This window comes from Ochotona curzoniae, unplaced genomic scaffold (genome assembly GCF_017591425.1).
Source record: "Ochotona curzoniae isolate NIBS_2020 unplaced genomic scaffold, NIBS_Ocur_1.0 contig_1482, whole genome shotgun sequence".
NCBI classification, from domain to species: Eukaryota; Metazoa; Chordata; class Mammalia; order Lagomorpha; family Ochotonidae; genus Ochotona; species Ochotona curzoniae.
Genome location: NW_024465100.1, coordinates 7,364,979 through 7,437,067, shown reverse-complemented (window position 1 = coordinate 7,437,067; position 72,089 = coordinate 7,364,979).

Genomic DNA, 72,089 nt, shown 5'->3' with positions numbered 1-72,089 from the left:
TCCCCTTGTCTCAGTGTCACTTACACATAACAATTAATTCTCCATCTAAAAGAATCAGCGCTGGGGCACCAGGTTCCCGATCCCCTTTTTAATCCTCACCTCATTCTACCCTGTCTTTCATAGAATAACATACTGCTGTTTCTATAGACAGCCCAACCCAGTCAGGCCATGCTGAAAGGGATTATGCTTTCTAGTTAGAATGTGGCCTTTGTGTGCTTGTCCTGAGCTGCACCTGCCGTGTAGGTGCCGTCCCACCACTCTCCACCGAAACGGACAGCACATGAAACCCTTTGTTCAGCTCTGCAGGTGCATTAATTATAGACTACCTGGGTGCATCTAGAACACTTGGCAGTTGCCAGACTGCAGTGAATGTTCTGTTAATATCACCAAAGACGTGTATTTTGAAGAATTTTAAGAGACAGTCAGATATGGTTTAGTGTGATCCAGGAGTCATCTGATCAGCACAATTGTACCCACACTCTATCGCATTATGAAATAAAGCTTTTTCTTTGATAATAATCCTTCAAAATTGGAAATAGCCAAGAGCATTGATATGAAAGAATTATATCTGCTGCCATGCAAATAACTTCTAATCAACAAAATTCATTCACAGTACCAAAATATAGTCTGGCATGAATGTACCCTCATTATCCTTGGAAGCCAGGAATTCCAAAGACATTCTCTTACTTTTATTTCGAATATGGTAAACTTTGCTGAACTTTTCTGAAGTTTAGGGAGTTTACTATTTTTTTTTTTACTTTTTTTTTTTAAGATTTATTTTTATTATTTTTTCATTGGAAAGGCGGATATACAGAGAGGAGAGACAGAGAGGAAGATCTTCCATCTGATGATTCACTCCCCAAGTGAGCACAACGGGCCGATACTATGCTGATCCGAAGCCAGGAGCCTCTTCTGGGTCTCCCACGCGGGTGCAGGTTCCCAAAGCTTTGGGCCGTCCTCGACTGCTTTCCCAGGCCACAAGCAGGGAGCTGGAAGGGAAGCGGGGCTGCCGGGATTAGAACCGGCGCCCATATGGGATCCCGGGCATGCAAGGTGAGGACCTTTAACCACTTGCGCCACGGCTCCGGGCCCGGGAGTTTAGATAAAGCACTAATACAGGAAATTTGGTGTGGTACATGCCCCCAGGCCCACAGAGAAATATCCCTAAAAGAATTCCCTTAGTGTTAGTTTTCATAAAAGAAGTTACTTACTGTCACTGTATTTGAAAGGCTGAGAGCGTTAGCAACAGAGGTACACAGGTGGTGGTGAGGTTATCAATCCCCATCACACTAAGAGTATTGTCTTTGCCTCTGACTGGTTAGCAATCATCTGTTTCTCCTTGGTTGGCTACATTCAGATGCCCATTTTTGTGTATTAAAGACTCAGTAGAGTACATTTCAAGGACAACTCCTCCCTTGGAACCCAACCCCATTCACCTACCACCCATCCAAGCTACAGCAGGGGGCTTCTCAATAAATTTTGCTTTGTTCACTGTCCCTGCCCACATGGAAATTCTTACATAACAGATAAGAACTGAGATCATCACCTACATTGTTTTGGAACAACCAGGTTGGTTGGTTTGTTTTTGAGTCATTCTTTATCTCATAGAGGAAGTGCAGGTAGTAGTGGAGACTGGGGATAGTCTCATTATCAAGAGAAGATGAGGAGGAGGAGGGGGAGACTTTGAGAGTTCTTCCACTTCCTCTCAGGGCATGAAAAGCAGTCAAGGGGGATATGAAAAGGAAAAAACAAAAACAAAAAACCCAAGAACTCTTTGGGAAACAGTCACAAACCTCAATGCTCAAGATTTCATAGTTGTGTGTAACTGGGTCCTCTATTGTTTCTTCTTGATTCTGCATGTTTATTTTTTCCAAGGATACAACCCAAGACTCATGAAAGAATTTTACTTAAAGTATCCCTTTGCCTACAATGTCCTTGCCTATTCTGTGTCAAAAGGTATTCACCTACTTGAGGGAGTAATATACCCAGCCTGTGAAGAACTGAACTCAAGTCATTCCCTTGTCCAACAGATAAAAACCTTGTTGGCCAGTATTATCTTTTCCTTTACTCTTCAGTACTTGTATGCTGTTACTAAGAATACAGAAGAACACTCCTACCTCCCAGAGATTCTGGGTGTAAAGTGAAACAAAGACACCCAAGCAAGGGGCTGTGGCACAATTTGGACCAAGGTGATTTCAGGCAGGCACAGTGCAATGGCTGAGGAGCAGAGCCTTCAGACAGAATGCGAGGGAAAGCACTCGCCGACTGTGTTTTTTGAAAGGACTCTGGACATAAACAGGTTTCCAGCGGCTTTCACCTCCACCCTGTTATGTCTGCACCTATTTCGACGGGTTTCCCTGACACTAGAGCGCTCTTTGCAGACTCTGGGGTTGGTGGTCATGGTGGCACGACAGCGGCACTGGCACTCAAGTCCAGGCTGCTCTAGGTAGGTCTGAAACCATGTCCCTCTCTCCGTTCCAGCAGAAGCTGGCCCAAGGGCTTGGGGCTCTGCCCACAGCACAAGCAGCCAGTGGTGGGTATCTGTATGTATGGGCTGCAACTGTGGTAAAGGAGCACAGACCAAGAAAATCTGTACAGAGTGAGCAGGTGCGTTTGGTCAGAGGGGAGGCTTGGGAACAACCACATGCCTCTTCTATGCTCCTTCTTGTACCCTGCATTCTCCTTACGTAACGGCCTGATGCCTGGCACCAGGAGAAGATGCTTTGGTCAGCGCCTTTCTTTCTGCTTGATTTGCCTCATCAGCTTATAAGTGCATCAGGCAACAAGCCATGTCCTCTACTCCTGAGACACCAAGTACAGGCCCGAAGAAGTGAGCCCACTTGTCAATAATTTCACGTTATCCTGGGTACTCTCCTGCAGTGCCCATGGTTTTAAAGCAATTTTTTTCACGGGTGAAGACTCGGTGGAGCAGATGACATCCTTAGCAAGTGCCACTAGTTACCACAGGGGTGGCGAACGTAGGGTGAGCAAACCTAACTCTTACGAAACAGAGATTTGGACATTTCTCGCACTAATGATTACCTGGTTATTAGAAGATGACACAAAGTCACAGAATGTTACAAAATCCCTACTGCTTATTCCAACAACCATCTCGAGCTAAGAACAATGGATCCTAAAAATCTAACTTCAAGAACTGCTCAAGCCATCAGCCTGAGACATTTCCTTCTTTTTATATCTCCTCCTGTAACAATATTTCACAGTTCAAGTTTTGTCATCACTTGTCCTTTTTACAATCTTCTTCACAATCTGAAAGACTGTAGCATGCATTCTGTGGGGGGAGAAACAAGAAAGGATAGCACCAGATTTACTCTGACCTTTTTAGGGTTCCAAATTTAGCTGGTTAGCCATTTCCATCTTCCGAGCTTTTCAGAAGCTCATGTGTTAGAACTAAAAATGGCAAACCTCTCCAAATTACCAGCATTTAAAAGGTTAAATGAGTTATTTTTAACTCAAGAGTAGAGAATTAAAACTCCACTGTGTTTGGGCAGCTGGCTGTGACAAAGTTCACAGCAGGAATCCAGAAATTTTGTTTTTAACCCTTCCCATTTACAAATCTCAGATCTCACCATGGGGTTTTTCTTGCCAGATTTTTTTTGCATACTGTAGGATTGTGGCTTTGAGAGTAAATGAGTCAAAGTGACCAAGCCCAAAAGGCTACCACATTCCTTCCTCAGAGCTGATCCCCTGGGCCTACTGTCAACCTTTCTTCCACAATCAACCTCGCCGGCAGCAGATGGAGTTCACCCTCAGCTACTTTGGGGACCACCTTGAGTTTTGTCTGCAGAGACATTTTCTCTCCAATGAATGTAGAATTCAGACTCCTAGATCACATCTCTGATCAGAAGAAACTTTTCGCAAAGATACGTTGTGCTGCATGATTCAGACCCACTAAGCTGGGCATGGAGAGATAAGAGATGTGCCAAGAGATACATGGCCGAAGATGACGGGAACTCTGGAAGTCGCTCTCTCCCCATTACGGAAGCACAATTTTGCCTCTTTCTCCTGCCCATGTGTCTCTGCAGATTAATTTCAACAATTGCTCTTCTAAATTGACCACTTGGGGGCACACACGCAGAAAGTGAGAATTCCAACCGAGGATGGCCAACACTTCTTGTCACCTATGAATTCAGCTTAGACGAGACCTCTCTTCAAAGAGCAGGAAGGTTACCAGTAGGCAAGGTTCTGCCAGGGAAATGAAACCCCCAGCAGTCTAACATCCTCCTTCCTTTATTCCCTTCCACTTCAGTGCTTTCATTTTCTCCCAAAACAGCCATGGCTTATCTCTCCATACCTAGTTCTAAACCTTCTTTGGGAATCCATAAATGCACCCACAGTCTGAAAGCCTGAGAAAAGGGAACAAGCCACTCATAAAACAAAGAGATTCCTGGGCTGTTAAAAATGAAAGACTTGAAAATGCTGTCTTTGGCTTCAGATAGAGATCTCCTGCTTTGGTTTTAGAAAGTGTGTATTACTTTTATACACACACACACACACACACACACCCCTCCCATACTACCATCCCAAGTCAAGCTCCCTGTCTACCTCATATGCCTCCCTTGCCCCACCCTGTTAACAGACTGACCACTAGCCTGCTACCTGATTGGCTCAGAGCTAAACACATGACTCATCCTTACTAGTCACATGATTGACAACAATGTAGCACCCAGAGAAACTGATCTTTTGGCATGAATTGTGAAGTTAATTGAAGTTTTCACCAACGAAACATATGAAGGGCTATACAAATAGATCTTAACTTAAAAAAAAAAGCATGAGATTTTTTTCCTTAGCATCCTGAGAAATATCGCCTTAACTACTAAAAATCATCCACCACTGTATTCCTATCTTGCCACTGTGTGACAATTATTGACATTTAAATGGTAACACTTAACTATTTTTATACCACTTTATTGGCCATGGGAACACAAAATACTTCCTCTATTCACACGCATCTTTCAAATCCAAAGTAAAGTACATGGTGATAACAAAACAAGGCTCAGTTTAAAGCAAATACCTGTGGAAAGTAACAAGTGCTGATTTCAGATAAAGAATAAAAGACATAACGTTTTTCTTGCACAGTTGCCTAATTTTGCAGGAAAACACACATCACAAAAGGATGCTATTTTGCCGACCCAGGCCAAGCTTCTCTTTAGCATTTGTCATCTGCCTGGTCAGCCCACTTCTATAAGAGCAACACTACTCTAGAAATAAGGCACACTAATCAAAAGCCCACATCATGGACGCTTTGATGAACACCTGTTGGAAGCTGAAGAGTGGGTCAGAACTTGAGAATTTGGAAAGACCCATGGATCATCAACTTTATGCAATACTTTCAAGGGGATTTAAGGACGGCCCTTTGGGATTGATTTTTTAACAAAGAAAAACAAATTTGGTGCCTCCATATGGAAAACCAAAGATTTAATTGGAAAAGCACTTAGCATTGTCTGCCACATTATACAAGCGCTTTTGTTGTGCAGTGTCTTTATTATTTTTAACTACTTGCTTTGTACAATCTTGCCCTGTGTTTACCCTACAGTTCCCTTTTGTTGCCTTGTCAACACACTGTTTCCAGACAAAAAGATGCTATTATTTTAGTTGATTCAGTGGTTTTTAGATTGTTCATTAAGAAAATCACATCACATCTCAACACAGATGTTGACAGCGTGTCTTGCCGGAAATAAACAAACAGATTTCACTTCTTGTATCAAGAGTACATCTAGGGCATTTTACCAATAATTTCAAATCTTCTCTTAAAAGTTTTTACACACAAGATAAATGAGTATGTTAGCTTTAAATTTTTTTCTAACATTAGGAAAGGACATGGATATCCATATTACTTACACACACACCCCACTATCACGCCAAGTCAAATTCCTTGCCTCCCTCATGAACCTCCCTTGTCCCAGCCTGTTAATGGACTGACCACTAGCCTGTTACCTGATTGGCTCAAAGCTGAACACATGACTCATCCAGGCCAATCTGAATGATTTCTGCTTCCCAGAAACTTTCAATGGGACAGTTTACAAAACTAAGGAGACATTCTCTCCACATTAATACCCCTTCCCCTTTCCACACACTTTCCTTTTTTTCTTTTGCTCCTACTCCATTTTTTCTCTGAGAAAAATTACTAGGTGCATGAGAGAACACCCAACTGGGAAGAAGGAAAAACTCCATAAAGTGAGAGGTGGGCAAAGCAGTACCCACAAGACTGTATTTCACTGCCTTGGTCCAGTTACGATTTAAACCTGCTATGCACTTAGAGCTCCCCTTGAACAGGCTTCCAAGTTTCAGTTATTTTTGAACAAATTCCTCTGGAAAACACTATAAACAGCACAAAATTCAGCCTAGCCTATGGTTCTATGCTGCATCCTCACAGGAAGTGAGGTAGAATAATCAAGTGAAGTCTGTCTCTTTGCTCCCACTTTCATCATGGCTTCCTTCTCCTTATCCTGGCCTCCTGTCAGCCCCTTCTCAGCTCTCCTCTGTCGTTTTCTCGGGCCCCTACGCAAGAACTGTTAAAAGATCAGCACTGTGGCACAGTGGGTTATGGTATGCCACTCGGTCCACCGGCATTCCATAGCAGAGTCATAGCTGCAGTCCTAGCCTCTCTACTTTCCAATAGAACTCCCTGAGAATGTACCTGCAAAAGCAAGGGTATACAGCCTAATTGCTGGGCCCCTGCCACCCATGTCAGACACCAGACATTCAATTCAGCACACAAGTCATATTAGGTGTTTCATCTTATTCTTACTTCCGCTGAGACCAATACCTGATCTCCTGGGAGGTTAGTCTCATAACAGTTCCTTCTATTCTGCATCTTCTGTCATCAATCTAACATCAAGTCTTAAAGTCTTTTCTTCTACAAACTGCAAATAAGCATTCATTCCTTTTCTGTGCTGTTTGTGTTCAGCCGGACAAGCCCTGCAAACTCCCTAAGAGGCTATGATATAAGATCATAAGAGGTCCTCAGCCATAGCAAGTCATATTCATCTTCAGTAACAAATACCCTAAAATCATACTACACAAAACCTTTTGGTTCTGTTTCTTTAAGAAGAAAATAAGAATTGACAAGAACATGGAGAAACTAGAGTCCTTGTACAGTATGTGTGCAAATTTAAAAAGTCACTGCATTGTGCAACAACAGTTTAGCAGCTCCTCAATGAAACAGAATTACTTGATGAGCAGTAATTCCACTCCTATTGGGAGCAGCAGATATCCAAAAGAATGTCAAACTGAGACACAGGTACTCGTGCACCAAAACTCACAGCATTATTCAAAATGAACAGAAAGTAGAATCAACTCATGTCTCCACCTAGAGAGAGCAGAAAGCCATCCAAACCAGGATGGTGTAAGCTGATACACCATGAGGGAATCCTGAAAGCACCAAGTTAAAGTAAATCAGTCAGGCACAAAAGCACACTGTACAAGTCCTACACTAGGTCAACTGCAAGGAAAGGCAACGTAAGCCAGAGAACACTGGCTGTGGGCCGAGAGACGCTGTGCGTTTTCCACAGCCATCAGACTTTGTCTTCTGTAACGGAAGACCTTTGGGAACTGACAGTGGTAACAGATATCCAGGACTGTGACTCAAACTAAAACATCCAAACTGCACACTCACAATTAGTTCAAATGGTACTTTCAGTGATTATGTAAATGTATAATCACGATTTAAAACTTCAATTACACATTAGTACTTCTACGAGCACAGATCTAACAATTGATGTTGTATTTTTGGTTGTGGAGGCTGCATGGAAATCAGCAGGTCACATGATCGTAGTAAATACATGAGGAGGCTACAAGTCCTGTAGAAAAGAACTTAGGAACATCCAACAACTTCTACGATATTATAATCCCTAGTTGATTGAGGCATGTGTTTGTAACAGCAGCAGAACAGAACCGAGCTGAATGAGCATGAAGAGGGAGTAGAATCCATTGAGTTCCCAAACTTTCTGGATTCACAGCATTCTTAACTTGTCAGCAGCTTTTCCCTTTTTCATGACACACCCAGACCAAATACTGGAAAAATTCCATTGAGTAGTTACGGTAAAACAACTTAGTAAACACATCCAAATACCTCTGGAGCCATTTAAAAGCACTACACCTAACTTGGAGTAAAGGAGGCTGCAAGGAAATTGTCAGAAGTTTACACAGAAAAACGGAATTGTAAGATAAATTCATTTCGCCACCAAGAAACTTGAAATTCATGCACAGTGCTTTCATAATATGCTCTGTTTTATGAACTTCTAGAGGACTTCCTCAAATGCAAGGGTTTCAATGTTTTTTAATATAAATGTATCTTAACTCTACTCTTTCCAAACTTTTTTAAAAAGTATCCTTGTATTTCTATTTCATTCTCAAATAACCACAATTACTTAGCAAGCAAATGTGTGGGCACCACTGCATCTCTCAAACCTTGAAATCAGACTTAATTACTCCTGGTTTTTATCCCACACTGATTTTCACATGCTATTTTCTTTCAACCCTCAAAAACCCATCTTCGCAAACAGATCACATCTTCAGGTGGAATGTAGCACCATGTAATGCTGAGGAAATTATTTATTTCAAGCAAATCGTACTTTTTTCAATTGTTTAAATCACTCCATAGTACCCCCGGTACTCTGAATATTGTCCAAGAGATTGGCAGATGATAATCCCTCAAAGGAGCTACAAAGAACTTTCTGCAGGTATAAGAATTACGTGTTTGTCTTCCTAAAAGATGATCTTCAATAGGTATTAAAGTAAGGTACAAAGAAATTGAGTATAAAGCATGCTTGCCAAGGGCGGTATAATTATGAAGTCAGGGCATCTTTCATGTATTCAAGAAATTCAAGAGGCAGCAGAGTTGAAGTCTGAAATAAGATCCAGACTTACCTAAATTTTGTTTTCCAGATTGTCTTTGGAAGCTTACACATAGTTTACATTGTTTAAAAAAAAATTTTTTTGAAAGCAGTCTCTAAAAATAGAGCATTAAATGAAGCAAAAGAATTTAACTGCATATTGATTCTGTGGTATAACCATACAAAGTCTTTCATCAGATTTTAAAATGTAAGGATGTGGGAGGGGACTGGTGCAATAGCCTAGCGGTGAAAGTCCTCGCCATGCATACACCAGGATCCCATATGGGTACAGGTTCATGTCCTGGCTGCTCTACTTCCCATCTAGCACCCTGCCTGTGACCTGGGAAAGCAGTCAAGGATGGCCCAAAGGCTTGGGAACCTGCATCCACATGGGAGATCTGGAAGACACTCATGGCTCCTGGCTTCAGAATGACTCAGCTCTGGCCAGTGCATGTGGATGTGGAACCAGTAGAAAAGTTCTCAAGGATATTCACAACTATAAAAAGCATACTAATTTGCTGTCAGAAATCATACTTTTGATAATAGTGTCAGTATTGTTTGTCTGTGACTATTTAGTGTATATATGGGTTAAAGATAATAGTTATTAGGCTGTGGGGTGTTAAGAAGCAAGATTCCTTTCAAGAAATAAAGTAGATGTAGGGACAGACATTTGGTGTTGTGGCTGAGAGGCTGGCTGTAGTACCTGTATGCCACGCAGGAGTCCTTGGAGTCAAGCGCCTCCTTCACTCCCACGCCCAGGTGTTGCGCATGCTGGGCAGCAACAGGGGCCGCATCCCTCCCTCCCATTGGGGACTGGGACTGAGCTACCTGCTTCAAGCATTTCAGAAACACATCAGTGCGTGAGAATTCTGTCCTTCAAATGACATCTTAAAAAAATGTATAGGGCCCGGCGCCGTGGTGCAAGTGGTTAAAGGTCCTCACCTTGCACGCCCGGGATCCCATATGGGCGCCGGTTCTAATCCCGGCAGCCCCGCTTCCCTTCCAGCTCCCTGCCTGTGGCCCAGGAAAGCAGTCGAGGACGGCCCAAAGCTTTGGGACCCTGCACCCGCGTGGGAGACCCGGAAGAGGCTCCTGGCTTCGGATTGGCATAGTATCTGCCCGTTGCACTCACTTGGGGAGTGAATCATCAGACGGAAGATCTTCCTCTCTGTCTCTCCTCTCTGTATATCCGCCTTTCCAATGAAAAAATAATAAAAATAAATCTTTAAAAAAAATGTATAAAAACAAATCAATTGAAATTTAACTTTATACGTTTTTATAATTAATTTATCATCCTTGCGACTTCATAAGAAACCAGAGTAGATTCAGTATACTTTATATGATAGCAGATAAATTAACTGCAGTCCTAGAGCTGAGTTGCAGGAATCCAAACAAGTTTATGTTTTCCCTGATCCGTGATAACTAATACCCGGAATACCAAAACAATCATCTATACGAACAAGAGGGAATCTTTGGAGCTGACTGTCATTTGGAGCCTATGTGTTGAGGAATACTAGGGTTTTTCCCCCTATTTGCTATGTGCTGCTAACTTTACCCAATGGAGTATTAATTCCGTAATTGCAAATATCCTGTGAACTCAAAGTATGCCATTGTAAACATTAGGGGAAAACATAAGGAAGGAGAGGGAGTGACAAATGTGGGCAGAAATGAAGGCAGGATGGCAAGTACTGCTGCTCCTGTATCTGTATCATGAAACAAGTGAAATTGGTTCATTTTATATGAATCAAAACATAATTTTAATTCTCAGAAAAACAAGCTTATGATACATTTTGTTTTAAAATACCAAAATACCAAATATTCTTAGCTCTGCTCCCATAACATTATCTAACAACTGTCTTGCCCTACAGAGGAAAGCCAGTGCAGAAATGACTAGTGGATTCCTTCTGCAATGGTGAATAAAGCGCTCAATGCTCCCTTCTGGAACGTAGTCCACTGATTTGTTCTCTGGTTTTATATAATAAATGAATTCCAGGAGTATGCCCACTCCATCAGCCTTCTCAGCTAAGACATTTTCAACATCTCAATTTCAATAATGCTAGGTTATTTTTGTCCCAAATTCAAGAAATCATACCAGCAGGACATTAGAATTGACTCCAGGCAGGTACTGGCCTTCTGGCATAGGGCATATAGCTAGTATCTGCAACCCGGACATCCCATATGGGCACAGGCTCCAGTGCTGGCTACACTCCTTCTGATTCAGCTCTCTGCTAATGCATCTGGGAAAGCAATGGAAGACAACACAAGTGCTTGGGCCCCTGCTCTCACTTGGGAAATCCAGAAGAAGCTCCAGACTTCTGACTCCTGCATAGCTTAGCTCTGGCTATTTCAGTCATTGGGGGAACCAGAGGAATCAAGACCTGATGCAAGGACAGATTCTAGTGTTATCTTATGAAGCTACTGCCTTGGATGAAGAGTTTGTGCTCTCCAGAAAGAGAGAAGGCTGTTTCTTCTACAAGTAAAGAGTGGGTGGATTTCTCAATTCTTTCAGCCCAGAGCATGAGGTAACTGTGGGAGCTCAGGGTTTCCAAGCACATTCACTCAACATCCCTGTTATTATTTTCTGTATCTCTACTTCTGGGCAGTTTTCATTGATAATATATCAAACCATGGCATTCTCTATTCTGTGCTATAGAAAAACATAGGAATCACTGCTTTCAATTCTGTCATGTGATCAAGTTAAACCACTTATTCAGCTAATCTCTAACAAGCTTTTTGAAACAGGAAAGAATAGTGACTAAAACATACAATAAACCAAAAAAGTCAACCTCTTCATCCCCCAGTAGGTATGTGTTCCTTTGCATCATGGCTCCAAAGGCTGCCATGTTCTCCCAGGCTCCTCATCACAGCCTCACCATTCAGAGTCACTCTCAACATGATCCTCGAAGTAGACAGACACAAATCAAGCCCAATTCTAACAGTGTTACTGCAATTCCAGCTAAAAGGATTCAAATGAAGCCCACATCCCTCAAGTACACACTTTGACCTCTGGGAAAAACGATACAAGGGACTGGCCATGTGGCATTAGCAGATGCAGCCACAATCTGTGACACCACTATCCCATATGGGTGCCAGCTTGGGTGTTGGCTGCTCAGATTCTAAGCCAAGTCCCTGCTATCACACGTGAGAAAGCAGTGGAAGATGGTCTGAGTGCTTGGACCCCAACCACCCATGTGGAGACCGAGATGAAGCTCCTGGCTTTTGTAGCCACTTAGTAAAACAGTGGATGAAATACTCGTCCCCCAACCCCTGACTCCATTTCTCTTTATCTTTAAAAAGAAAAATTAAAAGATTTGTTTGCAATACAGACAGGAAAAATATATATTAGCAAAGTCACAGTGAACAACCTCCTTCTCCTCTCCAGATGAATGTGTTTAGCTATTTTCCTTAGGTCCAACAGGAGGGTAAGTTGGTGAGGATCAAATGTTAGATAAAGAAGAAGCAAAATATCCTCAAAAGTAAGTTTTGATCACAATATAAAGTGAACGGTCATAGGACACTTGAAAGATAACTGATGAAAGAATAAATTTTAATTTAAAAGTCTTTTTTTTTAAACAAATTCACTTAACCAAAGCTTCATTTGTAAAGCTCCTTCTAATGTAGCTTATTTACTGAATGGTCAAGTTCTAAAGTATTTGTGTTAGTGGCACAGCCTCTATGCCACACACATACCTATACCATGTGAAACAATGCCCGATAGCTTTTTGTCTGTATTCATTTGCCAAGAGGTGGGGGAAGATCCACTCTGAATAAGAGACCCCCATGAGTCGAGAGGCTGCTTCAGCCTCTGGAGGGTGTGGCACCCTTCCCCAAGCAAGAACTGAGTTCCTCAGTAGGCAATATCAGCAAACACACACATCTTGGTGAAAAGGAAGACAGCACTTGATCACCTCAACTGTCCAAGGGGACATTATCTGACTGTCTCATCCATCATCACCCTACAATTCATTTCGCACTCCTGGGCTTCTAACGGTGATCACAAGCACTACTACAGTGGTTAGCATTTTCAGGTTGGCAATGTAAAGTGATGCGTACATGCTGTACTTGGTCTGAGCTGGCTGTAAAACACTGACTTGTAGAGGGTTCTCAGACAAGAAACACCACAAGGCCTTCGCTGCAAAAAATGACAGCCAGCGGAACTGTCTGCATTTTCTGAATATGCGGCTTTCTGGTGATACAATATTGAATTCCAAAGCTTCCTAAAGTCACAGGGAAGTACACTTGATCCATATGTAGGCTTAATAATCTACCAAGAGGGATAAAAGGACTGGAAGGTAACCTAGGGTATAAAGTAGGGGAAAAAGTCAGTATTCCTGTGGGAATTCCTGGCATAAAAAACCATATAGAAAGAGACAGTTTGCTTTTTTTTTTTAATCTCCATAAAACGGTAACGACTTCAGGAGTCTGTGTGTGGCCCCCATTTGATGTGGTTTGGGCTCAAGGAAAAGCTAAAGGCTAAACACACTTTAACTGGGTTAAAACCATGATAAACATATCCCTGAGATCACTGTTTCTATTAGCTGATAGCACGTGTACAATATTGAAAGCACTGTAAAAACAATACCTTTTTCAGTGTTTTATTTCTGAGTGTCATATCTACAATCAGTTTCTGAATACTAAAAGTAATTATGATTTCATACAGGAAGCAATGTTTAAACAAACAAACAAACTAGTAAAAGCATAATGGCCTACAGAGTAGAGTAGCAATAATTCAATAACTATTCTAAACAAGTTATGGAGTCTATTTACACTGCTTGGCACATGCATACAGCTTGTTTTCAGCACTTTTTTTTGCACACTATACTTACTTTTAAAAACTGTACTTTTATTTTTTTACAAAGTAGAATAGACAAATAGATTAACCTTCCCCGGTCTTTCCTTCTCTCAGTCCACTACCCAGATATCTGTAACAACTATGACTGCACCAGGCGGACCCAAACATGGAGCCACCATCTGCTGCCTGCCAGGATGTGCAACAGCAGGTAGATCACAAGTAGAAGAGCAGAATTTGAACTGACAGTCTCTCATGGAAGGCCACCATTCCCAAGCAATAACTTAAGCTGTTATATCAAATGCCTATCCAAGTTATTGATCTTTAAGGAACATATACCTCCACTGAACTCCAAAACTGATTTCTGGAGGCAAGAGCAATATTCAATAAGAAAAGTAATTTCCACAGTTTATTTTAATATGAATTCTGCTAGCCAGCGTGGGTTAAAAGGAATTTGACATTATAATTTTTGAACCAGTCCTTCAAAAATAAATTATCACCTGTGTGTAAATTACATGGTACGCATCACAGCTGATATTGCTGTATTAACAATAGTGCAAAAGGTATGATCCTTTTGGGTGGATTCCTGTATCTTCATGATGCAATTTTAAAGATCTAAATGACTCACATGGCTTTAAAACGCAGTCCAATGATCTGAATCTCGCTGTTCTCTTTGACGAACCGGAACTCTGCTTTACCCTGTCTATTCCCTACTTTGACAGTTACAATTACATAATTTCCAAGTTACCATGCAAGTTCTGTATGTGATCTTAAACATCTAACTCCATTTACATACATATATACATTCTGTTTGTGGAAAACAAAGGGAAAGTGTTCTCCCAAGTGTCTATGCAGATACCAGAATCAGAAAAGTAATAAAAATGGAAACAGCAAATACTGGAGATGATAAAGAACTGATGCTTCTGCAATATCACTCTTGTAGTTAAACTGGTACAACCACTTTGAAAAATCATTTGGCAGTTTTTCATACAGTTAAGTGTAAACCTACAGCAGATTTACTTCTAGATTTCTTTAAGAGTTGATTTATCTAAAAATAATGCTTGTGAAATTTATAGCAGCATTCTGTCCCCCAGACAGAGACAACCCCAGTGTCTATCAACAGCATACACAGACATACAGAAAGTGTCCATGGGTATCCACGGTAGCAGATCCATTGACGTCAGTCCCAATTGCAGATCCTCCAGTAGCTCGAGCTGAATTCACCCTCACTCTACCATGGTAAAGATCAGTCATGCCTACCCAGGAACCCAGCCAGACTGTGGATTTTAAGTTTAAAACAGCCCAGTACCCTTGTTTCTACTCCACTACACAGCAAACATAGTGGGAGTCATGCTTAGCAAGCAAGCAAGCCAGAGAGAGAGATACGGAGAGAGAGATATAATTAATTAAGTAATCAAACAATCTTCTATCCACCAGTCTATTCCCCAAGTGGCTGTAATGCCCGATGCCGTGCAAGACAGAAACCAGGAGCTACATCTGGATCTCCCACATGGGAGTCAGGGGCCTAAGAACTTGTAACATCTTCTGCTATTTTTTCCTGGCCATCAGTAGAGGATGAGATTGGTATGGAGCAACTGCAACATAAACTAGCACTAATAAAGAGATGCCAGCATTGTACATGGTGCCTTTGCCTATGCTTCCAAGCATTCTTTTTTTTTTTAAGATTTATTTTATTTTTATTGGAAAGGCGGATATACAGAGAGGAGAGACAGAGAGGAAAATCTTCCATCCAATGATTCACTCCCCAAGTAAGCACAACGGCCAATGCTATGCCCATCTGAAGCCAGGATCCAGGAATTTCTTCCACGTCTCCCATGCGGGTGCAGGGTCCCAAAGCCCTGGGCCGTCCTCGACTGCTTTCCCGGGCCACAGGCAAGGAGCTAGATGGGAAGCAGAGCTGCTGGGATTAGAACCGGTGCCATATGGGATCCTGGGTGTGCAAGGCAAGGACCTTAACCACTGCACCATTGCGCCGGGCCCCATGCATTCTTTATAAGTAGAAAACTAACAACACAATAATAATAACAATAAAACTTAGAACTAACAGATTGAAAAATGCAGGATACCAGATAAACAGCAAAGATCTGTGGCATTTGTACAGACAACCTGAATGCCAGCCAAAAAGAAAATGGAGAAAATAATCCCACTGGTAGTAATGGCATAAAAATTTAAATATCAGGAAACTTAGCCAAACAGTGAAAAATGTTGTATACTGCTGATTATATAAACAAAGAAAATTCAAAATTCAAAAAAATGGAAAGACTTTTCATATTTCTGAATTAGATGATTAAAATGTTCATCCCACCCAGGAACTACAGATGCAATGCAATCAAAATCACAATCATTATTTTTGACAAAAATTTTTGAAAATCTAAAAATCACACAGAACCACAAAGATCTTATGCAACTAAAACAATTTTGAGCAAGAGACCACTGCTGCAGGCATAGTACTTCTTGATTTCATAATAATGGTCATGTGCCAAATTATGATACGTTAGTCGATTTCTGATCACATGTACAGAAGTAGTCTCCTAAGATTACAACAAAATGTAAAACGTTTTACTGCATTGACACAGAGTCTACCAAAACACTTCAGCACAATGCAAAACATGTGTGAAGGTGATGCTTCTCTGACTAAATCTACTGTGCTGCCTGTCACATGAAAGCAGAGCACTGGGGCCAGTGTGCTGGTTCAATTGGCTAATCTTCCACCTCTAAGCACTGGCATTCCACATGGGCATTGGTTCGTGTCCTGGTTGCTCCACTTCCCAACCAGCTTCTTTCTTGTAGCCTGGGAAACCAACAGAGGATGGCCCAAGTCCTTAGCATCCTATACCCATGTGGGAGACCTAGAGTAAGAATTAGTTCAGCTTCAGCCATTGCAGCTGTTTGGGGAGTGAACCAATGGATGGAAGATCTTTCTCTCTGTCCTCTCCTCTCCTCTCTGCAAATCTGCATTTCCAATGAAAATAAATCTTTAAAAGAAAAAAGGAGATGGGAGCACAAACATTTATATTACATAAGATTTGACCATGTTAATAAATGATTACTTATATGTACTTCCTTTGTTAGACTATCTATTCTTGCTTTAGAATTTACTTTGAATAAATGTAAAAAAAAAAAAAAACATAAAGCCACCTCCCAGAGTTCTTTTAGAAGGATTATAGACTTAAACATTGAGTCCTAAAAATGTAGAGAAAAGCTTCCTGACATTGGTACTGGCCATGACTATCTTGGACATGAACCCAAAATTACAGGCAACAAAAGCCAAAGTAGGAAGTGAGGTTGCTTACACCTAAAAAGTTTCTGCACAAGAAATGAAGTATTTAACAAAGTCAAAGAGCAATTTGTGAAATGGGATAAAATGTTTGCAAATCACGTATCTGGGAAGAGGTAAATATCCGTAATATACAAGAAACCTTCAATGGGGAAAGAGTGACACTTGATTTTAAAATAGGATACAAACCTGAGCATTTGTTTCTTCAAAGGCAACATACACAAAGGTCTATGCCAATAGCTATGTCAATGGGGACCCAATTTTACCAATCATCAGAAAAAGATGTAAACTAGAATCACAAGACATGAGTTTCTATCTGCTAAAACATCATCATCAGAAAAACAGGTGATGTCAAACATCAGTGAGGCTGTAGAACAGGAAATCTTTCTACAGCGTTGTCAAACACTAAAAATCACAGATTTCTGGTGATCATTAAACTCCTGTCAGTAAGTAGACACCTTAAAAACTAGATGTAGGAAGCTCTCATGGGGAATCTGTCACTAAAGAAAGGACACACAGTAAAGAAGCTTCTTTTAATTAATGAGACAAGATAAGCAATACTACGTTCAAATTTGCCACTTTCTGGTTCCTCTGCACTTGCACCAACCACCGAAAACAAGTCTGGCTCTGAGCGAAGTGTTTACCAGCACTGACTGGGTGATGAGAAGCCTGAGATCAGAAGTGTAAAGAGAGAGTTAACAATTGGAGCTCTCTCCCATGTCATGCTGAGAAGTTTCCTACCTCCCATGACCCAACTTAGCATGTTGAAAATGATGATAATGCCAGGGAGGTTGCTATGGGAATTAAATGGCACAACTGTGAAGTTCTGAGCTCAGCTTTAATGATGTTGCCCGGTAAACAACCTTGCTACTAGATTAATTTACTTCCCCACTCATCCTTCTTCTGCAGACTTTAAGAACCTCTGTCCATTCAATGAATTCATCCACTTAACGACCTGCTAAATAATTAGTATTATTTAATACAATCCATCACTCAATCCATCAAGAGTCTATCCAGACATCCATTCACTCTTACTTAGAAGTATTTCCCAAACTGGAAACAAGTGTGACACTCATGGAATTCAACTTCTCCTCTGCACCAAAGTCAAGGAAGAGATTGCAGAATTTTAATTCACATTTCTGTTCTTTTCTGTCCCATGTTTCCTAAACCAGAAACAGTATTTTCTTAACTTTCAATATTATTTTGTTTCTGAGAAGAGTAATATTTAGCAATGTTTGTGTTCTCAACATGAGAAATGAGAAGTAGTGTGATTAATCAAAATGCTCACTCAATCTAATTTTTATATCATCAATCAAAGTCAAAGAAAATTCATCCATCCATTCACCACCGATCCCTCCATTCTCTCTCTCTCCCTTTCCTATCTTCCTTTTCAACAATGCTGCACTTTCGGGTCTATTATCTTAATATGGGATACTACTATTTGAAATTCTAAATGATTTTCAACTCTGCATTCTAGCAAATTGTTCCCTATTTACTCCCACCCATACTGTACTCACTCCCACCTGGATTGAAGAAGAGGCGATTAGATCAAAAGTCTTGGATCCAGAACACTGAAAGGCTAAGGCTATTCTGTTTAGAGATCTTTTCTATCTCCTTGTACAAGAGAAGGAGGAGGCAGACAGAAGGATGGAGGAACACGGGATGAGAGTGGAGGAGGGAGGAAGAGAATGCTTCTACTCATTGATTCCTTTCTCAAATATCCAAAATGACTGGGATGGGGCCAGGCTAAAACTAGGTGGCAGGAACTCAGTTACCTGACCCTTCCTTGCCTCCTCCCAGGGACTGAACTAGCAGGCAGATGGTATTAGTAACCAGGTATCAACCCCAGGCATGCCAATCTGGGATGAAGACATCTGAACTAATAAATTAAACGCCTTCTCCCTTAAACCTACTCTCAAACAATCCCCTTGTTACGGTAACTCAGAGTATAAGCCTTGAAATCAGATGATCTTGGGATTCAGGTTCTAGTCTGCACCTTCGGGGCCGCTTGCAGACTTCCTAACATATTTCTTGCTTCGAATAGAACAAACTACAGGGCCACGTGGGAAAGATGAGCAGCAACACAGTGATCACTTTTATTCTCCTCCAGCCTTGTAGCCTCTATCTGTTCCCCAATGGGACTGGTCCTTATGTGCACACTGCCTTTGATGGAAAATCAGAGCTCCAAGAGGTGAGGTAACTTGTGGAAGTCACTCACTAATCAAGTGTGGTAGAATCAGCATTTTAGCCCAGGAACATTAACTTGATTCTAAGGCCTATGTTCAATTTAATGTCCATACCACAGATTGTGAACCTAAAAGATTTCAGTAACTTGCGTAGTGCATAAGCACAAAAAAAGTTTACATTCTACCTGTACTCTTTCCTGGAGGCTGCATAGCCCCTTGGCAGTGTGAAGCAAGCACTGTGCCTTGGACATTCCCAGGTGGCCTCCCACACAATGCAGGGTTCACAGGAGAACATCAGAGCAGGTAAGCACTGGAGGAGAATTTCTTAAGCAATGAGAAATCTTTGGTTTTGCATGTGCAGACTCATAAAGCAAAACAATACAACAAGAGCCATCTTCAAAGTCCTTGCATCCTGATTCCATGATCTGAATTTTCTCTCCATCCTTCCTGTATTCAATAATGTTTGTTTGCTTTTGCCCCATTCCAGAGCTGAAGAGAAGAGAATCATGAGGGGAAGAACAGGTGGTGGCAGTCAGAAGAGAGTGGGTGGACCAATCCCTGCAACTCTTCAGGGAGAAGAAAGGAGCCCTGGCTCAGCCCCAAGAAGTGTCCCTGGGGGCTCGAGTCAGCAGGAATCCCTGCATCTCCACATGCAGATCCGAGAGAAGTGCCTGGCAGATTCAATCATACACTGACTCAAATGTCACAGCATGACTATAGAGAAAGAATAATAGTGGAAGCATCCCGGCCAATTTTCAACAGAAGGGCTCAGGATAAGGAAGCTTAAGGAAATTGCTGAAGGGAATGATAATGACAATAATAAAAACAAATAGCTACCATTTATTGAACACTGATGTGTCTGGCACCATGCTACATGCTTTACACATCAACCTGATGAAGTACAGTGATTATCCCCATCAGAGGGGAAAGAAACTGAGGCAGAGCACGTGGTCCAAGGAGTCAAACTTGGATGGTGAAGTCGGTGCACCTCAGCCCTTCACCATGGCAGCCATCTGATGCCCCAGGCTGCAGGTGCTGCTCCTGTTGCATTGCCTTCTCTCTCACTCCCCCAAACTCTGCCAAGGGCCTATCTGTCTCTTCATTTTATAGATGAGGTAAACAGCTTGGAGAGACTCATCGTTCAAGGTCACACGGTGAGTTAGTGACAGGGACAAGATTCAAACTCCAGTTGGTTTGATTCTGAAGCCAATCGCAAGCCTGGAAGTAACTGCAGCAAATCAAGTGAACCAGCCAGGCTCCTGCAGGAAAATTTTCATCAACTTGTCCATTTGACACATTATTCATTACTAACTCCTGGTGACTCTGAGAAGCTGCCTGCAGCACGGGCCCAGAGGCACTGAAACAAGAGAAGCTGTTTTATTCAGTCTTGGTTGTTCAGGGTGTCAACCTTCTGCCACCTTCACCATCCCAAGTGAAGCTACAGTCACTTGTGCCACTCAGTCACTCTAGGCACCCAGAATAAAGGCACCTGTCAGTCAATGTAACTCTAAATCACTTGTTCTAACCCCAATACACTTAAAATTGTTTCTTTCATTTATTCAAGATGCAGACAAGCAAGCAGAACTTCTAACTGCTAGCTCACTCTAAAAATGACCAAAACTAAACCAGACCAAAACCAGGACCCAGGAATTTAACCCAGGTCTCCTACATGGGTGGCAGGAACTTGAGTAATTGAGCTATCACTGCTGCCTTTAAGGGCCTGCATTGGCAGAAATCTAGAATTGGGAGGAGGATATGTGATGCAGGTATCTTGAGCTGTATCTTACCCACGAGGACAGCATGCACCCTCATTACCATCCTGAAAACAGGCATGACACTATTTAAAACACACACAGCACAAACCCAGGAGGTATTTCTCTCCTCTGGAAAGTTACAGAATTTTTTCCAATGAAGATCCAGTTCTACAATCCAAACCACTGCTGCTATTCGAATGTTCACATGTATGAATGAATGCCTCAATCCTACAGAACCAGAATCTGAAGTCCCTGAATGTTGGTTCACCTGTACATTAAAGTTCCAGAACACTAGCAGAAAGTCTAAACAGAAAGCAGAAAGATCTATAGTGAGATTACAACTCTGGCACTCAGGCACATGTGCTCTGTGAGTAAGCAACCTCTTGAAGCTATAATTTCTTCACTTTAGAATGGAAATGATGGGATGGTCACTGTGACACTGTAAGTAACATTCCTCTTGGGATAACAAATGCGACATCTGAGAGTGCTTGGGTATTTCCGTATTGAGTATTTGGGTCTTGCCTCTGCTTGCACTCCAGCTTCCTATTAATAGGAACCCTGGGAAGGTACAGGTTAACTATTTGGTAGATCAAGTACCTGGGTGCCTGCCTCCACGTGGAAGACCTGGAAGAAGTTCCAGCTTCTTTGCTTTGTAGAGTTTCCAGGTTCCAAGCCCTGGCTGTTGTGGCTCTTGGGGAAGAAGCAGCTCCTGCTCACTCTTTCTTCTCTTCTCCCTTTCTTTTATACAAACTCCTTCAAAAAATAAGAAGGAAGAAAATGAAAAGCCCATTTGAGCTGGGCTCTAATAGAAAAGAAAAGGAAATTGTAGCACCTGGCTTAGAGGTTTGTTGTGACAAGCAAATGAGAGCTTGTACAGAAAACAGCAAGTGGGTGTTACTTGAACATTATCTCTTTCTCTCTCATTCCTTATTAAAAGGAAAACATCTTTAAATGTCACAAGTATTATACAAGAATGATAAAGTTTAGAAATCCATCAAACCACCCTAACACATCACTGACAACTAATTTAAGACTTCAACTCATATCTAAGCCAAGTGTCAGTGTCTGAATCCATTAACACAACCTGGAGGAGTTAATGACCTTACACAGTCATCACTAAATATATCCCAGGTCACATATTAATAGCAAACATGGAAATAGTACAAAGGTTCATCAGTAATGTTACAAAAAGTTTCCAATTGCATGTCCTACTGACTCATTTCCAAATATAAAGAACAGTCATGTGAAAACCTAGGAGCTGAAATGTATTTTTTCATCTGCAAAATTACATGATCAAGTGCAAATAAGGCAGATACTATCTATATTTACCACAGACTGATTGTAAATAAATAGAATCATTAAGAAAAGGATATCATAAGTTGTTGAAACTGAAAATGTACTTTCTCTTTGTGAAAACACAGCTGGTTAAATAACTAGCGCTCTTCCTACCTTCAGCTGCCTCTAATTCACAGAAAAGGGTTGTAACATGTTTCAGAAATTAATATAAAGAACAAAATGAGGCTGGTTTGATGCTAGGAAGAAACTATATCCTAGAAGGAGTTTAGCAAAGTTTAAACAAGATCAGAAGGAGAGGGTTTTAGGACTGGCCTCTGTTTGATTTCAGCATGCCATGAGAGGGACATGTTCTGCCTAGTCACAAATGAAAAGGATCAAAGACGGCATCCAGCCAGTGGTCCACAGGGACTTGAACTTAAGACTAAACATTAAAGAGCCAGGCAGATTGAACATCAGTAGTTATGACACACCTTAAAATTTCTCCCCCACCCTATTTTCCAAAGGACCAGCTTATTATAACTGAGAAACTATTTTTTCAAGGAAATACAGATCTGGGGCTGGCACAAGGGTTCAACTAGTTAATCTTCTACCTCCAAGCACCACTATCCCATAGGGGCACCGGTTTGTGTCCTAGATACTCCACTTCTAATCCAGCTCCCTGATGGTGGCCAAGAAAACAGGAGAGGATGGCACAGGTCCTTGGGACCCTTTCCCCATGTGGGGACCCAGTAAAAGCTCCTAGCTTCAGACTGGCTCAGCTCTGGTCATTGCAGCCATTTAGTGCTCAAAAGTCCAAGATGCAGAGAACAGCAAAAGTTTCAAGAGAAAGATGCCAAGTCACATTTAAGGAAATTCCCACTGAACTAATCCTTACATGACAGACAGGAATGAGATGAAATACTACACAGTGTGAAAGACAAAAAGAAAAAAATATATACATGACCCAAGAATACTATACCCAGCAAACCTATCCTTCGGAAATAAAACAAAAATAAACACTTTCTGACAAGCAAAAGACAAAGAACATTAAAAAGAATGTCTAACTATCAGACAATTCTTAGAGGAGATACTAAGGGAGTATCACAAAGAGACACACAAAGAGAAAACTGGTGAATAATTAAACCTTAGCAAGGCAACAAATCCCCAACCCTTTCAGGCTGTATGACAAAGAAAAAAAAAATAGAACAAATAAAAAAATAGAACAAGGGACCGTTCAGAAACAGAAGAAATTTACCAAAATGACAGGAGTAATTCTTTACTCATCAATTATCTTCAATACAAAAAGGTTAGTTCTTTTCAGACCCACTGAAACACCAAGTTAGACACTACCTACCAGAGACTCACCTCAGGTAGTAAAGCCAAACAAAGACACAAAGCAAAAGAATGAAAAAACTATCTCACATAAACAGAAGCTGCAGTTATGCACCTTTTTAAAAAAAATTTTATTAATATAAAAAGAACAGACACACATTTCATAGGTACAATTCTAAATGATAACTGTAATTCCTCCTTCCCTCAATCCTTCATTTAAATTTTGCAAATACATAGTTTTAGTCCACTTTATAATCAGAATTGTATTAATTCAAAGATCTCCAGTAAAAATTTCAAATCATTAGTTAGAGAACGCAAAAAAAAAAAAAAAAGGTTTTACACCTTTCATGCTGTGGATTAGAAGAATTAATATGGCTAAGATGTCCACACCACTTACAGCTATTTACAGTGGTTCAATGAAATCGCCAAAGTATCAGTGACATTCTTCACAGAACTAGAGAACAAATACACAACACAACATGCACACATACTATACACACCAGAGGAACACAACAGAAAATCCAGACATAAACACACTCATTTAGCTCTACAGCCAAACATTTCTCGGCAAAGAGTTCAAAAATATATTTTGGACAAAGACAGACCCCTCTGAAAATGGTGCTTTGAAAACTACATATCCACACGTAGTAGATTAAAATTTGACTACATTCTATATAAAAATGAATTCCAAATGGATTAAGGATCTAAATGTAAAACATGAAACTATGAGAAGAAAACATACAGAAACACTACAAGCCATCAGTATAGATGATTTTTTGGATAATATGCACAAAATACGAGAAAACTAAAGCAAAGCTAGACAAATAGATTGAAACTAAGAAGCTTCTACATGACAAAGGAAATGACAAGCACAGCTAAGAGGTCACCTACAGAATAGGAAAAATAACTGCCAACACAGTATCGCACAAAGCATGCACAGCCAACATGTTTAAGAAATTCAAAGAGTTCAACAGTAACAAAAAATTTAACTTCAAAATGAAAAAGGTTCTGCAAAGGTAGCCCTACAAAGAAATACAAATACATACAATTTTGAAAGATGAACTTCATCAGCCATCCAGGAAAATACATATCAAAACCACAATGAAGTATTATCTCACCCTACATAGAAAAATTCATTCTCAAAACAAAACAAAAACAAACAAGCAAATAAACAAAAAAACGGTGAAGACTTAGAGGAAACGGAACTCTTAACTGTTGGTGGGAATGACAATCAATGACAATCAGTTTAGTCATTACAAGAACAGTAAGAATATTCTTCAGAAAATGAAAAATAGATTTACCTTGTGACTCAACTATTTCACTTCTGAGTATAAAGCCAGATCTGAGATTGGGGCTTAAGAAATGGAAGATTTTCCAACTTCCTATAATAATAACCAAGTAAAAATACCTCAGTATAATTTTATTTTAATCAAATAAACTAATGAAATTCTGAAAGTTAGAGATGATATGTGAGGAAAACCCCTGCCAGTTTCAATGTAACACAAGGTTAAAACACCTTAATATTGAAGAATCCTGAAATTTTAATTTGAATTCTTTTTGTGGCAGTAGCAAGATTTGGCAGTTCTTTAGCTGAGATGCTCTCTCCAAATCAACATTCACTAGATTTGGGCATGATTTCCTCTTGAGCACAAAGTTCATGGACACAATGTTCCATCTGCACCATTCCATTCACTACAGAAATTGCAAACATTAGCAGGTCTAATGCCGATAATGTAGGTTTTTTTTTTTATTTTTTCCCACTCAAGCTGCTTTCATTAGCAGAATGCCCTCTATCTTAGTGTGAAAAATCTAGCCTTGGCCAAGGTCTGTAGCACTTACTTAATGACCAGGTGGGCTAAAGCCTACTTTCTCAACAGTACACATTTTGTGAGCTGCCATTATAACTATAAAGATTCTTTATCCACCTAGAAGTTATGTCTCCTTCTAAATCCATGGTAATTCAGTCAAGAGGAAAGAAAAACAAATATTTCATACAAGGTATGAAATTCAGACTACAAACAGGTGTAAAAAAAAAAAACAAGGTTATTATTCTACAGCAATTTCTAGTTTACACTCCCAAGTCTCCAAAGTTTACGTGGGGTCAATCTGAATTCCGGAAGTCTGATACAAGTGCTAGGTTTTAAGAAGGGGCCCCTGATTCCTGATGCTACTGGCCCTCATGTACATCTGAGAATTCATGCCCCACCAACTTGAGGAGATACTGAATTCTCAGTGCTAAGGAACTCATCGTACTGACCCACATGGCTCCAGCAGGCCCAGTTGTGCCCGCTGCTACTTCTGTCCTATTCTAGAAGCTATAGGAACATTCCAGAGCACTACAGAAACCTCAGTGATGCCATGACACGATCTGATCTAGCTAGTTAGCCTCTAGGTAGCAGTCCAACTCTTCAGAACACTAGATCCAGCAAACAGGCCACGGGGTGTCTGTCTTCACAACACTGGACATCTCCCTTCTGCTGCTGTCTTCCTCCATCACTCTTCTCCGCTGGTCCTACCAACCCAAGACGATGACTTCTGGTCAAGAGTCAAAGCCTTCTCTCCCTCAGGCTGCTGCTTATTCAGATTTCCCATGCCTGATAACCAAAGTTATTACCACCATCTTAGGAAGGAACAATAAAAAATCCCCTCATGATTGTTATAATGGAAACAAACTTCCCCCAAGGAAGAACATTCTACTTGGAGTGGGGAAGAGTGCTAACAGAGGGAACAGAAGAGGAAAATCTGAGACTGTAAGAGAGTGAATATGAAATCCCCACTCAAAAATTGTATTCCACAATATTGCCACCACTTCTCTGTAGGTAAGTCACCAAGTTCCATTTCTAAAATACAGCAGTGCTCAAGCAAGCACCTCATAAACAACGATGGTCAGAGGCAGTCACCATATCAGAATTAATTCGAATCTGTGGCAGAAAAGTAGAGTTAGGAACAGAATTCTTTGCATTCTAAGCCACATCACAGGCAGACAATTTACAGGATAAAATGCATACTCGCTATCACCAGAGGCAGCTGTCAATATCCCAAATGATGCTGTTCCTTTTCATACTCTGGAGATGAAGGCATTATGCTAAACCTTGCATTTCATTCACTATCCATAAAACAGAAACAGTAAATGGCCTGGTACTGAAGTTCTAAGTTCAAAAATATGTAAAGATTCAAGACAGAATACCTTGGTGGGGCATTATAAAGAGCTAACTAGCAGAATTCCACAAATGGCTCACACCCTAGGAAGATGTGTTTTTCATGGGACTGAAACAAGCAGAGATAATGCAATCTTCAACGGGGCTTGATTCTTTCAACCACTCCAACCACGAGTCAAAGTTGCCTCTAGCACAGGTATCCCAGAATTCCTCATTTTTCCTTTTTGTCCAGACGAATTAAGTACTCACAACACCAAGAACATGGGCTCAAGGAAGATCAGTGTTGGAATGTAAGCAGCCTTAACCATAGTCCTGAGACTGTGCAGAGGACAAATCCAGGCCAGCCACAGAGGGAAGCACATGATAGCCCCTCACTGGAAATGTCCACCACCTCGTCCTCGGCATACAATTTGCTTCCACAGATCATTTCAGGATAATCAACTCTGTTGGCCAACAGGAATGAGAAAAGAATCCAGGAGGGTAAAACAAATATTCAGTACATTGATGGAACAAGCCTGTCTCTCTCAACGGTCCCCAGCAATTTCCCTTCCATAATATATTTCATTCTTGGAAGAGCATCCTTAAGCTGGCAAGTTTGGTTTCTCTGCTATTCAAGGGCTACAGTGGCACAAATATATGTTCCTCTGAACTCAGATCAGTCTCTAAAGTCTATGTTAATAAGATGGTACAAACTTAGCCCAATTATGAGACTGAAGATGAAGATTTGATTCTAGCGTTAGGAGACAGAACTCCACAACAGCATGCTGCTGACTTCAAAAGAGGCCAAGTGGACAGGTGCACATACACTCCCTGTCTCCTGCTATGTAAATCTGTGCACTACTCGGGACTCCCCAGCAAGAACACCATCCCCAGAAGCCACAGCACTGGGACACATCAGATCTTGAGTTGTGAATCCCCCACAACAGTGAGTCTTTATGAAGTAAGCCTGCCTCAGGTACTTCATTAGAGTGATGAAAAACTGCCCAGTACCAGGGCACAATCTGTAACTTTCACATTTACTCCTCTAGCTACTTTTGATGTGACATCCTGCTAACAGTCTAAATCAGTTATCACTGCTCTCTGAATACTTTGAGGACTGTGGGACAGTCAAGAAATCAAACCAGTCCCATTTATTAGCAGGGGAGAGTACATCGGAACTGAGTGGTGCAGAATTCTACTTCTTTGTGCTTTCCACCCAATCACCCCACAATTATCATACCATTCCCTCTTAAAAGAATTCTCACACTACTACTGTTGCCTTGTATTTAAACAATGACAATTGAGTAGAAAGACATGAAAATGTGACTTCCTAAACCAAAAGCAACGAAAGCTTGCCTTCTTTCTAAAATGTTCTGATTTGTAAAACACTAAACTACACAGACGTGCCATCTATAACAGAGGAAAGTAACACTCATCTGAAATGTTGAGTTACATCAAATGCTGAGTGGTATCAAATTTGCCTGGACATAGTTACCCTTGTCTGTCTTATTAAGGCGCAGAGGAGCAGCACTTTGGGAACAGATTAAGGTACAAAATGACAACACCAACCCTTTAACAGAATAATTTAATGGACTGAACTGACCTGTAACCAGTGTAACTCTGAACCCATTTCTGATGAAAGTTAAAATAAGGAAGAAGCATTAATAATATTTATTTAAGTCTGCAAAGAAGAAAAAAAAATCCCCATCAACATTCATTCAGAACTTTGATACTATTATTACTGCATTACTACCTGCCCATTGCAATGAGGCAGTATGGACCCTATATATAAAGGCCACCAATAGAAAACTAAGTCTAGGTCTCAGGTTTCAATTATGTCTCAGCAACACTGTCGTTTTATACTGAAGGGTGGGCATGGGCTAGAAATAACTACTGGGCTAAACATTAATTCTGTTTCAAAAAAATTTCCCCCGAATTAACACACTGTCCAATTTTAGCTATGATTTCTAAGACAGTTCCCTTCTGCGACACCACATTCAAAGATCCATCAAGCCACCTTTTTGGGGATTTATTTCATATTCCCATAGCATATCCCACAGTGTTCAAAGGAGTGACAGCCAGAATTGGCACAGTGGTTTCCAGTATTTTCCTTGTATCTGTGCAGAAACAGGTTGTAAAGAACTAATCAAATGCTGTCCTTGCAAGGGTAAGGGACAGAAACACCGGGAAGGCAGGCACTTCCTGCCAGTCCTCACTCCTTCACCACTGGCCCTTCATGCACCTGTAGTGACCCTAAAACCCCAGAGGCTGGAATCAACATGGAGAAAACCCAATTAAGATTTCAGAGTAGACAATGTAAAATCTTCAAAAAATTTAAGAGTTCCCTGGCTTCCTGGTTTTTGGTGGGGGAATTCATTATGATAATCGACTAATACATGACAGGCTTCAACTGGTTTGTCCCCTGCTGGGTCCTGGCTCACTTTGTGCAGAGAAAGCCCCAAGAACTTGCTCAAATACGTCATTCATCCTTTGTGTGACAGCTTTCATGAAATAGTTGGGGTAGAGAGGCTCTGAATGGTGCTTTTTCTCCTAAGTTATCCTGCATTTGCAAAATCAATTCTTTTCAGATGGATAGAGCTCAACGTTTTGCTAAAAGATACAGCACACCAAACAGCCTAGGGGGAATGCAACTGCTCTGACAGTGGTCCAGTGACTAAAGGAGTGCGATGCACTTCTTTACACCCATGTTTAGAACCAGTGATCTCCTGAAAGTAATACACCCTGAGAGGCAAGCGCCAATGTCCTGCTAGGGAGCAGTGAAAGCAGATGATGCCTGTAAGGGAATCCAAGGCCATCAGGACTTCTAAAAGGCAAAAAGTAGAGTAATAACATCAAAATTGTCCAAGAAAAGGAATAGAGGAGGATTCTGAGGGAACTTGAGCATGGCTAAAGTGATCTCATTAAAATGTAAAACAAAGCTTATGCTTAAGAACTAAAATGTAGGGGCCTGGCGCGGTGGCGCAAGTGGTTAAAAGGTCCTCGCCTTGCACGCCCGGGATCCCATATGGGCGCCGGTTCTAATCCCTGCAGCCCCGCTTCCCTTCCAGCTCCCTGCTTGTGGCCTGGGAAAGCAGTCCAGGACGGCCCAAAGCTTTGGGAACCTGCACCCGCGTGGGAGACCTGGAAGAGGCTCCTGGCTTCGGATCGGCATAGTATCGGTCATTGCGCTCACTTGGGGAGTGAATCATCGGATGGAAGATCTTCCTCTCTGTCTCTCCTCTCTGTATATCCGCCTTTCCAATGAAAAAATAATAAAAATAAATCTTTTTAAAAAAAAAAAAGAACTAAAATGTAGTACATTATACACAGGTATGGAAGAGAAACAATAAAACAACCCACTCTACGCATTACCAGTAGTGAGGAACTGCAAGTAGGAGATAGCCCAAACACTTGCATCCAGTGCGCCCTAACATGCTGCACTTGAGCTAAGTGAGCATGGCCATAGAAAAGTGCCAGCTCTGTATGTCCAACCTTTCACAGGCTGATGCTTTCATAAGTTAAAATGAGTTAGGGAAATGCTTAGGTCCTGAGAAACCATGGTGGTTCCTGATCCCTGCACAAACGTGATGTTCTCATTCTTGCTCTGCCCACTCCCCTCCTTTCAGAACAGCAGCATGTAGTCCACCCTCGGGCCCTGTTCTGTCAACTGCCCTGGGACGAACCCTGCCTTACTCCTCTGAGACTCTGCTCACAAGGGGTTAAACATCCCACACAGTCTTCAACTGGGCAGGCAGCATTCAGGGTGCATGGGATGGCCCATTTCAGGACAGAAATTCTGGGTTCTGTTTTGCATCTCAGCCTCTGACCCCTGGTGGCAGATGTGAAGCTCCTCCTCTGGAGGATGGTGGCACATGCAAGCAGCAGCAGAACAGTTGCTGTGGCACAATAGGGTTAAGCCATCGCTTGGCCTGCCAGGTTCCCACAACAGAGTGCTAGCTGACATCCTGGCTAATCCATTTCCAATACAGATTCCTACTGATACACCTGATAAGCAGCACATGATGACTCAATTGCTTGTGTCCCTGCCTCACACATGGAAAAGCTGGATCAAGTCCCTGTCTGCTGGCTTCAGCCTGACATAGCCCCAGATACTGCAGGCATTTGGGAGAATGCACCAATAGAAACAAGATGGTCTCTCCTTCTGTGTCTCTCCCTGCTTTGTAACTCTGCCTTTCAAATAAATACATGGTATCAAGAATCAAGAAGTAGGAATTTGTTAAAACGGAAATGATACCATTATCCAAAGGTGGCCAGAGAGGAACTTGGAAGAGCTGATAGGAAGCATAAGTTATAGATGAGCAAAGAGAAGTTTTCCCAACATAACAGCAATTTCATGGGCAGGAAACACATGGCTGAGCCAATTACATAGAATCTGGTTTTCCACAACAGGACCAAAAATCCAGATTCAGGACAGGCTGCAATGTTGAAGAAGGAAGGATCTCTTGGGCCTGAAAACCAAGCTGTGCTCATCACATTTACTGCAGAAAGTGCCTTTCACTGCCTTGTGTCTATTTCTCTGACATCTCCAGTCACGTGTTACTTCTTCCCAGAAGCACCTCTTTAAAAACACAGAGACAGTTCAATGTGAAAATTAGATGTGGTTGATTTATAATTCATTCTAGGAGAGCAACTTTTAAAAAGAAGGAATTAAGCTGAGAAACGGGAGATGTCTGCACCTCCCTTGGCTTCTGGATTTGATGCATTTAATCGGAAGGCGGCAACTACAGCTAAAGGGGAGGGGAAAAAAATGTGTCAGCCCTGCTGATGCTAAGCATCCCAGCTCCAAATGGAATTCATTTGGGAATATGTAAAGCAAATGAGCCTAGACAGGTTTTTGAAACACCATTTGAAGACCTGGCCTTCAGGCAGGTGTCCGGCAAGATGCTGCCTGGGATGTCTGCATCAGAGCCTGTTCTCAACTCCAGCTTCCTGTTCATGTGTACACTGTGATGTAGCAAGGGAAGCTTCCAGCAGGCAGCTCCTTGTCACTCACTGGGAAACCCAGTTGAGTTTCTAGCTCTCCTGGCTCAGTGCTGGCTTTTTGGAGAATTTGGGAAGTAGATTGTCTCTGCCTCTCTACTTTTCAAATTATTAACTAAATTTAAAAAGGAAATCTGGCTTCTTTGCACTTTTGTCCGTTCACCAAGTATCTCTCCCAGTGTAACAGGACTGCTTAGCATAGAAAAAGCTCAAATCTCAAAGCACTTTATTGTGGTCACTGGCAGAACAAGCTTTTGAAATGCTTCCTCCAAATACTGATGGTTTGAAGATTCTACTGCCACCTACATTGGTCATGTAACCAACCAACAGCTTCAGGAACTAGACTAATCGATATATAAGGACTCCCAGGATTCAAGGAATTCTGAGAGATTCTAAGAATCTGCATTGCTTCTTTCAGCTGTACATAGTGGCATTTTGGTTAACTTTCATAGCAAAGAAAGTTTGTTTTTGTTTTCATTTTTGTTTTTTACAGAATTCTGTTAGGAGAATGGAAATTGGGCTGGAGACAGGAAGGTGAAAGGAATGTCCAAAAGTAACTTTAGAGCCGAGCACGGTAGCCTAGCAGCTAAAGTCCTCACCTTGAACATACCAGGATGCCAACACAGCCCGGCAGGCCTGCTTCCCATCCAGCTCTTTGCCTGTGGCCTAGGAAAGCAGTTGAAGACAGCCCAAAGCCTTGGGACCCTGCACCCATGTGGGATGGCCTAGAAGAAGCTCCAGGTTCTTGACTTCAGATTGGCACAGCTCTGGCTATTGTGACCACTTTGTGAGTAAATCAACAGATGGAATATCTTCCTCTCTGTCTCTCCTCCTTTCTGTGTATCTGACTTTGCAATAAAAGTAATTTTTTTTTTAAGTAACTTTAAAGAGACTGTTTCAGCAATTCACCTTTGATTAGAGTAAAAACATGTCCAACTATTATGCAGTTTTTGACAAGTTTGTTATATTGTAAAAAAAACATGAGTTTAGAAGACAAAAATCTGTATCTGGAAAAAAGAGAGAGAAACACCTTCTATAATAGGGCCACACTTTCATGTCTTTAGTTGAGAGGAAATGCCCGAAGGATGATACCCTTGGTTCACACAATCTGGGGCTCAGGGTTTGATAATGACTGCTAGGAATATGCCTCGAAGAGCTTCTATGTTCACTTTAAGGTCACACGCAAGGATAGGCCAATCCCACTGACTCCAAGGAGCGTTAGTCATTGAGAAAAGCATGCACAAGTGAGTGAGTTCATTCATATCTCTGCCTACTGGTTAATCTGCTGGTATTTTGTATTTAAAACATTTCTTTCTGCTGTTAGTGATTCTGATCCTTATCTGCTTACTGTTTTAAAGTTTTGAGATTTAATGAAAAATTACAATGAAATTATACAGCTTTAAATCATGTCTTTGTAAACCTGTCCTCTATCCAGGGCAGAAGTCTTTAATTAATCCACACTCAACACCTGTCATCTCATCTCAGGTGTCTTTCAATGGAACCTCTCTGGTTCTAATACTCAGAAACTAGATATCACCAGCCCTCAGGTCTAATAGAGATTTGGTCTCAGGGCCCTACACTATAACCAAAATCCAAACATGCAAGTCCTTTTAATAAAATGATGTGGTACTTTCATAAAACATAGGCATATTGTCCAACATATTTTGAATCATCTCTAGGTTATTTCTGATTCCTAATGCAATGTAAAAGCTGTCTAAATCATGGTTGTACTGCATTATAGGGAATACTCACAACAGAATAAAGTATTCACATGTTCAGTACAAATACAATATCTTCCCCAAACATTTTCTATCAGCAGTTGGTTGGATCTATAGAACTCATAGAGACAAGAGCTAGCTACCTGCGGTTTAACATCACAACCGTACCTCTCGCTGGCTGTATACTTTAGCCCAGGGAAACTGTAATACTAGAGACAGAGTTGTAATTGTAACAAATGAGGAGTGCAACCTTATCGCCCACCTAAGCACATTACTGTCCAGTGTCAGCATATCATCATCTTTTCACTCAAAACAAATCGAACCCCTAAGAGAGTAAAGTATCCAGGGCTATACAGCCAATAAGGCTTTTAGCCATGATATTAAACCAGATCTTCTGGACTCTTTAGTTTTTTTATTGCACAGAGAAAACATACAATTTAGGAAATAATTATAGCAAACGGAATGACAACAGACAAATTAAAAACTGAGATACTACCAACGGTTCCATGGATCTGTGTATTCTTTTTTTTTTTTAAAGATTTATTTTTATTATTTTTTTCATTGGAAAGGTGGATATACAGAGAGGAGAGACAGAGAGGAAGATCTTCCGTCCCATGATTCACTCCCCAAGTGAGTGCAATGGGCCGATACTATGCCGATCCAAAGCCAGGAGCCTCTTCTGGGTCTCCCATGCGGGTGCAGGGTCCCAAAGCCCTGGGCCGTCCTCGACTGCTTTCCCAGGACCACAGGCAGGGAGCTGGAAGGGAAGCGGGGCTGCTGGGATTAGAACCGGCGCCCATATGGGATCCCGGGCGTGCAAGGCGAGGACGTTTAACCACTTGCGCCACCGCGCCGGGCCCGGATCTGTGTATTCTTACAATGCCCACTACAGGTAGCCATCACTTTAACTCCTATCTTCATTTTTCCTCTAATGTTACTGAGTAAGTCCTCAAGTAATCTAAATAACTTTTCCCTATTTGTGGAGTTTGTAGGAACAAAATCATTTTTATGTATTGTTTTCCTTTCTATGTTTGTACATGAGGACATTCAAATTTTCTAAAAAATGAAATTAAGAGATATTTTGTGTGCATGAATTTTGGGAATCTACCATTTTACCTTAACATGCATTTTATATGAACTTATTAAAGTAACCTTGTACTCTGGAGAAGGGCATGTGCCATGGCCGCCTGCAATGCCAGAATCCCACATGGTGCTGGCTTGAGTCCCAGCTGCTTCTCTTGAGATCTAGCCCCATGCCAACGTGCCTGAGAAATAAATGGTGACTGTCCAAGTGAATGGTCACACACTGATGAGGACCACACATTCGGTGTAGCTCAATGCTGCCATTTTTGGAGTGAACTAGCAGATAGAAGGTCTCAGTCGCTCCTCTCTCCATTACAGTGCCTTTCAAGTAAGTGTTTTTAAAATGGTAAGCCCACTTTGACAAACAGCTTGAAGAATCTGAAGACATCAGGTAGTTACCAATAATTTGAATCCTAGATGCTTCAGAAAAATTAAAGCACATATCTATACAAAAATTGTCATATAAATGTTTCAAACAGCATTATTTATAATATCTACAATGCGGAAATGACCCAAACATTTACTGTGAATGAATGTTTAAGTATGAACACAGTTTCAATTTCTCTAAATAATGGCTGATATTCATTTCCCATAATTTTTACTATTGCCACACTAGTGGGTGTAAGATGATATTACACGATCATAATTATCATTTCCCAGTGATAATGTTGAAGATGCTTTTATAAATTTATTAGCTAATTTTGTATCTTTGGAACACCCTATTCAAATCATTAGTTCATTTAAAATTGGTTTATCTATTTCTTTTACATCTGTGTTATAATCACGGAATGTTATTTTGACATATGCACACACACGGATGAGGCCAAGCTAAAATACCCATCACATAACTCACTCGACTTTCTGTAATGCATTTTAGCTTCATTACCGATTCTACTCACCCTGCTGTCTAAAAGATCTCAAAATACTCCTTCTAACAATCACATTGCACCTTTTATTCCTCAGCTCTCCATTCTCTCACTTTCACCTCCCCAGTCTCTGCTCTTTGTAACTCTACTCTTCTTATAAGATGTTAACTTTTTGAAGATTCTACATTCTTTGCAGTCATCCCACAGATCTTCATCTCTTCATGGCTCATGGTTGAAGCGCTATTCGCTTGCTTTGTTTCGCTATTGTTAGGAGTTTGTTCTTCTTGCACTCTTTTGTCCTTGTATTGTCCCCAGGAATTTGAGGAAATGACCACTCCTTACAGTGCTGGCTTCTACTTTTCATGGTGATAAATAAGCATTCTGTCTAGCCTGTGATGCTGCTGGACTCTGGTGGTGATGTCACATAGGTACTCTCTGTTCTCTGGCTGAGCTAGGCTAACCACGCTCAGACTTTAAACAGAATAGCTGGGAGTGCAACAGAATCTGGAAAGACCACTTACTGAACTTTGCAGAAAGACCGGGCTTGTGACTGAGCTCTGTAATCACCTCTCACCAGGCCAATGTGACAGGTCATCTTCCAAGATGGCCATTACCATCGTGTAGACACTGTGGCTGAACAGGACTACATGCTCATTTGCAAAGCTGAACAAGCACTCGACATGGGTAGATCCACTTCAACCGTCAACAGAAATGCAGGGCATAGTCTGCCTTTCCTGCTAGAACAATCAAGGCTTGATGTATTAACCATCTGACTACTAGGCACAGATGGGGCCTATCTTCCCTCCATGAATAATCACCACCCCAACTTTGCGTTCCACTATTGCCAATGGTTAAGAAGCATGCTGGATTCAAGCTCAGCAATGAGGACTGGGCATAGAAAGCACTATGCACAGCTGCTTACCTGTTACTAACTCACAAAATAAAGTAAAACAGACCAAAGATCTGAGTCTGGGAGACTGAGCCGCTTAGCAACCTTCTGGAAGCAGGATGCTGCAGACTAGTCTTTTTGTGAGGAGCCTACAACATACCACAATGAAGACAACTATCAACATTGCTACAGGGGAGCTAGGAGCGCCATCTTATTCCTAACTGACTACCAATGCTCTAATTCTGCCGCTATGCTCAATGTTTCCCATGGGGAAAGACAACAAAGTGCCTCCTGTGAGCTGTTGTCTCAGAGTGCTAGGGTCAGTGAATGCTTACCTCTGTCTTTTCCCTGTGTATTGAAACCATGGGACCTGGAGAATCGACTGTGTTGTCTCAGGGACAGGGCCACACAGTCCAACTGAAAATGTTCTTCTCATCCTTTGGTACTGTCATTTCCAGTTCTGTGGTCCTAGGAGCCATCTCCGCATCACTCCCTGAGTTCTGAGATATTCACAACGGTATTCTTGTGTTAGATTGTTGCTAATGGTTTTCTTTGGGTATGGAGTGGAGCCAAAAGATTTTTTTTATCTTGTTAAACTCACACCATGACTTCTTATTAGACTTTAAAAACCCATTTTATGACCTGCATTTAAGTCTTACCAAATACATAATTTGCAAATATTTCCTTTCATTACATGGGTCAGCTTTTCTCTTTCTTGAAGTCATTTCCTAAATAAGCATTTCTTTTACCATGTGTGCCTTTTGGTGTTATTAACTTAGAAACTACCTAACCCAAGATTATGAATGTCTATTCCCAGGCTTTTATCTAACATCCTGAACATTTTATCTCTTACATTCAAGTCTATAGCCCACTAAGAAGTAATTTTTGTGTATATTTTAAGAAATGAGTACAAATTCGTTATTTCACATGTAGATAATCACTCCAGAGCAACTTATTAAAAACGCTATTCTTTCCTCCAGTCATTTGAAACGCTTTTATCAATAGTAATCTGCAATGGTAATTCTTAAAGTCCATAAAAATACTGCTATGAGGGTGGATTAGTGTTAGAAGCATAAAAGTGTAAATGTAGATAATAAATACGTCTTCAAACAATAAATAAACACAGATACACGTATGCAAACTGAAGAAAAAACAATGTCGATCAGAAATACCTTACAATGTAGTTGAGCAGATAGAATAGCTATTGAGAAAGAAAGGAAAGATCCATTAAAGAAAGGAAGATCTGAGACAGCAAGAGGATCAGTTTTAGAAAAAAATGGAACACTACCATATTAATTCCAAATATATGCCCATCATTTTTGGTGAGAACTGAGCTGCTACAACTAAAATACTGAGATCAATTCCTAGGCTAACCAGCACCAAATAGATACGTTTTTGTATCTTAATTATACAAAATCAATCTCACTGACTGACTGTACTTGGCTGGTTTGAAGAATGCTCTTTTGAACCCATGTGGTTCCCCCAGGAGCTCAAAAAAACCACATAGGTTTTGGTGATCAACCAGCACTGTCAACATTCTTCATGTGAAGGGCCAAAAAGAGCAGGTCAGCATATACTCCCTCACTTTTCTGATATCAATTTTCTGAACAAATGGAGTTGAAGAAAGGAATGAGAAATTGCATAAAGATTTCTTTCATCCCTGGTTCCTTAATTAGTCTTGGTGTAAAATTCTCCATTGAAAAGGAAAACATTGGGCCCAGCTGCGTGGCCTAGCAGCTACAGTCCTCGCCTTGAACTCACCGGGATCCCATATGGGGGCCGGTTCTAATCCTGGCAGCTCCACTTCCCATCCAGCTCCCTGCCTGTGGCCTGGGAAAGCAGTTGAGGACGGCCCAAAGCCTTGGGACCCTGCACCCGCGTGGGAGACCTGGAAGAGGTTCCTGGTTCCCGGCTTCAGATAGGCACAACACTGGCCATTGCACTCACTTGGGGAGTGAATCATCAGATGGAAGACTTCCTCTCTGTCTCTCCTCCTCTCCGTATATCCACCTTTCCAATAAAAATAAATAAATCTTTAAAAAAAAAAGGAAAACATTAAAAAATTTAACTAGGGTTTTGAAAATCCAGATGCAAAATAACCCTTAAGGAGCATGATCTCACCCTTCTCTGCATTAAAATGCATCTGGCACTTGTTGGGCCACTTCAACAGCATTCTAGGATCTTTCTGTCATCATCTCCACCTGCTTGGCTCTTTGGTTTTACAACTTTTGCCAACATGAAAACTTCCCGATATGGAATCCGAGTAGCATATCTCTTCAACAACAATCCTACCAATAACAAGACAGTCTGAGTGGATCCTGTACTGGCGAGGACAGAGACTATGCAAGGTATTTCAGGGGAACAGTTGGGTCCATCTTAAAATGAACTATTTACTAGACAATTATATGTTATCAAACTTAAGTTTCTGCAGTGTGATGATTATGTTGTGCTTATGTAAGAGAATATCTTTGTCCTAACGAGATGTTAAAGTATTTGAGTGAAATGTCAAGATGCCTTAATCTTACTTTGAAGTGCTTCAAAAACAACACATAGAAATGTAAAAAACAGGAAAATGTTTCATGAAACTGATACTGATGCGGATCGAAAAACTACTGAATATCAACAAGTCTATCTTCTTCATCCTAACAGAATATTGTATGTTCTGATACAACTTTCACGCAAAATACAAGATCAATAGATTCATACGTAAACATATATATACATATTCACTTATAGGAACTGTAAAATACAAAGTAGCATCCTGAAAAGTGAAAATACATTAAAATATGCATCTCTACTCCCAGACTAAAGGAGGTTTCCCAACAAAACTGTTAAATACATCTCGACAATAGATGAACTTTTACCATTGTCTATACCTACAATGTCCTATAGCAGAATGATGAACTTGTGACTGTTACTGAAGGACTATACGATGATAACAGGAGAAAACAGTGGAGGGAGGAGGGAAGGGGGAGGCAGGAACAGAAATTCCTGTGCCTACAGAACCGTATCATAAAAAAGTATACAGGTGGGTTTAAGTCAGGGTTTCTCAACTAAAGATATCATTTTAATTCTTTACTGTAGAGAGAAACTGTTTTGTGAATTACAGAACGTGAAACAGTATTCAAGGCGCCTATGTAGCAGATATAAGCACTACCCAAAATTATGACAACTGACAGTATCTCCAGACTCCAGCAAAAGTCCCGTGCCAAGAAGAAAAGACTGATTGAGGACCACTGTTTCAGAGATGTGTATGAGGATCTACAACTAAAAAGAATTTCTTGGACTTTTCCTTAGATTTATAACTTTTCAAAAGGAAAATAAGAATGTGATAAACATATACACATAAGCAGAGTTATTTCTTTAGAGTTCATGGAAATAGAATTAAAAGAAATTTCGTTGTACCGTGCTTCTCAATTCTTTGCCCATTTTTTCATAATATGCACTTTTTATGAGCTTTTTGTGGACCTTCATTTTATGAATTACTATTGCTTAATTAATGGATATATCCGATTTTGATGAATTCTGATGAATTCTGTTTTATAGTTTTAAGATATAAAATCATCCAAGAACTTAAAACATTTGTGAGGAAGATGCAACTGAGAGACATCCTCTGGTTGGCTGCCATCAGGCAAAGATCAATTAGAATGACTACAATACACCAGTCTACTTTTACAAGAGCCAGGGAAGTCAGCTGAGAGCCTGAACATCTTGGTTTTGTAGAAGAAAAAAAAAATGTGATATCTGGCTTGAGATACCGTATCTCATGTTGGAGTGCCTGGGCTTATGCCCTGTCTCCACCTTCAATTTCACCTGTCTGCCAGCATATACCCTAGGAACCAACAGGTGATAAATCAAGTGGTTGGGTCCCTACTACTCAATTTGGGAGGCACGTACTAAGCTGTACATTCTGGTTTTCTCATGGTCCAGTGGTGCCACCTGTTGAAACATTCAATAGTCCAGCTGAAAGAAGTTCTCTCACTGTTTACCTTCAAAAAGTACATACTAAAAAAATTATAAAATAAAAAAGAATAGTTATACTGAAAAAGTCAAATGGTCCAATGGATAACCTTCGTTCACAGAGGTCCTCAGAAGCCAGCTGATCTGCCTCATGAAAGGAAGCATCCCAACTGATGGTACAGTGTCACAAGCCATGCAGCTTAGGCTGCTGAGATACTTACAAACACCACCAGCAATCATTACAGCCAAACAAGCTATGCGAGCACTTCACTAGAGAGCCCACGAAACCGCCACAGCACATGCAACCAATATTCCAGTTCACATAGCCAGCAGAAAGTCTATTACTAGGAAAGCTACCAAATAAAACAGAACCAATTAATTCATCAGATACATAAATGCCAACCAAGAACACAAGCAGCATGGATACACATGGAAGCATGATGTCTCTTGAGGAACATGGTAACTTTCTAGCACAAACCACAATAAAATAGAAAGAGACAAAAGAATGTAAAACAATAAGGAAACAATTTAGGGAAATGTAAATACAACCAACTCAATGATCTGAGGGAAATTAGTCATAATACGAATGAAATTCAACAAAGATATAGAAACTACATGAAAGAACCAAACAGAAACCTCAGAGCTACAAAACTCAATACATGAAAATACAGTTGACAGACTTAATGGAGAGTCACAAATGAGCAGGTAGAACAAATTTTCTGCTCTTACAAAAACCTGAATATGTAAACCTTTGAGATTTATGTGAGACCATTAGTTGAACATTCACATGGTAGATGCTGGAGCAGGAGGGAAAAAACATACAAAATCTATTCAAGGAAATCATTGCTAGAAATCTCCACATCTTGGGGCCAGGCGCGGTGGCGCTGTGGTTAAGTTCCTCGCCTTGCACGCCCAGGATCCTATATGGGCACCGGTTCTATCCCAGCAGCCCCGCTTCTCTTCCAGCTCCCTGCCTGTGGCCCAGGAAAGCAGTCGAGGACGGCCCAAAGCCTTGGGACCCTGCACCCGCGTGGGAGACCCAGAAGAGGCTCCTGGCTTTGGACCGGCATAGTATCGGCCATTGCACTCACTTGGGGAGTGAATCATCAGACGGAAGATCTTCCTCTCTGTCTCTCCTCTCTGTATATCTGCCTTTCCAATAAAAAAAATAATAAAAATAAATCTTTAAAAAAAAAAAAGAAATCTCCACATCTTGAGAAACTAGATAATTATCATTATGAGAACACTCATAATACAGATCTCAAAAGCAGAATTCACACTCAAAAGAGAAATTATATAAATGCAATGGTTAGTGTTTTGTTTAATTTTTCCATTTTATTATTTCCTGATAGAGTTCAATAGGCTCCAAGATTTCCCTGACCTCCTCCCCAAAACCTCTCTTCCCACCTGATTTCCCCCATATTATTACAACAGTATAGTTCTTCATAAACAGTCCTAAATCCTTCATTGTGGGCATGGACAATGGCAGAGAGTCCAGCATCCTATTGTCAAGATATATTTAACAATTTCATTGAGAGTTTAACTTTCATCTGGAAGTAGAGATTCATACTGCATTGTATCCTCATATCTGGTTATGACAGTCACCATTACACATTTACTACACATCCCCTTAAAGGAAAAGTTACAAAACAGGATGAAAAATAGAAATTTACAATGCCATGAAGTTAAATAGCATGCTAATGAATGACTAATGTGTCACTGAAGAAACGGAAAAGAAAATCAAGAATCTTCTTAAAGAAAGTGATGCTAATATGTCACCTATGAGTCAGTGAAGAATTTACTCTCAGAAAAAAAACTGTTTTGAAGAAACCAAAGTACAAACAAAAACATCAAAACCCATGACATAATTTCTGTTGATTTGTTGGTAAGATGTGTCTTTTATACACAAGAGATAGACTGGTTTTATTTTTTAATCCAGTGTAATAATCTATGATATTTGATTGATGACTTTCATCCATTTACATTAAAGGTTAATACGAATTGGTGGTAATTTTGTCCTGTTATTTTAGCAATGGGTTTTTCATTGTTTGATTCTGTCTTCTGTTATTTTACTTCACATTTGCCTTTGGTTTTGGTGGGTGCTATTCTTTTTCTTTCAACAGAACATCTTTTTTATGTTTATTTTCTTCTGAATTTGAATTGCTAGATATAAGCAAAAACAAATAAATCAATAAACCTGAGCCATGAATCAGTTAAGAGCAAATTTCCATAATTTTTCTCTTGCATTCACTATGTTTTTATACCAAGGTTATGTTGGCTTCTTAAAACGAGTTGGAAAGCATTTGGCCCTTCTCTGTTTTCTGAAAGAATGCATTACTGTGCTGTTTTTTAAATGTTTGATAGAACTCAGCAGTAAAAAAACTGTTTAGGCCTTAAATTATCTCTGGGGGTTCGGTTTTAAAACTGAATTTAATTTCTTAAATACATATGGGGCTAATCAAATTTTTTGTTTTTTTCCATGTCAGCTCTCTGATTTTATGTTTTTGTAGAAATCTGTGCACTTTACATAAATTGTCAAAATTTTGGCATAAAAGTGTTTAACATCATTAAAATAATTAAAAATAGTGTTACCGTATGATCCAACATTCCCTATGAAGTATTTTTTAAAGATTTATTTATTTTTATTTAAAGGCAGATTCACAGAGAGGAGGAGAGACAGAGAGATCTTCCATTTGCTGGCTTACTCCACGTAGCAACAATGGCTAGAGCTCAGTCAACCTGAAGCCAGGAACCAGGAGCTTTTTCCTGGTCTACCATGTAGGTGCAGGTTCTCAAGACCTATGTCATTCTCCATTGCTTTCCCAAGCCATAAGCAAGTAGCTGGACAGGAAGTGGAGCAGCCTGGACATGAGCCAGTATGCAAATGGGATCCACACACTTCAAGAGGGAGGATTAGCCAATTGAGTTATTATGCCAGGACCATCCTCATGAGGTATTTTTCCATGAGAAGTGATATTACTCTATTGAGAAGACACGTGTACTCCTCATGTTTACTACAGCCCCATCCACAATAACCTAGATATATAATCCATCCAAGTGTTCATTGACAAGTAACTATACAAAGCAAATGTGGCCCCCCACACACACACACTACATAGAGTGTTTCATCCATAAGAAAAGTTAAAATCCTGTCATTTGACAGCATTGTTTAAAAAAAAAAAAAAACTCCAACACTGCCTATAGCATCTTAACCCCTCTGCCAGAGCCTGTCACTCTTCCACTATTGTGCAATCATTCCCATCACCCAATTTGCCCTTCGTCACCCCACTCCATTTCCACTCCTACTCAGTACTGTTTTACTTACATTTCCCAAAACATTAAAAAATTATGTCAGTTTTACGAAAAAGGAACCTGAGAAAACAGAATAGAAATTGATTCTTTACTTGCTTTGAAGTTCATGGGCTATCAAACCCTCGTGGAGGAGCCGAAGTAAGACTCAGTAAGAAACTGTCTGGAATGCCAACTGGTGCCTAGATGAAGTGGGGTTCCAGGTCTGTGTGAAAAGGACACTTCCATTTCTGAAGACCAGTCTTTCTCAGGTAGTACAAAACTTCTATAAAATTTTCACATGGTCACATGTTGGTCAGACATGAACTCAACATAAGTGTCCAAGGGCCAGAAGGGGTGTCAACTGCTTCGTCACAGGATTCAAAGTAGAAAAGGCTGAAAAATTCTCCTGGCCAAGCTCTGCAACATGCTCCTGGTTCTACAGATGCACTAGGGTGGATGTTGTCAACCAACATAAGTTGGAAAGATTTTTCAGCACTGGGGCAAGAAGATCAGCAACTTCTCAGAACTATCAAACCAACTCAGGTAACACCTTCAGAACACTGTCCCCACATCAGGGTCTCTAAGGCATTATGAAATGACTATCCTCATCCCCAGGTGCTGATGTAGTCTTATAGCAAGAAGTGCCCCTACCTCTCCTCTCCTGTAGACACAGGAGAAAAAACGTATGTCTTGAAACGTATGTCCCATTCCATCTTCAGAAGTCCCCATAGGCATCCATTCCTCTCATCTATGTAAACATTATTAAAAAGAAAACAAATAAAAAACCCAAAGGTCCATTTCTCTCTAATGCTGAATACATACAGATTATTTTATCAGAACAGAAACGTAAAAAGAATATCCTAAAGGAAAGATAGTATCATAAGCTGGAATAAATGGGACAGACAGGGGGCAGAACAGGCCTAGAGACTTGGCCTTGTCTGCAATATCAGAGAACAGAAAGAACAGAGGGGATGGGCAACTGGAGGATGTGGCCCAAATCATGAAAAAAACTTCCTACTTCTTTTTTTATTGTTGTCTTTGGAGGGCATATTTTGTTGATTGCTCCCAAATGAAAGATAGTACTTTGAAATTGGCCATTCTCACTTCATGTTATGATGCCTCCATGAAATCAACACTCCTTGTAGAAAACACCATTGCAGATCCATCAAGACCAAAATGTCCTCCACAATGCCAATGACTCAGTCACAAATAACTGAAATTTTTGTCAGAGTGGCACATGAAGGGAAAAGGAATTGGTGTCCCAGACATATTTTTTCCCTGGCAAATCCCACTTCCATTTGAGAACAAAGGGGGTGTCCACGCTTCATCTCCCTCTCCCTGTTCTGAGTACTGCTAAAGTCTCTTTTAAAATTCAGAGGACCCACCCATGAAGCGGAAATAACACACACACACACACACACACACAAAGAGTTGTTGTGAGGCGTCAGTAGAAGAAAAGCATGGATATCATGTGCAGGCTTTACATTTCACAGATCACAAAGCAGAGTCACACTGGTCTGAACCATTATACCTTAGCACCAAGGCAGGACCTGCTTCATTTTTGCTCAAGAAGAGTATTTCCTTAACCTTCCTGCCCAAGAGAAATTTTAACACTCTTTTTTCCTAAATCTCATGAATTAAAAAAAAAAAAAAAGGAAAAAAAATACCAAGAACCTCCTCCCAGTACACAGCAATTGTTTTTAAATGGGGAGGAAACAGCACTGTGCTGCTCCAAGCTCTAGGAGGCATCTCTCTTTAGGAAAAGATATGTGAGCTGTAAAAGAGCTTCCCTGGCAGCAAACCCATGAATTTCAACAATTACCTGTTTCTTTTGGATATCGGACCTGCTAATTATCCACCAAAGTTTAGATTGGACAGCTGCTACCTGACTTCATTTAGTATCCAATACAGAATGCTTTTGGCAGAGGTTTGGTTTTTTTTTTTCCCATTAGTAAAATGGAAAATGATTTGGAAGACTTTACTAAGAATTAGTAAAAACATGTTTCTAAAAATAAATAAATAAGCAAGCTGCAGCTCTAGGTGTTTGAATCCTGAACTGTTGTGAGTTTAATCACTAGGCCAATGGAGAAAGCTGCTATAAGTACCTGATCAGTTGCAAGGTAGATTAAAGATGGAGAGCTGATGATGAAGACTAGAAATGCTAAAAGGCTAGAGAATCTCTTATGTATTTTAACAAAATCTGTATTTAATTTTGGCATGTATATGAGAGGAGACATCTGGAACTTGGGTGTTGGTGTGGAAATTTCTAGTAGCATCTGTTCATCCTTACTTTTAACCCTTAAAAGAAAACTACATCATATGTGAGGGGTATACTAAATGTACAGATCAAAATATGACATGCTGCATTTGATGTTCAAGATAAAGGAATACCATAGTGATTTTCCCATGTTAGTTTACATTCTGTTCCTACTCAGCAATTAAATTGTGGTTAACAAATGCCTCATTTTCTACAGTCTTTATTATTTGTGATGTAGAGGAGCACTGAATGTAAAAACTGAGTCTTCAGTTTTTCGCCAGTTAACAACCATGGAAAGTATATACCTCTGAGTCACTGAATGCCCAACAGAATGTGTAAAAGTGAGCCTACCACAAGGCGTGTTTTTAAAATTTATTTTTATTTGAAAAGTAGTGTTATAGAGAGAGAAAAGATAAAGAGATATTTCATCAACTGAATCACTCCCCAAATAACTGCAATGCCCAGAGCTAAGCTGATCCAAAACCAGGAGCCATACTATTCTTCCAGTTCTCCCATGTAGGTGCAGGGGCTCAAGGTCTTGAGCCGTCCTCTGCTGCTTTCCCAGGCTGTAAGTAGAGAGCTAAACCAGAAATGGAGTAGCTGGGACATGAACCAGCAACCATATGGATTGCAGCCAGAAGGTTAGCTTGCTACAGTAGTGTGCCAGTCTCAAGATATTTTTCCATCTTCAAAATATTTATGATAATTCAACTGGACAAGTCACTTAAAAGAAAAGCAGGATATGTGTGATGAAGAGAGACCCACAGAGTAACTGTGTAAGAATAATTATTCTAGCCAGAGTTTATAAAATGTCACCTACCACTTATAAAAATATGATTTCCTTTAACTCTTAGTAGAAACAAAATATCTATAGATAGTCTTAACAACCAGGTAAGACTTATTGCATCAGAATGAATCCTTGACTTGAAAAAATAAATAAGAAACACACATTTTGTTACATTACTTCTGTTGCCATAAGCACAAGTGAACACATGGAAAGCAGAAGCTACAACATTAAGACTGTCCAGTAGCCATACTTGAATAAGTCTGCGAGAAAGTAGAACCCACAGACAAGTTCATTTGGGCGTGAAAATCTTTTTGAATTGCTTGCATAGTTTACATATAATACGCACCTTCTGTGCAACTTTTGGAGAGGGCTCCAAAGTAAACTCTGTAAACAACTAGACTTCCTAAGTGAACCCTTCCTCCCTTTTTAACTTCCCATATTTTGTACTCTTCTTTTAACCATTTTCCTCCCTTATTGCATGATAAAGTATAATGTTTTTAAAAATTAAAAGCATAGCCTTCATACAAATTTAGGATGAACACAAACACTTATCTATTAATGATGTAAATACACCAGCACTAAAGTTACTTCTGAAAGACACAATTCAACAGATAGAAGTTGGTACAATCAGTAAAGGGATATTAAAATCAGTGTGATGAGCCAGACCTAAGGCTAGTTATTATGCTGCCAAGCTATACAACCATGACATTTGCAATCTTCTCTTTGTAGCAGAAATCACTGATTTCTAATCAACTGAGATTTTCAACCAGTAACTTCACAGTGTTGGTGTCATAGCAGAAGTAGACAGTAAGGGAAACAAGTATGTATCTCTTTCCAGTGACATTGAGAAGATGCACCATCACCTTTCTGTCTCACACTCTGGGTTTCAGTATTTTTCTAATTACCAGACTGAGATCAGTGGGCACCGAACTTTGTCAAGTTTGAGTTACAGCCTGTGATATCCAGGGGTCCCTTTGGGGTGACAACCTCACAGTGCTCTTCTTCCTGTTGGCCATGACGACACCACAGACTCATCTTTCAGACCACTTAATTATACAAAAGCTAACTATTTCCTGCTTGCCTGCAAGAGCCTGTGCTCCTCTGTCATCCTGAGTAGACATGGAAATTAATTGCTTTCAATCTTTCACATACAAAAGGTTTTGTATAACTGATGAATCTATTATTATTGTAAATGATCTAAGAAATTAGTGATAATTAGTACTTCTCACTGACCAATGTGACAGAACTTTCTGGTGTAAGTTATGTATTTCACAGTTGTGCTAACCCTCTGTTTCTGTAGCTAACAATGCATTTCAGATTTCTTTAATGTGTACATTTAAAAATATACTGGTTGCGTTCTTTCTTAGTTGAAGGGGTGGGGGAACATTTGGCTTGTGGAACAAGTAGGACCAGCCCTATCAGGCTAATCTCTAGCAGGCTCATTTTTTACCTGATAATTCTGCACAGTCTGTGAATGATTTTATAAAAGTCAAAATGGCCCTTGGCAAGAAATAGGCTCCTCATGCCAAGATAAAACCAAGTATTTCTAGTTACATTTGTATCCGTGAAGAAGGTGGTTTCTATACTGCCAATGGTTTTTAATCACTGAGTTTGTTATCAACAATTTACTGTGAAATATCAAAGGAAAAGACAACTTCATATTAGAGCAGTAGAAATCAGAGACCTCAGCCAGGTAGACACAAGGACTCCTGTCCACTTTGCCCTGGCTAGGGATAGTAGTACGGTTTACCCAAAAAAGTAAGATCTATGCAATAAGGTTCCCAGATTCAGAAAAGCTTCCTCTACCAATCAAATTGCAAAAGCAGAGACCTCAATTTCAAGACTCCCCGACTCTTGAGAAAAGAATGGCACAGTACACCTTGATAATTCACAGCCCTAGACAAAATACAGCAATGAAAATAAAACCACAAGAACAGACCCTGCAATGTTTGGGCAAGCACAGCATAACTGAAGCACCAACACCTAACAACAACAACAGTTAGTTTACACTCGGTATTTGCAAAACCAGGCTCACTTCACAGACAAAACAAAGCCAGAATTTTACCTCAAAATGAATTCAGGATCTAAAAGAAAACAAGTGAAAGAAGCTAACAGAAAAGAAAGTGCTGTAAGACTTCTCAAAGATGTATTACTTGCCTATGCTGATGTAATAAATTATAGTACACTTTGTGGTTTAATCAGTATCATTTCCTTACAATTCTGTGGATCAGAGGGATGTTGTTACAGGGTCTCACTTTGTGAATATTAAGGTTTTAGGAAGGCTATATTCTTTTCTGGTGTCTCCAGGAAAAAAAAAATCATGCACTTGATTTTTCTAGCTCCAACATACCACTCACCTTTCTGGGTTTGTGACTTCTTCCAACCCACACCCCTGGCCTCTGTTTTCAAAGTCAGCAATGTGGCATCTTTCCGATAATGCTTCGATACTTGTGTTTGGACATCCCTTTTTTATAATAAACGACAGATAGGAAAACTACAGCTGAGAAAACTTCTCTACTATTGAAAAGCTGCATGATCATCCACAACAGTCATGATAATCTCCATTTTAAGGCTGCAAATCTTAATTATATTTCCAAAATTCTACTTAAAAGATAATACAGTCACATGTTCCAAGGCTTAGAGGACATGGGCATCTTCAGACAGTAACCATATTAACTGTCACAATTACCTATGGAAATATTTTTATGCTCTAGGCAGAACAGAATGTTTCTAAGTAAAGCCCTCAAACTTCGAATAACATAACAAAAAATATAATAGGTTTGTTGCATCAAAATTAAGTATCTGTGAGATAAGCCCTTATGTATACTGCATTGCCTATCTGCTGCTTTTAGCAGCACTACCCCTTTTCAGGCTTAGGATTTGAGTCCCTGCAGCTCTGGTTCCTCCAATCCAGTCCTTGCCCATGTCCTTAGGAACACAGCAAATGGCAACTTTAATACTTGGGTCGCTGCCAAGTATTGGGCAGACCCTTACCAAATCCCTGGCTGATATTTTCAGCCTGGCTATTGTGGGCATTTAAGGAGTAAACCAGAAGATAAAAGATAAATGCATATGCGTTTGTGTGTGTCTTCGTGTGTGTGTGTGTGTGTGTGTGTGTGTGTGTGTGTGTGTGTGTGTATTTCTGTCTCCCCTTACTTCTCTTTCACACAAATACTTAGTAGAATATTTCTTTTCAATAAAGAACAACACAAATTTATCAGACTTATGATATTTCAAAGTCAAAAGTTAGTAAAGGCTGGATATGTAGCATATGCAAAGGATTTTAACTTATTAGTAATTACATTAATTGTAAATGCAATAAACATTCCAATAAAAAGTCATACTGACACAATCTATGTTGTTTACAGGGGAGATACTAACAATTCCATAATACATACAAGTGGAAAACAAAATGATCCAAAATACACACACACACACACACACACACACACACACACACACACACACACATCATTGGCACAGAGTCAAAAGAAAACTAGAGTGGATATACTAATATCAGCAGCAAATATTTTAAGGATATAATGTGTTACTAGAGAAAAAGAAGTATATTTAATATAAAAAGTAGGTATATCACTAAGAAAAACACAGTAGCCACAATCATTCAAGCAACTAACATTAGAGCACTGAACTGGCAAAACTGAAAAAACACATTTCAATAGTAAGAGTTGGAAAATCTAATATCCTTTATAATTTCTAGATGGAACAATTAGGAATGAAATCAACAAAGAAAAGGTGACTTGGAAATAACATAAACCAACTAGACTTGTAGCAGTAACCTTAGGACACTCAACATCGCCAGGATGCACATTCTTCTCAAATGTGTATGGACCACTATCCAGAACAGACAGCTGGGGCACATAACCACTAGTGAGAATTCAAGTCACACAGAGTATGTTCTCTAACAGCATTGAAATACAATTAAAACTCATCAATAGAACAAAATGTGAGAAACTCAAAATGTAAAATTAAGCAACACTCTTCTAAATGATAACCAATCAAAGAAAAAAATAGTACAAGGCAAATTAGAAAACATAACAAAGAGAGCACACATAACATAATACTCCAGGATATATGAAATGCAGCTAAAGCAGAATTTAGCCGGAATGTAAGGCTACCAGCACCTATATTTTAAAAAAGTCACAACTCAATAGCTCAAATTTATACCACGACTGGGGGAAAAAAAAAAACAATGCTTCCTTTTGACCATAACTGTCATTTTGATTAATTCACCAAGATGATGAATGTGAAAGTAAGGAGGACAGGCACCCAATACATACTTTTCAGGCCTTTTAGAAAAGAGTCGTTCCTTTGGTTACGTATATATTCAGGTACAAAAACGGTAATATGGGTGGACATCACAGGAAAATCCTGTTCGCAAAGGAATGCCCCATGAATGTTAGCAGGGCAGACTGCAAGAGTCTACAGTATTACACAGCATACTGTTTGCACTGTTGTAAACAAGCTAAGGGCAAGGGTCTAAGATTCTTGCCAGGAGAGTTAGTGTACATGTTGGGCATATTATACTCTCAAGGGCTCAGGGTAGCTTTTTGGGGTGAAGGAAATAATCAGAAAAAGAAGGAAGCCAAAGAGAAAAGTACCTGGATTCAAATATAAAGCTAGCCAGCAATCTTACCCTACCCCCCGCCGCCCCTTACCCAGAGAAGCCCACCTTGCCAGACCAATGGAAAAGAGCCTGGAACTTCTTCCCTATGAATTTACGGCATAACACATATATTTTAAAAAGACCTTGAGATTATAAAAAACAAACAACAAAGAACACTAGACAGGCAGATAATTGGCACAGCAGTTAAACAGCTGTTTGGGCTTCTGACAATGGATATTGGAGTGTCTGCTTCCAAGCACAGCTCTGCTCCCAAACCAGCTTCCTGCTACTGCACATCCTGGGAGGCAGCTAGTGACAGTCAAGTACTTGAGTCCTTGCTGCTTACATGGGAGGCCCAGCTTGAGTTCTGTTCTTGCTCTTCTGGCCATTTGGGAGTGAACCAGCATTGGCTCCCCATTTCCTTCTCAAGTTAAAAGAACAAGGCAGAGCAATCGAAGCAGACAGAGGCAAAGACATATAAGAAGGCAGGAAGGAAATAAGAGAAATAGAAAATAGAAAAAAAAATTAACAGAACCAAAACTTGGTCCATTGACAGGATACATAAAAAAATACATAAACTTTTAATTAAACCAACCAAAAGCAAAAGAAAATTTAGATTAGTGAAACAGGAATAAAAGGGAGTATTCACCACCAAACAGAAATAAAAATAAGAAATAAGGAGGTATTTGTATTACCAACAGTGAAATATCCTAGATAAAATCAACAAATTCCTAGAAAGACAAGCCTCCAGAGAGCAGCAGCTCAGTCAGCAGTGCTCCTTCCAAAACTCCAGGCTCTCGGGTTGCAAACAAGTCATGCTCATGGTCCCACTCATTCCAGCAAGGAATGCAGGAAAAAGGCACTATCTTGAGAAAGTAGTTCTTGTTGCAATTTATGTTGTACTGAGAAACGGAAGCCCATGACTGTCTTCTTTTCCAGGGACCCCAAACAACTTCCAGTATTCCAGAAAGGTGGACCCAGCCCCATGAGTTTGGTTGGGCTCACCCAGGCAACAGTCCATGGGGGACACAGCAACAGATGGTGGGAGTACAGCAGCCGAGACGGACAGCTCCCAGGACTTAGGAAGTCAGGGAACCTGCCGCCTCACAATTAGGGATCATCTTCCTCTGCACTGTACCCCATTCCCAGATCGCTTGAAAAATCAGTTTGTGGCTGGGTTCCTGCACACTTGCTCTGTCTGCCCTCAACTCAGAGGCAAGGAACTCCCTACACACTGAGTACAGAGATAACAGAGACTTTTTTTTTTAAGATTTATTTTTATTATTTTCTTATTGGAAAGGCGGATATACAGAGGAGAGACAGAGAGGAAGATCTTCTGTCCGATGATTCACTCCCCAAGTGAGCGCAACGGCCAATGCTATACCGATCCAAAGCCAGGAGCCTCTTCCAGGTCTCCCATGCAGGTGCAGGGTCCCAAAGCCTTGGGCCGTCCTCGACTGCTTTCCTGGGCCACAGGCAGGGAGCTGTATGGGAAGCTGTATGGGAAGCGGGGCTGCTGGCATTAGAACCGACGCCCATATAGGATCCCGGGCGTGCAAGGCGAGGACCCTAACCACTTGCACCACTGCGCCGGGCCCAAGACTTTTTGGCTTTCAAATAAATAAGTAATTTGAAAAAGTCTACTGGTTCACTCCCCACATGGGTCAATCCAAAATCAAGGGCCAGAAGCTTCCTTTAGGTCTCCCATATGAGTACAGGGGCACAAGCACTTGGACCATCTGCTGCTGCTTTCCAAATGCATCAACAAGGAGCTAGATCAGAAACAGAGCAGGCAGGACTGGAACAGGCATTCATAGGGGATGCAGATGCCATGGGCAGCAGCTTCACTCACTCAAGCATAGCACTGGCCCCTCAATGAGCTGTTCCATCAACTAAAATTCTGATATTATTTACATTTAGAAGATATTACATTAAATAATAAAAACAAAGAAAGAAGTAATTATTTTGGTGCTCATGTCGCTAAAATAAAGAATTGATAGTTTTCTAAAATGTTGGCAGCAATTTCACACTAATCTTTTGCCATGATAAACCTGTAAGATTCATACAGTTCCATCTACTGCATTATTCTGAACTTATGTTTTCTGTTACTTTAAAACATATTTGAAAGTACAGTATAGCAGCTTCTTGGATGTTGATAGTAAACATAGTGAAAATGATTCAAAATGAAATAAAATGTTTGAACCTGTATTATTTAATTGTAACTAATCAAATCTTTAGTCTTACAGTAGGTGTCCTGAATCACATTGTTTCTAAGCAGTGAGATTTCCCAATAAGAGACCTTTGCAGAGAACACTATTATTAAATCCACAATGAGAGGTTAGGCCACTGTTTTCCTGTAATCATCACTGAGTTTGCAAATTTTGAAAAAATAGAAAATTATACAGGCTAAGCTGCTGTATGTAACTTGCCTTACTGTGTTTGACAGCTGAAATTTTTAGACAAAGAAGAAAGTTTAATAAAATGCAATCATCGGCTATCTTGTTTTTTCTTAAAATACAAAGATAATTATTCAAAAGTTAATCTTCAATTTTTAGCTCTCTCCTCCACTGATTAACTACATAATTTAACTCACATTTATCCCTCATTAATAAAAATACAAAAGGAAAAATTAGTCCTAACCTGTTAATATTTAATTATAACCCCACAATCCCACAATATTCTTTTTGTGTTGTGCATAATTACTGGTTCAGGATAGTTCAATCATTCTTCAGTGTTGAGTTTAGAAAAATTGGTTGTAATTGCTAAGAAAAAAAAAAAAAACTAATGCAGCACAAAAACATTTAAGAACCTATGAGAGGGCCCGTCATGGTAGTCTAGTGGCAAAAGTCCTCATCTTATGTGAGCCAGGAGTCCATGTAGATGCTGGTTCCAATCCCAGCAGTTCCATTTCCCATCCAGCTCCCTGCTTGTGACCTGGGAAAGCAGTAGAGGAAGGCCCAAACCCTACAGACCCCACACCTACATGGGAGACCTGGAAGAGGCTTCCGGTTTCAGAAAGACTCAGCTCTAGCTGTTGTGGCCACTTGGCTAACAAATCCTCAGACAGAAGATCTTTGTGTCTCTCCTTTTCTGTATATCTGCCTTTTCAATTAAAAAAAAGAACCAATTAAAAATTAAATATGAAGTTCATAGCTGATTATGAATGAAAAAGTTTGCCGTTGCATACTTCACATAAGATTTATATGCAAATAATGCTTTATGTTGTATTTCTGTTAAGAACTTGTATGTCTTGAATGTTGAGCTTAACTTTCTATATACAGTCATTATTCTTCATCTTCATCTTGGACACCATGTTTCCTATCTTGTGTTGTAATCAATTGTATTTGGTGACTACTGCTTAGTTTTCGGTGGGTACAGATAAAACACACACACACACATTATTTAGATCACACTAAAGAGCTAAGCAGCACCAAACCAACAGGGGGAATATATACACTTTCAGAGAGCAACAAAGAGATGTTAAGGAATGATCTCACATAGTTATAGAGACGAGGGGAAGAGCTCACACTGCAGGTACTGGCAAAAATCCCTCCTGCAAAGATCACTCTGCCTGACTAGGTGAAGCTCAGTCACCTTCTGAAAGTAATCTGCTCTACCCAGAGGTCCCTGACCTAAATATCCATCCCATTTTACAAAGACACCCTCACAGCAACATTCAGAACAATGCTTCACTAAATATACCACCCATTACGAAGTCATTTTAAAAATACACAAATGGGTGGGTATTGTGGCATAGCGCTTAAGATATTACGGAGGATGCCCACAACCCATACTGAAGTGCCTGGGTGTGAGTCCCAACTCTACTTTGCACTTCAGCTTCCTGCTATCTAGCACACAGGAGGGCAACAGGTGATGGACCAAGCAGTTGGGTCCCTATCACCTGTGTGGGATACACAGCTTCTGTTTGGGATTCCAAGTTTCATCCCCACTGGGCCCTGGATTTTGAACAAATTTTAGAAGTAAAACAGTAGATGAAGATCTCTCTCTCTCTCTCAAATCAATGTTTTTAATTTTTTTTTAACATTTTAATAAGAACATACAAAGACATCATGCCCTACTGTAGACAGTCTCACAAACGCACCTTCCCCAGTAGAGCTAAACTCCTTGATTCAAACACTACGTTATATTTATTTTCTTAGGCCTAGGGGCTATCACAACACAAGAGCAAACAGCAAGTTCCCAGAAACATGTTAAATTGGATTGAGAAGGCTCTGCTGGACTTGAATTAACTTCAGTTTCTAGAATTTTAAAGCTTTTCTAGAAAGAAAAGTAGGTCCAGAATAAAGAAATGTCACAGATAAATCCAGAGCTTTGGGAAATCATAAAACTGTCAACTTCCCAGTCTGTTCAATTTGTTTCAAAAAGCTACAGGTTTAGTTCTATAGTGCCACATAGGAAATGACTACAAACTTAGCAGCTTAGGTCAACACTTCTTTATTCTCTCACGGTGTCTGTGAGTCAGAGATGCAGCTCACAGCCCAGCCGAGGGCCTGCTCCAGGACCTCACACAAGGCTGCCATCAGGGATCAGCCTGGGGTCTACCCAAGAAGAAATACCATGATCAGAAAATCTCCCACTTTCCTTTCACCCACATACCAAATAATTTAGGCTTGATATTTCAGAGCATCAACTCTCCAAGGGCATGAGTTCTATTTCATTTGCATTCATGGTGGTCCAGCATATAGTAAAATACTTAAGCACTTACTGGACGCTTCTAAGATTAAAAGGCACGAGTCTCTCAATCCTTCAAGTTACCTGGTCATTAGATTTACATATAATGTTGTAAGAACAAAATGTCACTCCTCAAGGAAGCTATTCAAGTGTACATATTTAACTGTGCAGGTTATGATCCTTGGTAGAAAATCCACCTTATGTGTGTGTTAACCCTGCTGATCAGAGCCGAAAACAGCACTGAAGGGTTATTTTTTCAAATCCTAAAACTCCACGAAAACTGCATATACAAAACTGCATCAAGTGTTACTGATTGTTTAAGATCAAGAAACTAATTCCACCACTGTAATCAACACGCATCACAGTTACTGCATTTATTTACAGCATGACCGGTGAACTCAAACAATTCACTCAAGGAAAAAACCTTACACAGGATTTTCTTAACAATTAACAAATAAAGCTGACTCTTACAACTTAGGTGACACCATCTCGACACCTCCCACACTATTTGCTCATTTGCTTCTAAGGGCAAGTCTCATCTGCTTGTTCATGTGGTGATTGCTCTATTTGGCTCACAGACATTGAAAGTGACAAAGACATTGTCACATAGTAATAAATATATTTATTGTGTGGTGTTTTGTATATTGCCTTTATATACACATTTTAGAAAGCTCTTTCTGTTCCTCTCCATTAATATAGTATGTTTGCATCTAAGTCTTCTAAAGCTTCAGTAAACCACATTAATAAACTTAATCATCCCTGATAAAATGACCTAAGAGGATTTCAAAGCAGAAAAGACAAAAAATATTGAGATTACATAGCAAGGATTACAGGTTAAGAGTTGTTTCAGGGAAAATTTGAGCAATTTATGCATGCAAAAACTTCTGTGTGCTTTAGCCATGGAGTAAAACATGTATTTCAGAGCCAGTCTCAGTAAAAAATGTTTCCCACTGATGTATGGTAAGATAGTTGCAAGCTGGAAATATTGCAGTCTAAGGGGCCACAAATAAATGCCCTTGTCTTCAAAAATGTTTTATGGAAGCATTCATAATGTACCACCTTTTCATTAAGTCACACCTCAAGTTCTTGCCCTCTGGCCCAGAGGAAATGAGTCTAAGTAGTGTGAGTACTCAATGTGTCACCACAAAATGTGTGATTTTGAAGTTCGGAAAAAATAAACACTGAGTTATATTTCTCAGCTCATCCTTGAACCCTAGGCACAGAAAAAGAGAAAAATCTAGAAAAAACACAAAAGTAACCACCAGGGGTGGCAAACATCGCATCCAGGGACTATATACAATCTACAAAATCATTTGGTCTGGTCCTGCCAAGACAAGTATAGATGGAACTAGAACTTCAGTAAACCTATGGCAAGGAAAGGTATGGCTTAGATCCAAGATGGCAAAATAAGGAACAGACATGAAAATCTGAGCTTGAGAAGGTACAAAAACAGGAGAGGAACTGCATACCCTAGGGAGAGATGTTTGCAGCAAGAGCTCTACAAAAAGGAGAGGTTCCACAGAGCAGCAGGGACTATACACTCCCACGAAAGCCAGCGGGACATGCCCAGTGACTTTCAAAGTCAGCGAATGGTAGGGAATCAGAGGGAAGCAAGAGGAATCTGTAGCAGCCCATGCCACAGGGAGTATTACCGGAAATACAACTTCAGAGCCAGTTCCCACTGACACTGAGTCTAGCCTGAAATGCTAGTGGGGAGCAGGGTATCCATCATACCATTTTAAAGGATGGGGTCAATGCCTTGGCATATCATACTAAGCTTCTGTCAGTGGTGCTGTCACTCCATATGGATCTTCTATTCAAGCCCCAGCCATTCCATGCCTAATCTAGCTCATTGCTAGCACAACTGGAAAAACAGCAGAGGGTGGCCCGCATGCTTGGGCACAGAAACTCCTGGATCCTGGCTTTGGATCAGCCCAGATTTGCAAACAAAAATAAATACTTTCAACAGGAAAGCACACAGTTTTCCTCCCCTCAGGCAGCAGGGCACCTGGAAGCAGCAGGATAGAAGCAGCATCTTACTAAAGTTGCGCGAAAACCGCTGCAGCCCATGCACAACTGGTGGATTTTATTGGAGGGATAAATTCTTGGTTCTCCTCATTCTGGCCTGGAGGACTGGTAGGGTCCAGGGCACCCAGTTAGGTCCATGAAATAAGGGAACACTGCTTTTCTATTTTTATCAAGTTGCTGGACTCAACTAGCCAGAACGGAACACCAATTCATCTCTAACAGGCAGCTGGTTTCAAGAATGCTGTGGCTGTCTTCTTGTATGGGGAGGCTGAGAGGGGTGAGAGCTAATACGCCTGTGACTTTGGTAATCCTTTCACTGCATGACAGGGTGTGGCTGGTGCTTGGGCAATCACTTGACCAAACTTCAGAAGCCTAGAGTTAACCAAAACACTGTGATAAGGCATAGTAAAAAGTCTATAGAATAAAGAATGATCACAAGATCATTCAAAAACCAGAAGCAAACACATGAATTCAATGAATCCATATATCAACATACACAAGACATTCTGCCAGGAGACAGAAATACTAAAATGAAATCAATCTGAACTACTAAAGAACTCAGTATGTCAAATAAAAAATACAGTGGAAAGCTAGCAAAAGACTTGGGTGAAGAAGAAAGAGTATTTGAGCTAGAAGACAAATCCTTGGGAATATTTTAGACAAAAAAAAGGAGGAGGAGGAACAATCAGAAAACTGAAAGCACTGTTAAAGATTGATGGGACATAATCAAACCACCAAACTTTTATTTTAGGAATTCGTGGACACATCAAAGACAGCTGACTAGACTACCAATTCAATGACATGACAGAAGAAAAATTCTCTAATTTGGAGAAATAAATGAACCTCAACCAAAGGAAACACATAAGGCACCTAATAAACATGATCAGAGAAGATCTTCGCCACAAAACATTAAAGGCAAATTTTCAGAAGTTAAACAAAAATTCTTAAATGTGTCTGAGAAAAATGCCAGATTGCTTTAAAAGGATCCCCTACTAAAATGACAACTTGTTTCTCAAGAGAAACACTGTAGGCTAAAAGAGAATGGAGACATACAGCCCAAGTGCTGAAAGAAAAAAAAATGTCAATCTAGAATAGTGTAATGTGAAAACTTATGTATAAATGAAGGTGAAAAGACTTTATAATACAAAAATTGAATGCATTTGTCACCTCTCACATAGCCTTGAATTATATTTTAGGATGTGTTATACACAGAAAAAAGAAAACTAGTTAACATTACGAAAGAACAAGAAATCAGACAATCTCCTGGTACAAGTACAAATAAAACCCTAAGCAGGAACGCTTACGGAAAAATGACAGAATCAAGTCATTATTTATCAATAATAACCATGAAAGTAAATGACCTGAAATCTCCAAGTAAAGATACAAATTGAGAAAACAAGAAAGGAAAGAAGGAAGGAAGGAAGAGAGGGAGGGAGGGAGGAAGGAGAGAGAGAAAGAAAAGAAAGGGACATAAAGACAGACAAACAGAAAGAAAGAAACCCATCTATTTGCTGCCTACAAGTAACACACCTCACCATCAAAGACACACACCAACTGACAGCTAGAGAATGGAAAAAGACACCCCACACTAATGGAGAACAACCTTTAGAGGTGCAGACATTCTAGTAGAAAACAAAAAATATTTCAACAAAAAACTGCTAACAAGGGTAAAGGGCATTATCCAAGATTAAGGAATCAATTCAACAGAAAGATGTAACTATAGTAAATGCATATGCACCTGCTGCTGGGGTGCCTGGTTACTGAAAACATAAGTTAATGGACCTAGAGGGAGACATCTCCAATATAAAAACAGTCATAATGGGAGTCTTCAAAACCTCTCTCTCACCAATGGACAGACCCATCGGACAAAAAAAAAAAATTTTCAACCAAGACACAACTAATCAAGATTATTGACCAAAGGAACTTAATCGGTTTCTACAAAACATTTCACCCTAACAGTTACAGAATTCATGTTTTTATCATCTGTGCCTGGAACTCTCTCTAGAATTAACTATGTGCTAGGTTATGAAAACAAAAATCTCAGGAAATTACGCAGTGGAATGAAGCTGAAAATTAACATCCTAACAAACTGCAAAACCTGAACAACATGTTCATGAATGTACAATGAGTCATAAAAGAAATCAAAAGGGAAATTAAAAAATTCCTAGAAATAAGTGAAGATGAGAACCCAACATACCCAAATTTATGGGCTATATCAAAAGTAGCATTAGGAGTTTACAGCAATTACTGTCTAATCCAAGAAATTAGGAAGCCAGCAAGTAAACGATCCAACAATGCATCTTTAGGATCTATAAAAACAAGAAAAATCCAAACCCCAAATTAATGAGATTTAAAAAATAAAAAATAAAAAAGCAAATTTGAAACAAAAATACACAACAGATTACTGAAATGCAGATCTAATTTTTTAAAATATAAACAAAACTGATACATCATTGACTCAAATCCAAAAAAGTTGCAAGATGACGACTCAAGTTAATAAACTCCAAGATGAAATAGATGTTATAACACAACACAAAAATCAAAAGAATCACTACAAACAGATATATGCCAACACATAGGAAAATCTAGAAGAAATGGATAGGCACACACACCCTTCCAAAATTGAGGTAAGATGACACAGAACATCTAAAGAGACCAATAATTGAGACAGAGATCGAGTCAGTAATAAAGACACTCTCAACAAAGAAACTCAGGACTAGCAAGCTTCATTGCTAATTACAAAGTTTTCTTTCTTCTTTTTAAGACTTACTTATTTTTACTGGAAAGGCAGATTTACAGAGATAAAGAGAGAAGAAACATCTTCCATCCACCAGTTCACTTCCCAAGTAGCCACAACAGATGGAGCTGAACCAATCTAAAGTCAGAAGCTTCTTCCGAGTCTTCAACACAGGTGCAGGGTCCCAAGGCTTTGGGCTGTCTTCGACTGTTTTCCCAGGCCACAAGCAGGGAGCTGGATGGAAGGCAGAGCAGCTGGGATACAAACGTACATGCATATGGGATCCTGGTGCATGAAAGGCGAGAACTTTAGCCACTAGGCTACAGTGCCAGGCCCCTCTATCAAGCTTTAAAAAAAAAAAAAACCTACTTCCAACTCTTTCTGAACTATTAAAAAGAATTTAAAGGGAGGGAATCCTCTCAAACTCCCTCTGTGAGACAAATTCACCCTAATTCCAAAACCAGAAAAAGATACCATAAGGAAAGAACTATAGGCCAAAATCTAATATATATGTACCTCAACATAATCAAGGCAATATACAACAAGCCAACAGTCAGCATCACATTGAACACAGGGAAGTTTGGCAGCATTTCCACGAGGATCCAGAAGCAGACAAGAATGCCACTCTCACAATACTTGTTAACACAGACTTGGAAGTACTATCCAGAGTCATGAGAACCAAAGACTGCACTGGAAGATTACTGGAACTCCTGTGAGAGCTTGGTGACTTGCAGGTTATAAAACCAACACACACACACACACACACAAATCGTGTTTTATATATAAAAAAAAATACCATGGCTAAGAAATGAATTATAAGATCAGACTAATTCTTAATAGCTATCAAAAATATAAATACATTGGGGAAAATTTAACCAAGAACATGAAAGATCTCCAAAATGAAAACTGTATGACTTTAAGAAACCAGAGACAAAAGAGGATGATAAAAGGATAAAAGGTTCATTTTTATGAATTTAAAGAACATTGAAAGATCCATACTGCCCAAAGTCATTTACTGATTGAATACGATCCCAGTCCAAGTACCAAACACATTCTTCTATCTAGAAATCTGTATACAAACACAAGAGACCCCCAAAAGTGAAGGCAATCAAACAATAAAAATATAACTGGAGGCATCACAGTAACAGATTCCAAGACTTAACATCAACTAGTTAGAACCCAGTCTGGTACTGACACAAGAGTAGACATATCTGGACTAAAGGAATACATAAGAGACCTCAGAAATTCATCCACCATCCACAAACAACTAATTTTTGACAAAGTTCCTAAAGTCACTCCCTGAAAAAAAATGGAGTCTCTTTAATAAAAAAGGTGTTGGGTAAATTGGATCCCGGCTTACAGAAGTGCTAAACCAGACCATAACCTTGTAACTTACATGAAATCAACTCACAATCAACCAGGGATCTAAAGTTAACATCTATAACCATCATATTACTAGAAGAAGACACAGGACAATGTCTTTTAGTATTTCCGTCAGTATGGACTTCCTGGTTAAGACCTATAGGCAATAAGGATGATAATTAATAAAATGAGCTTCCATCAAGCTAAGAAGTTTCTGCACAGCAAACACTCAACAACAGGGCCATCACAACAGACAGAACTAGCAAAAATATATGTGAACTATACACATGATAAAAGGTTGGTATCCAGAAAATACGCACAACTCAGAACACTCAGTAACAAAACAAACTATCCATTAAACAAGTGAGCTAAGTATTCAGACAGACATTTTTCCCAAGACTGAAGTACAAATGGCCAACAGACACACACAAAAAATTCTCAGGATCATTAGCCAAAAGGAAAATACAAATAAAAACCACAATGAGATGAAATGTAGAATGTTATTTTTTGATGTTTGCATGATAACCAAACACTTGTGAGGAGGTGTGTGGGGGTGGGGAGAGACTACCTAATACACCTTTAGTGAAAAAATAAATTAGTATAGCCACTGTGAAAGACAATATGGAAATACTGCAGAAACTGCAAAACAGATCTACCATATGGTGTAGCCATTCCACTCCTAAGAATTTGTTTAAAGCAAATGAAGTCAGTATATTAAAGAGTTATCTGTATCCCATGTTTATAGAAATTCACATATACTAAGAAATAGAACCAACTCAAATTTCTATCAACTGATGATTGGATTACAGCATGGTGGCATATATGCACAATGAAATACTAATCAGACATAAAAAATGAAATTTGTCTTTCATAATTAAATGGATGCAATTAGAGACCATTACAGTTAGTGCAATAAGCCAGTTCCAAAAAGACAAATATCATATGTTCTCCTAGATTTGGGACAACTAAAATGCCAAGAAATGTATGAGCACATTGACATTTTGAGATCGGATTACTGTTTATAGACCTTGTGTACATTCCTGAAGAACAGGGGTTCTCCATTCACTACTTGTTGTTTACTTAGTGGAGGGTTAAGCTTGTGATTATTAGGCAAGTTCAGAACACATCACTATTAATTTTAAAGAAAATTAAGAAATGAAGGAGGTGGCAAAGTAGAAATGGGGGAAAAGGGTATCTTTATGTTTTAAAACTGTATCTGAAATACATGAAATTTGTTCCATTTATAGAAATAGAAATTGTTATAAAAAACAAGCATGTGCTCCAGCATTGTGGCAGCAGACAAAGCTTGCACCTGTAACTTTACACCCATCACTGCCACCGCATCTCCCAGCTGCTCCACTTCTGATCCAGCTCCTTGCGGAGGACCTGGGAAAGCAGCAGAAGATGGCCCAAGTGTTTAGGCTCCTACAGCCATGTGGGAAACCCAGAGGAAGCTCTTGACTTCAGCCTCGTTCTACACCTGTCATTGCCAGTATCAGAAAGAATAAATGTATGTTTTCTTGAAAACAGTAAAATGATTTTCTAATTATACATTTAGCTTCCTTTCATCAATACAAGGTTTTATAGAGGCAGCCACCATAGACACCAGGAAAGAAAGACCCAGGGATTGTGACCCAGAAGAGGATCATGTGAAAATTGGAGAAACTTATCAAGGGCATATAAAACTTCGCAAGTTGCAATAAATAAAAGGCACTTTAGTTTTTTCCCTCGAGGAATCAGCACCAAAGCACAACTTTGTAAAGGTAGGAACAAGTTTTAGCGTGGCGAAAGCTTGACTTGACTCCTACTGAGCACTTTGTTTTTATTTTATAACAGTAGGAATTGCTAGAGTGAAAAATAAATTAACCTCCATGAAGGAAACAGCAATTTAAATTGAAGTAGATCACAGCAGCCAACTAAAAGCTGACATGTTTACACACACACAACACACACAATGCACATTTTGCAAACACTTTTTAATGACCCTGTGCATACAGATTATCCCCCCAAAAGGACCAAAACCATCCCTTTTGTAATTCCATTTTCCTTGAACAGTTTGATGTAAACTTTTAAGGAATCCATTGAATCACAAAGCCTGATTAGATTACCCAAGGACTATTTTTTGGTGTGTAATATGAAGCACTTAAAAATAACCCTTGGTAATTAACATTGTACCTGTCAGCAGTTGCCAATATGCCAAGCATCCATGATAAAAGTGTCTGGCTTGTGTCTTCAAGGCTGTGAGCTCCAGCACAGTGACAAGCAGCCTCTGGATAATACAGCAAATCCTTTTCTGGACACCTTTCCACCTGCTCAACTGGAGAACGAAGTACACACAGGCTTTTGAAAGGCTTTCTCAGTAGCACTACCCCTCAAGTCTCAACTTTGGGCTAGTCACACTCCACAGGGAAAGATGCACACAGAGAAGCAGAGGGAGACACGAGGCAAAATTTTCCAATAACCAGCAAGTATCCTGAGATGGAAACATCTCTGTGCATAGTAGAAGACAAACTGATGAGGAGCTAAGAGAGGAAGAAAAAGGAGATGACTTGCCAAAGGTGACTGTCAGTTTTTACTCACTGGTTCAACAAATTTAAAAAAAAACAAAACTGTTGAGTACGAAAGACTAGGCTTCTGGAACCCTCAATCTCAGATCATTCTTTTTTAATTATTTATTTATGTACTTAATTTTCCATGATACTGGTTTGTAGGTATAATGATTCCTCTATATCCTCTTCCTCCCCTCATTGGTTTCCCCTACAATTTTACAATAGTATAGTGCTTCAACAACAGTCAACATCCTGCTAGCTAGGTGTATCATAGCACTGTAGGTATAGACGATGGTTTAAAAAAAAATCATGCATCATATTGCAAAGCAATATTTAAGTTTCATTAGGAGTCCTTTTATTGGGAGTAGAGATAAATACCGCCATATATCTTCACTTCCCAGTTTGCTAGTCTTCATTAAACAGTTCATCTATGCGAAGTTATGTATATACATGTTGAGCCATGTATCTATCTCATATTTTACATGAATGCTGCCTTGTACTAGAGAGAAATCATGATATTTGCCCTTTCAGGATTGGCTTACTTCACTGGGCATAGTGGTCTCCAGATATTTCTGAGGTAAAAGAAGGAAACAGGCCTGATACAATTAAGCCTGACGACAGGTAGAAGAGGGTGGAAGACCATCTCCGTATGATCCAAGATTCCTTTTCTTCAGATTCCACTTGGATTGGGTGTGATATGTTCCCTTTTGGGTGTTGTGAAACAATCTGAACAGCATTCGTCCTTTAAGGTGCATATGTATTTTCTGGATGATGGCTCTGACACAACAGTCTAATGTGATTATGCAAACCAGACACTGAATGTTCCACAGATTTCAAAAATACAAATTCAAAGCCCTCCTCTTTTTTTTCAGTCAACTTAGCCTTTTCATGAGATACTTAAACAAAAAGCTTCAAAGTACCAGTTCTGTTGTATGATGGATTTTTCTGTTGTCTTACTTTCCTTCTTAATGTGTACAAAGGAATTCTGGATGGGTTACGTGTTTCTGGTTTTGTGTGTTAAGGGAGAGGGCGGGCAGGGACACTCACTCTTCGGGACACTGCTTCACACTCCGCAAACGCACTCAATAACCCTAAGCCAGGAGCCAGGGACTCATTCCAGTCTCCGACGTGAGTCACAGGGTGCAGAGCTACTCAAGCCATCACTGCTGTTCTGCAGGACACACATTAGCAAGAAGCTGCAATGAGGAGCCAGAGGTGGGGATCATATCCAGTATGGGGTTGCTCTCCCAGGGAGCTGGCGCAGCTTACCACACAGAGCCCCCTGGGAGACCAGGGTCACAGCCCCCCACCTTCAGCCTGACAACCTGTCTCCATGTTGAAAAACAGTTCAAGGTAGCACTTGAGACCAAACGTGTCATTTTCCTTGTCAAATTCAAAGCTGTAAATTTCAAACCAAATGCTTAATGTATCCAGATATTGAACACAGGGACTTTTATCCTCAGCTTAATGGTCTGTCTAAAAACATCAAAAAAGATTACTTAAAAACTCTGGGCCTCAGAGGTCCTATAAAATTACATGAAGCGCCACCACCCCACCATCTCCTCCAGGTTTTAAAAAATTTATTGGAAAACACTTAAGCAATATACAAACTCCTTTTCTCTTAGCCTTAGACACTAGGACTATTACTTGATTGCTGGGGGGTGGCTAAGAAAAGCAATAGGATAAGATGAAATTTTATTAGATTACCATCTAAAATTTTAATAGCATGTCTGCTTCTGGGAATGGATGGTAAACCTTATTCAGCATCCTTCTCAACAGGGAAAATGTGGAAACCTGGCTTTCTTCCCATAACAGGATGTGACAATAAAGAATGACAGCTTTTTAATTAAAAAAAAAACTCAGACATTTGCTGAGACCTGGGTACAACAGAGAAAAAGTGGTAGAAACAAAGTTAGAAGGTAACTGTTTCATTTTTTTAAAAAAGAGGGAGAGGGAGAGAGAGAGAGAGACTCAGAATATAGGAATAAAGGAAGGGGCAGACATTTGGTGCAGTACTTAAGACATTCCTTGGGATACCCACATTCTAAACCTGGATATAAGACCCAGCTCTACTTCCCATCCAGCTTCCTGCTAATGGGCTCCTTGGGAGGCAGTAGTGATGGCTGAAGTCACTGAGTGCCTGCCAATTATTTCCTGGCCCCCCTACTTAGTCTCTACTAGCTCTATCCATTGCAGATATCTGGAGGGTGCAATCAATGGATAGGAACAATCTCGACCATCTGTGTGGATTCTTTTAAGAGCTAAGGGGGAATTACTACAATATTGAGGATGATACCCTTTTAGTCTCATCAACAGTCATTAATGTGAGTCCTTAAAAATCCATGCCTCATCCAGGGTGTCGTCTCTGAGTGATGTGGTCAAGCTGGCCTCTTAGGTGTTACTGCAGAACCTTCAACATTCTGTTTGACACGAACCTAATCTTTAATCTCTGTAGGCTATAAACAAACAGGGTCGCTGTTGCTTTGGGATTGGAGATTAGTTTTGTTTTTTGCAATCATTCTTCTATGCAGAGTATCAGGGAAACTTGAATATTAAGGTGATTAAGACTGGTTTTAACTCCTACAGTAAATCTAAGATCTACCATTATATACACTCACCTTTCCGGGAAACAAAAGGGCACATGATTTGGACAAACAGAAAGGCCCCCCTGCCCCATTGTCTAAATACAGATTTTTAGTTTTTGTAAAGCACTGCAGAGTCATAGCCAGTGACAGAACCACTGGGCTCGGCTGCATTAAGAGTGCTCTCTGATACCCCTCACTCTGACAGAAACATAACTCCGTGAAAAGGTCTACCCCTACGGGACTTCAGTGCCCCAGCATTTAGTGCATACTTTAGTGCATGCCCAGCCTACCCATGATGCATCAGCCTCGTTAAGAATTATTCCTGGTCTTGGATGGCATCGAACAGGTTAATGAGGCTGGGCTGTCTCAGCCTGCTAGCAGCTGCTTAAGCAGCAGGCTGGGGAAAGCTCTGTTGATTTTCATTCTTCACTGCTGAGTGATGAAGGGCAACCTGCACACTACCTGGGCTCTCTTACTGGAAAAAAATATGCAATTCAGTCTATGCTCCAGGGTAACAATTTCTGAGATCCAATCCAAAGTCAATGCACTTACAGAGTGGACGGTGCCGAAACCAAGGGGCATGGCAGGTGAGCCAGTACTCCAATCGTCTTTACTGTGGGAAATTAAAACTATACAAGTTGATCTTGACCCTGAGGAGTTGTTTGGTCAATGATTATGTACATCTCGATTAAGGCAGCTGATGCCTGAGCTGACTGGATCGCTCTGGCCCTCAAAACTCGTTTTGGAATCCAGAGTTCAAAATTGTGCTACTACACAGAGCACACTGCTTTCTAACAACAACAATCTTCTATTTTCAAAGAACAAAGAGCTTTAATATGGAAAATGAGTCTTTCCAATCAAGTTTGTTTATTTGATATCCCCAAAGGACTCTCTCAGAAATCGAGCGTCTCAAAGGATGCCCAGGAGAGCTTGTTGAAGCAAGGATTCCTTGGAGCTATTTTCAGAGATTTTCACTAGGTCTGAGTATGCCCAAAAACTCACATTCCTAAAATTAGCATTTGTGATGTGATATGAATGGACAAGCAGCCAGACAGGTCTGGATGAGCTGGAATCCTCACAGCCTGTCAAAAAAGACATCCACCTTCCCAAGATGCCCCTGTGTCTCCAGGCCTAAGAAGAGGGAGAAGTCTGAGGGTGGATGGATGTCAAGCTCCAGGTGGCTTCACACAGGCCCAAGCACCTGCTTCACGCAAGGGACTGAAAATGGAGGAGGATCTCTTTTCAGTCAACCACATGGTGAGGTGTTACTCAATTTTCCTCTCTACTCCCCAATCCTATGGCTGCCATCTCTGGCCCACTCAGAATGGGTATTTCTTTGTGTGGGCAAAGCCAGGCTCACAGGTAAATCAATGTTATACTTTGTGATTAAACAAATCCTATTCCTACCTTGTATGCTATGTTTCTACTTAGAATCATTACCTCTCTGTGAGACCAGCACCTGGAATGAAAATTTACATGCTTGTGCCCGTATCATGCCCAGTGCCTTATCTTTACATTTTAAACCCAGCTGCTCCCTTCCTCTAGTGTTTATGCAGGAGATAAGACAACACAGTGCAACTGTCTCCCTTCTGTGCCATGGGCACCAGGCTTGATCACTTCTGTGTTTCAGTACCTGTCATCCATGGAGACCACTTTGCATCAGGCCCTCTTTCTGGTTTTTGTCTTCTCCAGGACATCTCGTTTGGGCTGCCCTGAATCTGCACAACCTCCTCCACCTTCTTTCTCTAGGAATCTCACTGCAAACCCAGGAGCCTATCTGGTATCTCCAAGATGATGAAACTTCGTTTTGGCCCCGACTGTACTGCTGCACATCCACTTGATCTTCAATGTCTTGCTTCTTCTACTAACCCCAGGACATTATTTCCCAACTCAACAAATGGTGCCAACACTTCAGACATAGGTTCAACCAGAATCTTCAGTCCTCCTTCATTCCTCCCTTTCTTCTCACATTTCACAGCAACCAGCCAATTTCACTGGCTCTCCTTTCAAAAATCTTTCTAGAATCCAACCATTTCCTATGACGAAATTGTCCCATCCACCATCCTCTGAGAGAGGAAATGGTGGAAAAAAGTTTCCAGCTGATCTCCCCAGTATTTTCCCATAGCAGAGAGTACTTCTTAAAAATACACATTATTTAGGACAGCTTTTCCACCTCGCCTCAGGGCAGAAAACTTTCATGAAGGCCCTGAGCTTCCAGCCTCATGGCCTTGACCCCTGCTTTTCCTTTTCCTGAAACATGATGCTGCTGGCTGTCTAGAGAATTGCAATGCAGGTGCTGCACTCTTGTTTAGGGAATGATAATCAAAGAGGGGAAAAGTTTGGCCATGTTCAGAAAAGACAGAATTTTCTTGTCCTGGATCTTTTTCCCATCTCTGATGAGATCAACTGCAGAGTGCAACACCCACAGATAGAGATGCAGCCTGGGTGTTCCTGGTCTCTCTCCCTCACAAAAGAAGAGATGGTTTTCTCTCCATTCCAGTGCCAGCAGAACTTGGCCTCTGAGAGTAGCTTCATATAGAATAGGACTTCAAAAAGATCAGAGATGACAGACCCACAGAATTCAAACATGAGTCTACAAGGCAGGTATCTGGCATTGTGCTTCACTTGCCATTCGGTATGTCCACTGTTAGTTTCAGCGTACCTGGGTTCAAGTGCTGGGTTTGTTCCCCACCCCAGCTTCCTGGTAACAAGCACCTGGGTGTGAGAAACGTGTCTTTAATGCCCTGCTCCCAGTTTCACACAAACCCAACTCTTACTGCTGCAGGCATTCAGGGAAATCTTTCCCCCTTTTTTTCTCCACCTTCCAAATAAAGGCAATAAATATATCTTTAAATTAATTTATTTTGGTGCAGATTTTTTATTTATATAACTACTTATAACACGTACATCCAAGAATACTACAGCTTGTTAGTATTAACTCACTGTTTTTGCCTCACTGGAATTTATCAGTGATTTTTCTTAGCCTTAGTCACTTTAAGATGCAACATGCTGTAATATTTACTTGCAGGGAATTACACGGATAATTCAGTCAAGTAAAAAAGATCCCAAAGACGCCTTGCATGAGCTTCCAATACATATGTGCAAGCCGTGCATCCTGCTGCAGCCCCATCTCCCCACACTTCTTTCTCCTGGCCCCCTGAGAAAGAGCTGCTCTGAAGGACCAGCTGTTCTGAAGGACCAAAAGCATGAAAAGAACTGCATATATCATCCCGACTGGTCACAGGTGGTCACAATGTTGGTCAAAGAATGTAAATTTTTAAACACTGCAGCAACCACACTGGGTAGTGGCCTCAGTTTGAAACGCTACCACGCCTAATTAATGTCACCCCAGAGCCCTTGCAGATGATTAATAGGAAAGGTGGCAAAAGTCTGAGTGTGAGGCAGAGGACCGAGGATTGAAACAGCTCAGGAAAACACACTGCAATACAGAGTCACCATCCATCTCGTACAGCGAAAAAAAGAAAAAGCTCCTCAGAGCTCAAAATGATTCCGCTCATGGACTCTCCACCCAACTCCATTCAAATTAGCCCGATTTAGGCTTAAACACTTCTACTCTGAACTTGACCGTCTGAGGTTTGTTTTTTGGGGTTTTTTTTTGTTTTTCTTAAAGAGTAACGGCATTGTGCGCTAGATCTCTGCACCATGTTGCATGTCTTCCCACGATCGTGGTCAGACCGAAGTTTGCAATGAGAAGTAACTATTAAAAATAAATAAATAAATGTGTGTGGGGATTAAAGTCCACATTTTGAAATGTCAGTAAATACAGTATTTGTATGACAGATCATAATGACTTGTAAAAGGCAGCCATATGTGTATCAAGCTCCCCGTCTTCCTCATGCATCTTTTTTTCTTCCCCTTAAAAATCTTTGGAGCCTAAAGAAAACAGCACAAAATGAAAACTATCACTCTATTTGTGGGACTCCGAGTAAAAGCGGAAGTCCTCAGACCATGGACTTCTTCCCTTCAGCTCTCACACGGCTGACACCTCAAGACAGTCAGGGCAGTAGGAAGACCGAAGAAAAAGAAATGCAGGACAGCACGTTCGAGTCAGTTGCTCTAATGGACTCCAGCTTCCCTATGTAACAATGCCTCAAGGTAGTTTGCTGGGGTTCTTTCACAAATAGCGCCATTAACAGAATTTTACATGCCCAGGTCACTTCACTTTGATCCTAAAGAAGTCTTAAAAGTGTGCCAACAACAGTCTGGAGGCTACCTCTGTGACAGACAGACACTTGTCGGGAGAAGCACGTCCCTGCCACAGCAACAAAGCCTGCAGGACCACCTCAAACAAAGAACAGGGCCCTGGCTAATCCACCCCAGAGTTGCAGTGTTTTCAGAGTGCAAACACAACAATGAAAAGGCCAGCAGAGAATTTTCCTAGGAGAGCGAGCCCCTGCTAAAAAGTGACTAAGTACTTAATGGTCATCACAGACCTCCAAATTTCATGCTCCCACGTACATAAACTGCATGCCCAAATGTACTGAAATTACATCTCAGGCATAAGCTTTCTTTTGTTTCGATGCCAGTTTGTAAGAGATCTTTAGGTGAACAAAAGCGTGTCTTTACAATAACCATCTTTCTTTAGAAAAAGCACGCAATATACTTTTGGGATGCCAAATCACACAATAGAGAGAGCCAAATAATTCCAGCGAGGTTTGATGAGCCCTCAGCAAATCCCACAACAATTCTAGTCACCTGTCAATCAGGAAGTACCACATAAAGGACTGTACGGCATCGCTACTGTCTCACCTGCGAGATTCCTCGTGGTTCACTTGAGATTTTTAAAAAATATATATAATGAACGCATTCAATAATTGTTTGAATTGCTGCTGTGCATTCTGTCATAAATGGTTTATGGATAACCATCAATTGGTCCTGCTCATCAGTCTAACAAGTTCAATGTACGACGTAGAGCAAAGGATGACTATTTATTTAACAGCTCTTGGCAGGAAAATTTGTTGCATGCCACAACTTTACAAAGAACATTAAAATCAATGACAATTTATAAACCAA